General features: G+C 47.0%; 11 protein-coding genes; 6 read left to right on the top strand and 5 right to left on the bottom strand.

The window, feature by feature from the left end:
* Window positions 1-14,000: 14,000 nt before the first annotated feature.
* Window positions 14,001-15,076, bottom strand: GSTUM_00003691001 (uncharacterized protein; the record flags this gene model as incomplete). XM_002837335.2 has 3 exons in its annotated part: window positions 15,024-15,076; window positions 14,896-14,962; window positions 14,001-14,807 (listed from the first exon to the last, which is right to left on the bottom strand). Exons 2-3 carry the CDS (start codon window positions 14,935-14,937, stop codon window positions 14,001-14,003), a joined length of 849 nt encoding a protein of 282 aa, XP_002837381.1. The 5' UTR covers window positions 14,938-14,962; window positions 15,024-15,076.
* Window positions 15,077-24,870: 9,794 nt separating this feature from the next.
* GSTUM_00003688001 (uncharacterized protein) lies at window positions 24,871-29,299 on the bottom strand. XM_002837334.2 has 10 exons: window positions 28,781-29,299; window positions 28,492-28,708; window positions 28,266-28,398; window positions 27,801-28,193; window positions 27,419-27,749; window positions 27,171-27,337; window positions 27,089-27,107; window positions 26,705-26,965; window positions 25,211-26,563; window positions 24,871-25,147 (listed from the first exon to the last, which is right to left on the bottom strand). Exons 1-9 carry the CDS (start codon window positions 28,846-28,848, stop codon window positions 26,497-26,499), a joined length of 1,656 nt encoding a protein of 551 aa, XP_002837380.1. The 5' UTR covers window positions 28,849-29,299; the 3' UTR covers window positions 24,871-25,147; window positions 25,211-26,496.
* Window positions 29,300-30,488: 1,189 nt separating this feature from the next.
* On the top strand, window positions 30,489-31,369 carry GSTUM_00003687001 (uncharacterized protein). XM_002837333.2 has 2 exons: window positions 30,489-31,029; window positions 31,101-31,369. The coding sequence occupies exons 1-2, from the start codon at window positions 30,543-30,545 to the stop codon at window positions 31,277-31,279; spliced, it is 666 nt and encodes a 221-aa protein (XP_002837379.1). The 5' UTR covers window positions 30,489-30,542; the 3' UTR covers window positions 31,280-31,369.
* A 68-nt stretch (window positions 31,370-31,437) lies between these two features.
* GSTUM_00003685001 (uncharacterized protein) lies at window positions 31,438-32,225 on the bottom strand. XM_002837332.2 has 2 exons: window positions 32,009-32,225; window positions 31,438-31,951 (listed from the first exon to the last, which is right to left on the bottom strand). The coding sequence occupies exons 1-2, from the start codon at window positions 32,104-32,106 to the stop codon at window positions 31,513-31,515; spliced, it is 537 nt and encodes a 178-aa protein (XP_002837378.1). The 5' UTR covers window positions 32,107-32,225; the 3' UTR covers window positions 31,438-31,512.
* Window positions 32,226-33,248: 1,023 nt separating this feature from the next.
* Window positions 33,249-34,269, top strand: GSTUM_00003684001 (uncharacterized protein). XM_002837331.2 has 3 exons: window positions 33,249-33,529; window positions 33,599-33,715; window positions 33,786-34,269. Exons 1-3 carry the CDS (start codon window positions 33,439-33,441, stop codon window positions 34,211-34,213), a joined length of 636 nt encoding a protein of 211 aa, XP_002837377.1. The 5' UTR covers window positions 33,249-33,438; the 3' UTR covers window positions 34,214-34,269.
* Window positions 34,270-34,271: 2 nt separating this feature from the next.
* On the top strand, window positions 34,272-34,680 carry GSTUM_00003683001 (uncharacterized protein; the record flags this gene model as incomplete). XM_002837330.2 has 1 exon in its annotated part: window positions 34,272-34,680. The coding sequence occupies one exon, from the start codon at window positions 34,272-34,274 to the stop codon at window positions 34,473-34,475; it is 204 nt and encodes a 67-aa protein (XP_002837376.1). The 3' UTR covers window positions 34,476-34,680.
* A 1,973-nt stretch (window positions 34,681-36,653) lies between these two features.
* Window positions 36,654-37,718, bottom strand: GSTUM_00003682001 (uncharacterized protein). XM_052355741.1 has 1 exon: window positions 36,654-37,718. Exon 1 carries the CDS (start codon window positions 37,100-37,102, stop codon window positions 36,905-36,907), a length of 198 nt encoding a protein of 65 aa, XP_052211711.1. The 5' UTR covers window positions 37,103-37,718; the 3' UTR covers window positions 36,654-36,904.
* A 1,547-nt stretch (window positions 37,719-39,265) lies between these two features.
* GSTUM_00003681001 (uncharacterized protein) lies at window positions 39,266-40,458 on the top strand. XM_002837328.2 has 4 exons: window positions 39,266-39,590; window positions 39,652-39,775; window positions 39,848-40,148; window positions 40,209-40,458. The coding sequence occupies exons 1-4, from the start codon at window positions 39,372-39,374 to the stop codon at window positions 40,225-40,227; spliced, it is 663 nt and encodes a 220-aa protein (XP_002837374.1). The 5' UTR covers window positions 39,266-39,371; the 3' UTR covers window positions 40,228-40,458.
* Window positions 40,459-40,959: 501 nt separating this feature from the next.
* On the bottom strand, window positions 40,960-41,877 carry GSTUM_00003680001 (uncharacterized protein; the record flags this gene model as incomplete). The annotated part of the gene is made up of 1 exon (XM_002837327.1): window positions 40,960-41,877. One exon carries the CDS (start codon window positions 41,875-41,877, stop codon window positions 40,960-40,962), a length of 918 nt encoding a protein of 305 aa, XP_002837373.1.
* A 360-nt stretch (window positions 41,878-42,237) lies between these two features.
* Window positions 42,238-43,613, top strand: GSTUM_00003679001 (uncharacterized protein). XM_002837326.2 has 4 exons: window positions 42,238-42,374; window positions 42,445-42,573; window positions 42,647-43,318; window positions 43,401-43,613. The coding sequence occupies exons 2-4, from the start codon at window positions 42,517-42,519 to the stop codon at window positions 43,440-43,442; spliced, it is 771 nt and encodes a 256-aa protein (XP_002837372.1). The 5' UTR covers window positions 42,238-42,374; window positions 42,445-42,516; the 3' UTR covers window positions 43,443-43,613.
* A 3,857-nt stretch (window positions 43,614-47,470) lies between these two features.
* Window positions 47,471-50,029, top strand: GSTUM_00003678001 (uncharacterized protein; the record flags this gene model as incomplete). The annotated part of the gene is made up of 7 exons (XM_002837325.1): window positions 47,471-47,519; window positions 48,758-48,888; window positions 48,951-49,049; window positions 49,100-49,310; window positions 49,376-49,538; window positions 49,593-49,755; window positions 49,937-50,029. The coding sequence occupies 7 exons, from the start codon at window positions 47,471-47,473 to the stop codon at window positions 50,027-50,029; spliced, it is 909 nt and encodes a 302-aa protein (XP_002837371.1).
* Between the last annotated feature and the right edge of the window lie 12,728 nt (window positions 50,030-62,757).

The following is a 62,757-nucleotide window of genomic DNA, read 5'->3' as shown; positions in this document are numbered from 1 at the left end:
ATCACATTCTACGTTCGCGTAGAACCGGGGCTGAAGCATTGATCCTTGGTCCCTGAAAGCTCCAATGGTTTCATGTTCCTTTCCATAATGATAGACCTGAGTACCTTCCAAGTCCCTGATATGTTCACCACCTTGATCTAACAAAATTCCTAATTAAGCTAAATTAGAATTCATTACATGTAATATAAGGTCTAACATTATGATTATGAAGGAAAATACCTGATTCTGTAATAGTATTATCTTTATCATCATCATTACACTCTAGATCCAGAGCTTGGTTTTCCAATTCAACTTCAGCTTCATTGGACAAGTCCTCCCACCTTCGTGAATCATCTGATTTCTGATCGAGAACTCGTTGATTCATGTAAATAAAGGTAAGTTTATCAACTTTAGATTGATGGAGACTGTTGTGAAATTTGTTGTGAATAAGGTTTTGTGAACTGAAGGACCTTTCACTTGATACAGAGTTTGCAGGTGTCTTTAATAACCGGATTGCAAGCTGCCCAAGTTGTATAGTAAAAGGGTGATAGACTTGCCAAAATACGACTGCATTCTCAATCTTCCAGGCTTCATTGGTATCTGAGAAGGGTCCCTCATATGCTCTGTATGAGAAAAAGTTGGTAATAGCAGTTACAGCTTTGTCATTATCAGGATATGACCGGCGAATAAATAAAAGTATAGAATTTTGGTGGTCCAGACTAATTGTAACTGTAGAGTTCTTCGGTGTCAGATAGTATGCTGTCCAGTGGATATCTTCTAACTGTCGTTTCATCCTCTTTTCCGCACTAGATGTAAGTGGTATGGCCTCTGGTTGTATCTGAGTCTCAGTTACTTAGAGGTGTTGCAAAATCTTTTTCCATCTCCCAGCTACAAGTCCTAGATGAGAAGCTTCTGACTCTGATGCTTTTTGAAAAATACTGATAGGACCTATAAGATCCCGTAACTCCTCAACTTGTGCCCAAAAGAATCGATCTCTAATTATCAAGACCACAGAATCCTTTAGCTCTGCTTCAGGTATGAGAAGTAAGGATTTGAGAGCATCCTTATTGTTGTATACTGACTCAATTGCTTGCGCTTGGGTTCCCCATCTTGTTATAATAGAGAGAACAAGAGAGATCATTTTACCGTAAGACTCGAGTTACTTCTGACAGAGGAGAGCAAGTTGTTTTGGAGAGGCCCGAAATGTTGTGATGATCGTAGTAATGTTCGCTAATACTTGAGAATAATATGGAATTTGGAGAAGATCTTTAATTAAATGTTGTAATCCATGAGAATCACATGCAACAAAAAGAGACTTCGATTCTGGTAGTCTTACATCAGCACTAAGTATCCGCCACACACCTCGCATTGTAGCACATGTATCTGTTGCAAAGCTGTTAATCCTCTTCCAATCACCTTTAATGACTTCATCAAGCTGCCACATTATCCAAGTTGAGGTATTGGCAGCATTCATAGACTCTGTACTAACAGCCTGTGATAGATGGTAAAAGGTTCCATGAGGTACATTGATGCAAAGGTTGATAATTCATTCCTTGTTGACATTTGTACTCTCATAGGTTATGATATTCAAGTAATAACTTGAATTCAGGATCTCATTCACAGATTTTTTAACATCATGGTAGATCTCTTCCAGTAGAGTAGTTTGTAGAGCCTTGACAGAAGGGAGCTTATATCCAGGTGCTATCATTTTGTGATAGGATTGGAAATAACTGGACTGAATAATATTGAAGGATATGCTGTTTATATAAAATGCAAGAGCAATCCTTTTATCACCCTCTTTATGCTGTGCTTGATTTAGTTTATGAATAGCAGAATCTTGTAACCGGTACGGGTACTCAGTTATTGGTTTTGTTTTATGTTTTGTTTTAAGTATCGCTTTAATACTTGGTTTGTTTTAAGAATCATTTGATACTTGGTTTTGTTTTATGTTTTGTTTTAAGTATCGTTTTGATACTTGGTTTGTTTTAAGTATCGTTTGATACTTGGTTTTGTTTTGTTTTAAGTACCGCCTTGATACTTAAGGAGTTTTACCAAAGTGTATCGATTGATACTTTTGATTAGTTTCGTTCATGCTAGACATGAACAGATTTGTGTATTTAAAGACCCCCTGTTTCTACGATAGAAAAAGCAGACTTCGACAGACAGTATTTCAATATACTTGGTTGAACGGTTACTTCTTTGTTCCTCAGTACACCCTCGAAGCCTCCTTTAGTTCTCAGCTCTCGCCTCCTCTCTGGAAGAGCAGGCCACCTGCCAACTATCGTATCTATTACCGTTGACGTGATTAGCACCTTGCGAACACGTTACATTTTTTTAACCTCAGCAAGTGGTTAAGAACCTGTCCCCGGATTTAGGCCTGATCAACCTATTGATATCCACCTCAGAACGCTAGCGGAGAGAAGCGGCAGAATCATGGCACATTCGGCTTTATCTCAAATCCAAGATAGAGTCTTTGATGACCAGGAGCGGGAAGCAAATCCCACGGCAAGACCTTACAAGAAAGAAACAACCCCGGCGCTCTGCTAAAGAGCCGGGCGATCCTGCAAACACGGAAGATACACAACCTCCAGGAGAATTCCCTTCTACTCCAGCAAAGAAACCTTCCTTTGAACCTCCAATTGACCCCGAATCTAGTGGCGATTCAGATGTGGCTAGCACAGGAGGAGGGCCTTCTGAAGGAGGAAAATCTCGGGCTAGGCCTGAAGAAGAGGAGATACCTGCAGTATTTGAACCCCCTAAGTTTAAACTCCACCTCCCAGCAAAGTTCACAGGAGAAGGAAAAGACCTCAAACCTGAAGCCTTTGACCGATGGGCAACAGAACTCTCACACTTCCTACTCTTACAAGGAAAAGATTTGGAAGACCCTACAACTGGACTTATCATTGGATCATTTTGCGAAGGAAAGTCAACTGACGCATACCACCAATGCTATAAGGAATACGGCGGGAATGTAAGATTAAGAGGAACTACAGTTCTTGATTACCTGAAAGGACGATTCCAATCCTCTATAACCAATGACTTCCTATACAACAAATTCAACCAGCTCCAGCAAGTTAACGGAACACATGTCAAGCGAATCACCGATGTGGCTACGGACCTGATGATGTATAAGGACCGAATGGAGGGAGGAAGTATCTCCAAATAAATCCTGAAGCGACGATTCTATGACACTATGCACCCTACCCTCCGGCAAGAAGTAGAACTACTCGAGGAAGACGGCAATGATATTGCAGTAATAATTGCAAGAGCAGAACGAAAGGATGCCATTCTCCATGAGACTAAGGCCTACAAAACACAAACATCCTCTAGTAGGAACAGCCAGCCACGGCACAAAGCCTCCAGCAACTCTGAAGACGATACCCCATGGGTTTTCAAGAAGAAAACAAAATACTCCAAAGAATCAAGACGGCAGAAAGGAGAATGTTTTGAATGTGGAAAAACAGGACACATGGCAAAGAACTGTCCTACGAAGAAAGGGAAAGGAAAGGCAATTAAGCAAGAGGTATCAGCCAACAATGTTGAAAGCGATAATACCCAATCCAGCGAATATGAAGAGATCCATATCGGATATATCGATGTGGAATGCAACAGTGTTCGACCTCCGGCTACATTCAAAGCACACACCGCCCTGGAAGGTACTATCCTGATCAATGGCAAAAGGGCGCGAGTCCTATTCGACACTGGTGCAATCGGAAGAGATATGATCAGTAATGCCTTTGTCTCTGTCCATGGACTCCCAACTCGAGACCTTAACCAACCTATACCAGTCAATATGGCAGTAAAGGGATCACGATCCACAAGCCATAAAACCTATAGTGCGACTATTCGACTTGGTTCTGCAGTCCTACCCCCCCAGGAAATGCTGGTTGGACATTTAGCCAAATACGATGCTCTAATAGGTATGCTATTCCTGAACCGCCACAAAGCTATAATCAGGTGTGGGGAATCAACCATCGATTTTCCAGATCAGAAAGTCAGAGTCACATGCAAGCCAACAAGCGGAGAGTACCGAGCCGCAGTCTGTGAAGCAACTGCCCAACAACTATTGGATGAATACTCTGATATTTTCCCTGATCAAATACCTGAAGAACTACCGCCTATGAGAGAGGTGAACCACCACATTCGCCTCTGAGACCCCTCTAATCTCAAGAACCAACCCACCTACTCTATTCCTGACGCATATAAAAGCCCACTTTGTAATTGGATCAACCAACAACAAAGAAGAGGAGTCATCTACCGGGCAGAAGCCCCAAGTGCCGCTCCTATGTTTATTCAACCCAAAGCAGATGGCAAAAGAATTCGCCCCTTGGTTGACCTCAAGCTACGGAACGAAAACACGGTTATGGACAGCTCCGCTATTCCAAACCAAACCCAGATCCTAAATGCAGTTGGACGGGCTAGATTCTGAAGTAAGATTGACCTAAGTGATGCCTACTTCCAAACAAGGTTAGACCCAGAAAGCGAACTCTACAACAGTTTCAAAACACCTTTTGGAAGTTTCATTAGCCGACTTATGTTACAAGGTAATATGAATGCGCCCACCACCTTTATGTGAATTATGGAAAACCTCCTGAGCGAATACCTCCACCATTTTGTTTGGGTCTACATTGATGATATTCTCATCTTCTTGAACACCAAAATAGAACACACCTAGCATATAGGTTTGGTTTGTACCAAACTTAGGGAAGCTAAATTCTACGCTAGCAGAAACAAATCAATCCTGTTTGCCGATAAACTCGATATCCTAGAAAATGTTATAGATGATGAAGGAATACATGCAGCCCCTGGAAAAATATCCTGTTTGAGGGAATGGACGACACCCCAGAATCAAAAAGAACTCATGCGATTCCTAGGACTAGTCAACTATATTTCCCAATTCCTACCACACCACGCCACTGTGACGGCGCCACTCACAGACCTTACCGGCAATGCAGAATTCATCTGGACCCATACTCATGACCAAGCCTTTACCAATATCAAGGAGTTGATTAAAAATGCCAATGTTATACAACCTATCGACTATAGTAAACCAGAACCGATATGGCTAATTACTGATACATCAGATATTGGAGTTAGAGCATGGGTTGGACAAGGGGCCTCCTATGAAACGGTAAGACCAGCGGCATTACACAGCAGGAAGTTCACTAATTCACAGATGAACTATGGAACAACAGACAAGGAAGCCGTTGCTGTGATTGATGCTCTCACCGCTTTCAATCACATCCTGATGGGCAATACCTTCACCATTGTCACTGACTACCAACCTCTCACTAATCTTAAAACAGAAAGAATACCTGGAAGGAGAAGAACAAGATGGATAGGTGAAATCAGCAAATACGATGCAAAAATCATCTATACCCCTGGAAGAACGAACTATTTAGCTGATGCTCTCTCCCACCTATATGAGAATCAAGACCTCGCAGATCCTCCTCTTGTTCACGACCACACAAGACAAAGCGAGGACAGCCCTGACGACACCTCCTATGAACAAGAATCATCGATGGCTACCGCCAGCTCTGCCGCTCCCTCCAATCCTTTCTCTTACACCAAGTACAGCGCTGCCGGAACGAAACGAGGAAAGGACATTGAAGAAGAATGGAAAGACAATTGCACGCTCCGCAGCACACCTCCTCACGAACTTGAACAAAGCAGACTCCACTGGTCCCACTCTTATCACGACACCTGCCCTTTTCACCAGACTGAGATTAAGTTTGGCAACAGATACCAGCGACCGTACTATATGCCTGCTGATGATTCCAAAAACACCAGCTTCGACACCGCAGAAGGGGCAGAAGAGATGATCGATGAAGATGAATCGACCCAACCTCCTCATACCCTTAATCCTGTTCCAACATGATACCAAGGTCTTGAAGAACTCGAACAAGCAGCAGCCTACGTGGATGCAATATCCTATTTACAACCCCCACAGTCAGCCCCGCCATCCTCTCCTCCCATAAACAATTCACGACCACTATATGGTGGACCCTTACGATTATACAACAATGAAACCATTGTCTCGGTCATACCCCCTACTATTCCTGAGCATCGCCGACAACTCTATGAAACCTTTGAGGAAGAGGAAGCCCCTATCAAACCAACAAGAGGATCCCTAATTGAGGATGAACGAGATGTTAGATCAACCACAGAAGAATTAACCTCCTCTTTCCGAAGCCAAATGATAGCAGGATATCGCCATGACCTGATTTACTTCAAAGCCATGGATAGCTCCAGTTATGGAGATCTTACCCCATACATCATATCCAACGGAATGGTCTATACTAGCACCTGTTATGGTGAACATTGCCAATACATTCCGAAAGGCCACATGTTCAATGGAATAACTATTAGGGAATATGCCATCACAGAAATCCATAACAAAGGACACCATAGTGCGGACCGCAACCTCTAATATGCCTCAGAATATGTTTACTGGCCTGAAATGCGAAAGGACTTCCGCGATTTCGTCAAGCAATGTGAACTCTGCCAGGCAAATAAGAAGCGAACACAACTACCTGAAGGGAAAGCACAGACCCTCCAACTACCATGTGAAATATTCGAATCCTATGCCATCGATTTCGCAGGACCTTTCAATATGTCGGCAGGATATGATACCATCTTGGTAGCTGTGGATCGATTCTCTGGATACACATGGCTCATACCAATAAAGGTTACCGATTCCTCCAAAGACACCTGGAATAACCTCCGACGATACCTGTTTACCCCCCATGGGTACTCCTTATCTATTGTCAGTGATGCTGATCCCCGCTTTACCGCCAGATTCTGGAAGCAAACCTTGACCTCCCTCGGAATAAACCACATTATGGCTGCCCCTGGACACCATGAGACTAATGGCCAAGCAGAAAGAAAGATTCGCGAAGTCAAGACCGGAATCAGGAACATGATAAATGAACGGCAAACCAACTGGGAACCAGCCCTTGTTGAACTCGCTGCATATATCAATGCCGAATTTTCAGATACCTTGGGAATGTCACCATACAAGGCAGTCTTTGGCCACCAATACCCCCTCCTACCTACAACACTATTTAAGAACTCCTCAGTCCCTGCCTCCGACGATCATCTAAACCGCCATCAAGCAATTCGGAATGATGCCTTCCAGGCTGTTAAAGCTGCCCGATTCCGAAGCACCATTACTGCTCAGAAGCGACGACGCAAACATGTCCCTATCCTACCAGGTGATATGCTCATGGTTCACGGAAACATGTTCATAACCAATGTTGGACGCAGCAAAAAACTACAACCCCGATGGCGAGGACCCTTCAAAGTCATATCCTTTGACGAGCATACAGAGAACTACACTGCCCAGATGGATGGACGCATGTACCGCCGCAATACTGCAGTATTCCACGCCTCTGCTGTCAAACGATTCCACCCAAATGACGACTCCAAGTTCCCTGGAAGAACCCACTCTCGACCCGCACCTATCATCATTGAGAAGAAAGATGAATGGGAAGTTGAAGAAATCCGAGACCACCGCCTTTGGCATGGAAATGATCAGTTTCTAGTCAAATGGAAAGGATATCCAACGAGTGAAAACAGCTGGAAACCACTAGAAGGACTCGAGCACGCTATGGATATGGTGAACGAATGGTGGAAAGACAACATGCCAAACGAATCACTTCCCCCAACAATCAATTATATCACCATGTGCTGGACACCCACGATGCCAGAAACTGAGATATGGCATACAGAACTCGAAGCTAGGGATTGATTTTGGGCAACATACTTTGAATCAGAATTCGAAAGTAGCGATGATGAAAATCAAGCTATGGAGCAGGCTCTCAACAACCTCATCTAGTCACCAATCACCATCCGAATACCATAACGATGTCAAACTATGTGGAACTCAATGTGAGGCTGCGACAACAGATTGTTGGACTGTTGTTGAACCGCGATGTTATCCAACTTGAAGACTACTTCGAAATCCTCTGGATAGACTACTGTCCTGATTGCGACCAGGCTTGGGTTGATGTACAGCACGAATCTGGTATTCGTGACTACTGTGATTTGCATTTCTTCGAGTCTAATTGTTTCCTTAGAGTTTCCTCTTGTCCCTGGTGTGACACTTATGATGAAGAGTTTTTAGCGGAAACTGAAGCTTTTAGTTTCTCAGACTCCGCTTTTGATGATTATTAGGTTTTGTTTGTTTAAACAGTTGTTTTGTTTTGGGGAATGTAACCAGTACAGGTACTCGGTTATTGGTTTTGTTTTATGTTTTGTTTTAAGTATCGCTTTGATAATTGGTTTGTTTTAAGTATCGTTTGATACTTGGTTTTGTTTTATGTTTTGTTTTAAGTATCGTTTTGATACTTATTTTGTTTTAAGTATCGTTTGATACTTGGTTTTGTTTTGTTTTAAGTACCGCCTTGATACTTAAGGAGTTTTACCAAAGTGTATCGATTGATACTTTTGATTAGTTTTGTTCATGTTAGACATGAACAGATTTGTGTATTTAAAGACCCCCTGTTTCTACGATAGAAAAGGCAGACTTTGACAGACAGTATTTCAATATACTTGGTTGAACGGTTACTTCTTTGTTCCTCAGTACACCCTCGAAGCCTCCTTTAGTTCTCAGCTCTCGCCTCCTCTCTGAAAGAGCAGGCCACCTGCCAACTATCGTATCTATTACCGTTGACGTGATTAGCACCTTGCAAACACGTTACAAATCTAGTGCCCTCTGTCCTGGAACTGTTGCTGGATCAAGAATGGTTCCATGTTGACCATTATCTCTTAGAGACTTCTTATATAACTCGCAAGCTTTTAGGTATTCTTGTTGGCAGGTAATATTTTTGGCGAAGACTTTTGTACATGCAAGGCATTTCACTTTATCAGCCTATTAGAAATCTTAAATTAATATTCATCAGAAGCAATATTGTTCACAAGTAGAAAGATGAAACTGGGGATTTACTTTATGGTCTGGTCCAGCAGGCAGAATTTCAAATGCATCATGAATTTTATCGTTTTTGTCGCTTCCCATTTTTAAGGAAATGTAGTTTGTAGCAAAAAGAGGATAAAGCTAAGGTGTGAAGGATGTTGCGAAAGATTTGTTGAACAAAGTTGTAGATGTGTAAGAAGAGGATAAAGGTATGATGGATTGAAGTGAGAAGATCATCTAATATATACATAATTATAAAGCAAAATCAGCCAAGAGGTAGTCACTAGTCAGGGTAATGCCCATTGAATCTAGAATAGGAAAACCTTATATACTGTATATTAGGTTTTTCTTCACTTTTTCAACCACTAGTCTAGGTATCATGGTAGCTGCAAGCCCTAGCCTTGTAAATTACGTAATGTAAATTGTAAATTATATTTCGTAAATTACTGTAAAGTATCATAATTTACGTAAATTTCCTAACCTTAGCTATCATAGCCCCGGGAAGGCTATTTCACCTCCCCATTGAAAAGACCGTCAATTGTCCCCCTGAGTTAGTATTTTTCTTCGTCTATTTCGATTTTTATCAAAACATCACGAGAATAAATTATGGCCAATAAGGTATACTCTGCAAGCACCACCGCCCCTGTCAACATTGCTGTCGCCAAGTGTGTTTTTACCCCTCCAGCTCCCAACTCAGTTCCATCCGACCCAGCTGGATCTTCCTCTCTCCTACCTCTTCCTCTTATAACCCTAAAATCGAACAATGCCCTACCTAACATATTTCTAAATAGGTACTGACGCAAGCGTGACACAGAGCTCAATATTCCCACCAACACTTCTTTCTCCCAAGCCGACCTAAGAATGCACGCAACCGCGGCCTCTAGCAGCACCTTCACGGTGAACTCCCTCTGGCCAATTAGTGAAGCTCAGGATGTCTCGGGAGCCTGGCAAACTGCATGCTTCGCGAACTCAAAATTTGAGATAGAGCTATGAGGCCACTAATCTGTTCTTGCGTAAATTGAGGAGGTACAGTGATTATAGCATTTCCGAGGACAACTTCCCTAATGCAGCACAATGGGTGTTCACCGCTGCTGGCTTCACAGCTTTAGTTCAGCCTATTGCGGATTTGTATGAGCTACCTAAGTGGCTGACGGAGTTGTCCAAGGTTGCAAGGCAGGGCTCCTAGTGGGGTTGCAGATAGCTGTTCGGTGGATATGTTGCCGGGAGATGGGACAGGCGGTAGATGGGAGCGATTCGTACCTGGCTAGAGTAGGGCTGATATCACACTCGCCAGATAATAAATTCGTTAATCCCGCCACACTCGCAGCTAATAAGGTGGTTTGTTCTACGGCTGGCATGCAAACTATCATAAATTTAAATAATTGAACCCTGTACTATGTCATTGGAGTTGGCTCCTATGGTAAGGTCTGGTGTTTTTCTGTTTTCATGTTTCTCTGAGGGGCTAGGTAGCTCTGTTTTGCTGCGATTTCCTCCCCTTTTCTGAGATAGGGAATTTTCAACTGCATGGTACATAGTACAATTCTTCCAAGATTCCAAGGTATTGACTAGCGAGTGATAATTTATGAGAGGAACAAAATCCTTGGAAAACTTTGAGAACCTGGCTAAAAACAAGGTATTTAATATAAACGAGCAAGAGTAATTATAACACAGATGCCAGTTAAGTTAATAGGACAGCCAAGCAACAAAACCAACAAACCACCAAATGAAGCTGCTATGCCCTCTCAACCCCGACTCATAGAATTCAATTCCCCCATGACTATTAACCCCCCACACCTCCTATCACCCCTTCTGATCACCTAATCAAAACCCGCAAACCGCAATATAGCCAGCAGGCAGTTTCCCATTCCCATTTATCTTCTTATAAGGATTGCCACACAGCTAGTCCCCTGCAGAACAAACCCCGTCCAAACCACTCCTCACAGCTTTCGTACAAATCCGCCGTCACTCCAGTTGGTGACCCCCTTCTTTGGTACTTGTAACCGTATTTTTCTACATCTTCACATCTGCAGGTCGAGTTATTCTGTTAGTGCTGCTGGATGCTGCTTCCTTGTCCATGTCTGCTATTCTCTCATGTACCTTTTCGAGGGGGTATCCCATCACTGCCAGGGCATTGAGACCGATTCGTGGAGGGGATATCGGTCAAAGGTGCCCAGCAAAAGCCAGGATTAGTTGTCCATGATGTAAAGTATGTTTATGGCATTTAAGCCGAGTTGGCTAATGAGTATTGCTACGGAGGTCCTGTATTCCTTGTCTATTCAGATCGCAAGAAGTCAAGTTGGGGGAGAGAATGAGAGAAACCCGGGCACCATGACATCCAATAGCAGGCTCATCCTTGATTTTCCGGATTACCGCTTTCGGCTTTTGGTTAAACCTTTGGCACCACAGCTGGATACCTCTTCTCTATGGGTCTCGGGAGGGGCCAGTGGGGTGTGCGGGATATGCGGTTCGGCCCCCACAAATGTTTGCCGAGTTGGGCCCGGTGGCGGAGAGCAAAATCGTTGTGTAGTCAAATAGTGTAGTGGTGTTCAACCAAAGACTGACTCTCCACCCCCCTATCCATGTTTAGGGTGAAAGCTTGATTGCTCGAGTACTGTACCTTTTGGGAGGTTTCGGGGTTTCCATGGTGTTAAAACCAACTACACCACGAAACCACATGACACCTTTAACCCTAACCCCAAATTATGCCTCCAATTTCGTTGTCCTCCCTTCGATTTCCCCATCCGCCCCGAATCAAGCCACGCAATTTTCTTAGAAGGACCCTGCCCAGCCCTCTTTGCATCATGGCGGCGGCGGGCCTCCAGGGAGGCGGTCGCTTTTACCAATATCAAATGCCGCATTACATCACATGCAGGGATCTGCATCCTCGCGACCTTCTTCTGGATGGCTGGCCTCTCCTCCCCCCGGTTGCTCGCAACCAGATCTCTAACCAAATAACCAACGATGCCGGTGTCCTACTTCATCTAGAATATGCCTTTACCAAGCTCTATGATGGCGCACCTGAAGGATCAGGGGGAGTTTTGTGGGTGTTGCCGGAGCACAGGCCAATTACCACTTTTGAGGGGGGCATGTCAGGGCTGGCATTGGGGAGCTATTGACGAGCAGAGCGTGTGTGAGATTTCAGGGGGGCTAGGGTGGTGTCGGTGAACGTGCGGTGGTTGATTCCCCTGATGAAGACGAGACTAGTACGGTAGTGTCAAGGAAAGCGTTGGATCAAATTCTCCTCTGAGTGAGGAAGGAGGGCGGGCCGCTGCGCTCAGAAATGGTCCGGCGCCAGTCGGAAAAAGTAACACCACGAGAACGGAGGAGACAGTAGATGAAGCTCTAGGTATGATCAAATTGTGATTAGGATTCTGTGTGATTCCGGTCGGGGCCTTACTAGGAGAAGCAACTACAACGTCCTGGCACATCCTTCTTCTATTTGAGTACTTACGGTAAGGTCGCTAAAGACGCCCTCCGTATCACTCAACGTATGTCCCGCAATTGGATGGTCGCATGAACAATTTCCGCCGTTCTGTTAGGGAGGTGGTTTACGCTGTTAAAGTAGTAGGCTTGACTCTCCAGAAGCGGCTGGGTGGATCCAAGGATACTAAGAGCGGAGACTTGATTGTAGAAGAATCTGGAAATATATGGTTGAAGCAAGCGCAAGACCCACCCAGCTATGGACCGAAAGCCTCAAAGAGGCGCAAGAGGGTCGGGGATATTAATGATGATAGAGAAGTCATCGAGGATCCCCAGGATATCACTATTGTCGCAGCTCCCGTAGATCTAGGTGCCCCTCCCAGCGGCCCAACACTACTTACGCTCCTCGATGGACCCCTCACACTGGACACAGACGGCTTCGTAGTCCCAGAACTCCCCGTCCCCTCACCACTTCCGATCTCCTCACTCCACGGAACACCAGTCGACATCACGGACTCCCTCATACCGCAATGCGTCGAAAAGGCCAAAGATGACCAACACTCCGCCATCGCGGAGGAAGTAACCGAATCCGAGATCGCCTCTCTACTGGATGGCTCCGCCACATCGATCATGGAAGAGCTCCGAGAGGCCGACCGCCAAGTGAGCGAAGAATGCGCCGCCTCTACTATATCAGACTACCCGGACAACGTCGACGACGACTTTGAAGTCCAGAAAGCCCTGCTCACCGGAGGGGAATGCGACCTGAAGGAGAAGATCTGGGTGGAGCTTAACAAAGACTACTTGCGTGAACAAGAAGGCAAGATCTTCCCTTCTTTCTTTTTTCCCTTAATCTTCCTTCCCCTCCCAATGAGTGCCATGGTATGGCTAACAGGGATATTATAGTGAAACGCCTGAAGAAGGAAACTGACCTCCGCAACGGTATCATTGAGACTGCCAAAAAGCGCAAGAGGGATAAACCCCGCGATAGCAACAGCAAGGAAATGACTGCTACCCCTGCCAGCAGTGCGAAGAACATGCTCATGCGTAGGAGTTATTCCAAGAAGATCAATTATAAAGCGATCGAGGGGCTTTTCGAGGATGATTAAGTGAGAGAGAGGGTCGTAGATAATTTCTTTCTTTTTGGGGGTTTCTAATTCAGACAGTCAATGTGCATATATCTGGGTGGGTGCATTCTAGAGATTCGGCGCTTGTTACGGTTTTTAGTGGGAGATTAGAGCACGGTGGTGGAAATGTCTGTGCCCATACGGGATCACTTAGGAGGACGGTTTTCCTGGGGTGTACTTTTAGCTGAGATTTAGCGTGTGTTTAGTTTTACGCTTATTTAGGCTGATGTGTTTTTCTTTGTTGTTTCACTGGACCACAGAAAATTGCCCAGTCTCACATTTTCTATCCTACTTGTGTCCCCGAGTCGAGGATTGGGACCTGTTTGCCTTTCTATGGGCTTGCTGTATCTATTCCGGGGTGATGGGCCAATCATTGATGCGGAGGTAGTGGTGGATACTAGGTTATAAAACGGCTTCTTGGGGCACAAATGTATTATAGCGGAAGAATCAATCGGTGGGAAAAGTAGATCTGTTAAGAACTTGTAGAGGAAAGTGTCCATTCAGAGCGTCCCTCCCATTTTGCTGCTATAAGCCCAAGGGGTACCAAGAGGGCAGTCCCAAATTTAGTTACCAGCAAATATAGCACTTTTCCCGAAGACTCTCGAGCGTTTCACCCCTCCGTCAAGAATGATGGCCATTTTAACATGAGTAACCGTTTTTCCGTTAATGTTCTGGAAGAGGGTGGACTGGAATGCATGTTCCTTATCCGCCTCACAAGAGTGTGCAGGAACGATAAGTTCCCATCCACTAGCATCGCCGGCGATATGTTGGTCGGAGGAATTGATGGTGTAGATTTCAACGGCTTGAGAATAGTTTCCACGGAAGTGGAGGGTGTCAACTACAATCTCTTCAATGTATCCCGGAGCCCCTTTGTGGTGAAAACCGGTTAGTATAACTAAGGCGTTTCGGCTGGTCCAAGGGAAAGGCGTACAACCTTGACGGACCCAGTCGACATGGCCTGGCTCACGGCTGCGATTGGTTTCCCAACCGTTTCCTGCGTCCTTACCTCTTCCGGGAAGCAACAGATTGGCAGCTTTTATTCCAGAGTTTCGGTCGCTGTAGGAGATTGCCAGGCCATCAAAGGAGACGAGAGCAAAGTCAATAATCGCGTCCGGATCGCTGGAGAACACGGAGACTGTAGTTCTAAACAAGCGGAAGCGGGGAATTCCTAATAGTGTGTTAGTACTCCCGGTATTTGTTGTGGGGGAATCTGTTATGAGATTACATCTATCGGGAAATATATTGAGACGGACATGAGAATAGGCTTTGGTAGTGGGAGAGCTTAGCTTCCAGATGTGTCTCCGGGAAGGGCCACACTCCCGCATTGTGAGTATTCCCTCCCACCGGAAGGGTTTGGGTGTCAGAATGAACTAATTTAGTGAAGTAATTCACTCACTGGTGTATTTGCGTCTAGGTGGCTGCCGTCAAGGAAGGTGCCCTCGGCGGTGACTGCTGGACCGTGGTTTTTGTTGAAGCAAGGTGTGTCAATCTCGAAACCATAGACCTTACCACTGGGGACTCCTAGCTATTAAAAGTTAATACGTAGTAGTCTTTTGTTATAAAAGTTTCTTCATAACGGTACCTACTTTAATGATGACCTAATTGGCAAGGGCTCTGTTGTGTCCTCTGGTCTCCCATCTTGAATTAACAGCATATTATCATTACAGAATCTCTAGGGGGGAGGGTAATACACCCGTCATACGAAGCACCCTTAGGACCCAAAAATCTCTTGAGCTTTAGATTCGTCAATGCGGTGAACTGTGTTGGAAGACATCGATGTCTGTTTCTTGGAAAATGGTTGTTGTAATGGGAGTGTTGTGAGGAGAGCGGGGAGACAGAGACGTATGCGGGTTGTAGGAGAGAGTGACCTCATGACAAGCGCTCAGGCAGGCCGCCTTGCCGGTGCAAAGGTAGACTAACTGCTATGTTAACTCATCGGAGGGTAAATGGTGAGAGGTCCGAGCTTGGGAAAATGGAGTGTTCTCAATGGATTTCATTTTTTTCTTTTTCTCTTCCTTTTCTCCACGTCAGGTATCATCGTCATCATAATAGGGGGTAACTAGTCACAAGATCTCACTCGTGAATAAATTATGCTATTAACTGTATTAATGACCAGTCTCGCTCTCTTACTGTTCCTTCTGGTTAAAGGGTTCATACCCGGTATCAATTCCTACCGAATTTATTGTTTTTTATCAATATCATTGTTGTCGTTTCATCATGAAACAATTAAATTTATTTATAGTATTGAGTTGTAGTACTGTACAGTACATGCGTTGCAACGTTGACAACTGTGCTCATGGTCGTGCAATTATTGTTGTCTGGAATATGTTGCACTGGTTGGAATGTGAAATGATCGGCATTGCAGGAATAGTTGAATGTATAGGGCTGAATGTATGGCGAATGAAGAATGCGATTAGGTGAAGATATGAAGACAATGCATATGGAAATGTGTACGGGAATGGGTGAAATTGCGATGGGTATGCAGAAACTTGTATGTTTATAGTATGTTATCATGTCTAGGTGGTACTGCATTATTTGGCGAGAACGTGCAGGCGCTAGTACGTTGAATTAAGGATGCGGCTTGCGTGGACTCAAGATTGAGTGAAGGAGAGAGCTTAGAACGGTTTAGTCCTGGACATAAAGGGTTAGGATATGACACTTTATTGCGATTTTGAGACAAACAAGGAAAAAAATCTTATTTGAATGTACTAGAACCTGCCAGTTCTCACCAGATTATGCGGTAGACAAGGCAGGCCACAAGGCAAGCGCAACAGGACGAATGAATACTATTCAATTTAGGGTTGACTTTACCCCTGTCGGAATGCTTGGCTGGATCAGCGTTTTTGTGCTTATATAATCACAGATTACCCAGTCCAAGTAAATGTTTATCTATGATCGCTTTTCTTTGTCACCACCTTGCAGCCTATCCCATGACTCTCGTGCCATCGCAAACATTTCTTCCTTCTACCTTAGCACAAGCTTTCCTCCCTTTTCATCAAAGCATGTCTGTGACAGATGAAGATAGTCAATCAAACACGCCGCCCACTGATCGCTCAGCATGGCGTGATACTTACATCTACGCTTCCGGCAACCGTGCTACTATTCTCGGAGGCCTCTGGGCCTCTGAAGGTATTACCAACGCCAATCTCTATTCCATGTTGGAGATTTTCTGCTTCTTTACCGATACTTTCCATTTACGCGACGACCACAAACAGTTGGTTGGGAGGGATGGACAACAGCTTCAACCAGGCAATTATTTTGTTGTCACTGAGGGTAGGTTTCTTCATTGCTTCCATCATTGGCCGCTACTCACTGCGAATAGGTTCCGTCAGTGTCACCGATGAGGTCCCGCTAACTCGTACAGCTTCATTGCCCTCCGGGACTCGTGTTGAATCGTTCCGCGATGCTGTGCTCCAGCGAGATCAGCGATGCGTTATAACAGGCATTCCTGCGGTGTTAACTCATATTGGCAGGTCGAGGGGCTTCGAAGCCACTCACATATTCCCTTTGGCATACGAGAGGGAGTGGAATGACTGTAACTACCATCGTTTGATTACCATTCCCCCCACCAATGAGTCCCACGGATCCATCAACTCTGTCCAGAATGGGATCTTGCTCACGAGCAACATGTACCAGTTCTTTGCTTCCTATGATTTGGCAATTAACCCTGATGTAAGCAGAGCTAGTTGTTCAAGGCTTCGTGGCTGATAATTGAATAGGACAACCACAAGATCGTGTGCTTCACACCTGATCTCACTAACTATCACATCGCGGGTCGTCATCTTGACCAAATGTTCACCGATAACCCACTCCGGCCGCCTGATGACCTCCTACGCTGGCACTTTCGCCAGGCAGTCCTTGTTAATATGAAGGGTGCTGGAGAGCCTTCTTTTGAGACTGATTTCCCGGCTGGCTCAGACATGATAGGCGAGATTATGAGAGGCCCCAAAGCTGGGGCGAGAATGGAGTTTGAGCTATTTAGCCGTTTCAATGCAATAGAGATTACTCCTGGGGCAGGGGTAGGGGGCCGGGTAATGTGTAACCAGGGAACTGCAATATTTTGTGTTGCTACGGGATTTAGCACTGATCATAAATTCTCTGCAATCGGGCGCACTCTGAGGTTCTATGTTAACCCACATCAGCAATTGAAACCTTTTTCACAGATCATGGCTGTTGTCTCACTTAAACGATATGGAATGTAGAATGGGTGTTATTTAAAGCCTTTGGAACTGAATCAGGAACTCAATGAACACGTGGTCCATACAGTTTTAGATAGTAAAACGCAAACAATATCCCTAATGCAATACTCTACCTATTGGTGAAGGGAGCCGGCTGTTTCCCTCCTATCCCAGCCCCTACCGACAGGCCAGGATGAGCAGGTTATTCACCTCCGCCTGCCCATACCGAGTTTGATCCTAAATGGGGAGATGGGGTATCAGGTTGAGGATGGGGACATCTTCATATCCCCAGCGAGGAATATAGTATCGTGGCTGCTGCTGGCGCAAGAGTTGATGTCTGTGGGAAGGTTCATTGCGCCGGTTGTCAACTTGTCTTGCCATAACCAATTACCAATTCTCAAATTCTAGCGCGAGCAAAATGAGTCCGACCCCCCACTGTCCCTACTTTCCGTCGCCTCACCATCCCACCTTCTGGAAGCCATAGCTGACTTCCCCTGGTGCGGCCTCTTGGCAGCAGCACAGGATGCAAAGAAGGCTGCAGGGCTTCAGAGGAAGCGGGATGCTAGGGACAGTGATCTCGAAATGGTTAGGGCACACAAGGAGAAGAAGGAAAGGGGGCTGCAGGAGAAGGCAATGGCGGGGAAGGGGGCCGGGGAGATGATTGAAGAAACGATTAGGATGCATAGAGATAGGAGGGGAATGATGCCGCTGTGGGTGCAAACACGGAGGGGGGGTAGGAGGCAACGAAAGGAGGGGGTGCAATCGCAGTTTTAGGCTCACAATGTAACCATATTTTCATATCTGGAGCGTAGGCCGCCAGTGGGTTGGGTGTATATATGGGACTTCTCAATTTTTGTAAATCATTTACCTAGCCCCAAAAAGTGTTAACCGCAGCAGTTATTGGTGGTATGTCATTCGAAACGGTCGAGTGATTATTGGTGAAAAGGTACCACCACTCCCGAATCCACTAACCTCTACCATTACCCGCCCAGCAGTTGTGAGAACAGGGGGACGCATACCGGTGAGTTGGCGCTCTGGAGGAGTGCGCGGGCAGGTGCTGTTGACAGTGAAGCCAGCTGGAGATGGCAACTTTGGCAATAATCCACTAGGGGTTGGAATGCTGTTGTTGGGTTCTCTCCTTCGGAGTATTCTATAATATTATCAAATTTGACGGGTCCTCCATATATTCCTGTGTTCGGACCTTGCCGGAGCCGGCGCAGTGTCTTCGCGATTCTTGGCTTGGAATAGAGGTGTCTGTCGAGAGATGTTTCGTGAGCTTGATGAATACAGTTATCAATACAAGGAAGAAGTGGCACTAGCAATAGATACTGTGCCCTCCCATAGGGTATCCGAATCCATTGCTCAATGAACCCGATGAGTGGAAGACTATCCGTCAGCTTCCGAACGCTTTCCCCGACCTCAAATGCTATTCTGGGCAGTAGGAATGGTCTGCTGTAATTTTTGTCAACATGCTCTAGGGCCTCGAATACCAAGGTTCAGATCTTGTCTATACTTTCTATCGAGCTCTAACTTACGGGATTGCCTTTGGGCTCTGGGAGAACGTACCAGGTTTCCGGGGTGGGAGCAAAAGTAGAGCAGTAGTCCCGGGAGGGGAGGTGTGCAATACGGCCTCTACCAACAGTGGCTAAGTTGGATTTAGTAGGTAAGGAGTCAGTGCTTTTCAACCGGAAATCGTGGTGTTAAATACAACTACTCCACAAAACCGGATGCCAAGTTCTGCGTCTATAAATTACATAACTCATTTGATGGCTCTCACCGGGACTAACATATCATACCGGTAATCCTGCACCACCCTCCCATGAAATAAAAATAAACCCAGACCTTTCTTCTTCGCCTAACAAGATCACTCATAGCTAACACTGCATGTATTTAAAGACTTATAGGCGATTGGCGAGACGAATGAACTCTGGGTTTTGATAGATCCTTTAGTTCTGGAATTTGTCGAGATGTTCAGAATCGCACAAAACTATGGTTATTTAACATCAGAGTTTGAAATTGATTATGATGCCGCAAAACTCCCAGTCATTCACCCCCCCTGCAGCAGGTTGTATCTCCAGATCTAAAGACTCAATAAAATTCGTGAAAAAATTAGTGCTGCTCCCTACGCTTAGAGCCCTCATCCTGGGTGTCCTCACAGGCCTCTTAGCCGGAGCAGTAAGCAATTGAGCGGTCACAAAATGAACCTCGTGGGCGCGCCGAAAACGGCCTTCGAGTTCCGTCGGAACAAGCCGTAAAATATCCTCATAGGTTCCCCGTGCGCCATCCTCCCCTTCTATAACTATCTCCGCCGCCAAATCCCAAAACTAGAAAAGAAGCTCAGGGACCGAAGATGGCTCTTCGCTTAGAGAAAATTCGTCTACATGTGGAGATTGGGAAGTAAACCGCTGGCGAAGCTCGGCCGAATGATAAGGAATGGTGGCCGGGACAAGTAGGGGGTGCTCAAGTGGTCCACAATTGAGAACGAGTGGGCGGGGAGACAATGCGGAATGTGGGGTAGAGACCCTAGTGGTGGTCCCTTGGTGTACTGTATCTCATGAAGGTCACTCGGCAAAACCGGATTGGTTGGTCTCCATGGCGATTCTTTATAATTAGTAATCGGTACAGCTCACTCAGAATTGAGTAGGGAGGAGGGAACTTGGGATACAGTAGACAGCGGGATAAGATGGAAGTGATGATGGGGGGGGAATTCGGCATGGGTAGGAGGAAATTCTAGAGGTATCGATAGGTGGTGGAAGAGGTGATTAAGGAAGATGGCTTGGGGATGGGAGGATGATGGGAGGAGTATCATAGGTAATAATATCATCTTAGAAAATGTTAGGGGCCGGCGGGGAGAAGATTATGAATCAATGGGTGTTGGAAATTGAGGAAGAGGGACAGGATAAACCCGGTAGTCGTTGCAACGGTAATGACTGAAAGGCAGGTTTTACGCAGTGGATAGAGTTGGCTCTGATGGCGATAAGGGAACTTTGTATTGTGTGTGTTCAATAGAGAAAGAGGAGAGAGGAGAGTTTCATACAAGAGGTGTGGAGAGGAGTTGGTTGACCTCTTGAGAAAGAAAGAAAAGAAAAAGAAGGAAGGGAAATAGAGAGGTGAAAACTTTTCACTGCTTACGCGTCCTCATATGAGAGGTACCGTAGTTTCCAGCTACGGGTACTTAACTGCCATTTTCAACAATGGGATATAGACAGAGACCGAGTGATCGATTATGACCGCGGATACACGAGCACAATCAACCATGCCCGTGTATCATCGAGTAATACCCCTGATCGAGCAACTATCTGACCGAGGAACCCCCTATGGCCGAGGTTACTGAGTAGATGGATCACGATCGTGTCTGTTACTAATTTAGACATACATTATTGTTAAAAATGTGCATCTATTATCAAGGTATTCATTAGATCGACCAGGGACAACGCAAAGGATAGCGTATGATACCAAGATGCTTGTGATCGAGCCCTCATTTCCCTCTCCACACAGTCGGCGAGCCGGATGAGGCTGAATACACCTAACGAATTGCCCCTGTAGGCGGATGAGGAACCCAAAGACGTCCACACCATATCTATAGTACTGTACAATACCACCACCACCACCGCATTACCCTACCATGTCCCCGAGATAACAACCACAAATTCCACCAAAACTTCTACCAACCACCGCAATACACTAAACATAAAACCGACAATGCGCCCCCTACTCCGCCCGTTCCCCTCCCACGCACCAAAGCCCCTCCCTTCAAAGGCAATTTCTCCCCATGATTACAAGTTTGTTAGTAAAGAATCTCGCTGCGGGTGCAATATCGTTGAGGGTGGAACAGCTTTAAAGTATTCTTCATGACGATCATACTACCAGTATTATACTATCACATCCTTTCCATGGGGCTACCTCCAGTCGCAGGGATGGGTTGCGCTCCTCCAGAATGGTGCCCTCGGTTACCAGTATCCTCCACACCATTTCTTCAATAAAGGTAGGACTGTCAATAGTGCGGTGTTCCCGGCACGTGATGCCGTGGGCCGTGTGGTGAAGTTCCCCACATACCGGTATGCACCGGCTCTGCGATGGAAAATTCAATAGGCTTATTTTAGGGTCTGTTCGAGACGCTACAAATATGATACCATCTATGGTATTCCTACTTTTAGGGCATTTGTTTAATGGTATTTTTACAACTAATTGGGGTGTGTTCAGCATGCCGCAAAAGGCTTGGTATTTTTTCAATCAAGCATTTCCTGCAATGGTACGGTGGGGGTTTAGGCCAGAAGAGTAAAAATACTCATTCTTCTCCCAAATGTTAGAGTACTTAGTAAACTCATCAAAAGAAACACGTGAGAAGTCATGAAATAACCTCTGGTAAACAGCCTCCAGTTTGCTATACACTTCTCGCGCAAGCAAAAGTTAGGAGAGTGGGGTCGAGACCTGGATTTGGAATCTATCTTAGAGCTTCGAGTCTTGGCTTTCAGTATTTGTAGTTTACTTGATATTATTCACCTATCATATCAGAAATTCTCTATGCTTGAAAACTGACATCTTACACCTCTCCAAGGTGTCGCCTCCTGCCTGGGTGTCCAAGACCTTTATTTCACTCAAAATAGACTAACTGGTTTCCCTGCTGGCTCTCATGGCCCAGGTTGAGGTCGACTGCTTTTTGTGCTTATATAAGCAAGCATTGCCCCCTCGGCAGTTCGGACAAGTGCGTGTTTGCTTTTTCTCAACTGTCCACCTATCCTACCACTCACCCAATCCTTTGCCAAATTCCTTTCTCCATCGATTTGTGCTTTGACCTCAAGCGATGGCATCGACAGACCAAGATAGGGTCGCATATATCCAGCCCACCAATCGCTCGGCATGGCACGATACCCACATCTACGCTTCCAACGATCGCGACACTGTGCTCGGAGGTCTCTGGGTCGCACCGGGTATTACCAACACAAACCTCTATTCTATGGTAGAGATTTTCTGCACAATTACCGATACTTTCGACCTACAAGACGGCAGCCAGCGACTTGTTGAGAGGGATGAGGAGCCACTTCGACCAGGCAAATACTACATATTTACCAAGGGTAGGCCCCCTTTATCCTTTGGTCATCGACTACCACTCACCCGCGATAGGTTCCATCACTGTCACCAATGAAGTCCCTCTACTTCGTACTCTTTCGTTGCACTCCGGGGCCCGTGTCGAATCGTTTTTTGACTCTGTACGTAACCGGGATCGGCGTTGTATTATAACCGGCAGATCAGCAGTGATAAATGGTGTTACTTACTGGGAGCCCTTCGAAGCTGCTCACGTGTTTCCTTTAGCATACGAGGAGCACTAGGGCCATTGTAATCTCGGTCGTTGGATCACCGTTCCGCCGGGCTCTGCGTTGCATGGAACTATCAACTGCGTGCAGAATGGGATATTGTTCACCCGAGATATGCACGCACTGTTCGATTGCTATCAGATATCAATCGATCCGGATGCACGCTTGGCCTCAGATTAAAGGGTTTGTGCTGTTCCTAACTAATACCTGTCTAGGATCACCACAAGATTGTCTGCTTTACGCCTATTGCTAACAGCTACGGAATCGCTGGCCGACAACTCGATCAATTGTTCCTCGATGACCCGCTTCGCCCGAGCGATCATCTCCTCCGTTGGCACTTTCGCCAAGCAGTCCTCGTCAACATGAAGGGGGCTGGCGAGCCGTGTTTTAAGATAGATTTCCCGCCTTGTTCAGACATGATGAGCCAGATTATGAGCGGTCCAAAAGCTGTTGAAAGGATGGAGTTTGAGATTTTTGGCCGCTTGAATGCAAAGGGGATCGCGCTTGAGGCAAGGGTAGGCTTCCAATGTGATGTGACCTAGAGCACTACAGAACTTGGTACAACGAGGTTGAGCGCCGACTTCCGTCTTAACTCCACTTGCCCTTTCTGTTGCGATATTCTAGCTGGCCAGTTGAGAAATATATATGATATACTTTGCCTTTTCGCATTAGAATTTATCTGTTCGCAGGGTGCTACTATGATTGCATGAGACTGTTGTACCCGCCGTCATGAAAGATCACTCGGATGAAATAGCTTATCATACGAGGGTCTACTATGTGCATGCCTAGCCCGACTTCGAAGCCAGATGAATTCCGTGTCAGACTACGGATGTGTCCTACGCTTACTAGCCTACTAGTGCCCGCCCTCCCCCAATGGTGCATGGTATTGACCAGTACTGAAAACCCCAAATCCATCATTTCCGCTTTCCGCCCCCTCTCATATTTCTATGATACTGGTTTTCCCTACCTTCCCTACCCTATGACCCCCTTCCAGACCTTCCCTAGAGACAACCATTAAGAGTTTGGGCTTGTGACGCACTGCACGCTAGCTATAATAAAACAAGTGGACGTAATGGGGAAAATACGGTAAAGGGAATTAAAACAAGTTGCGAGCAAAAGCGATAACCAGCACCCAGACAGGAGAAAAATTGCTTTCGCCCTGCCTCGAACTCGAACCGGACGCCGCGAGTGTATTAGACTAGGCCGGTGTGGTTCCAGTTCCCGTGGAGAAAATGGGCGCCTGGAGTAGTGCGAAGCATGATAAGTAGAGTTGCAGTATCAAGTTGTGAGATAGGGCGGTTTTCCCGCTGTCGGATACAAGCAAGACGCACTCGTTGAACAAATAGTTTACACTATCCCGGGTTGTTTCTACGAGGTTTGAATGCACTGCGTATCGTATCCAGGGTATTCGGGGGCTATAAAGATTGGGGCTTTCCCCCCCCCTTCGGGCAGATAGAGATTGAGCAAGACATAATTGGGCTTTACTTATTTCAACTTTCGTCCATACTTTCCGTTCTCTCTCTATTCCCGAGCATTAATTCCGCCTCTCTCCTGCCGGGCAGGTCCCCTCTATGGGGCAACCCCTATCGACCCCGATAAACCTGAGATAGGGGTGGGTTGGGGGGGCCATGAGGCCCAATGATGTCCCAGCAGGAACGTGGGACCGGAAGGGGAGGATTTCATGCGGGCGTGGCGGAAGGGGAGTAAGTTATGCTCGATTGCTCAGAAATACGCAGTGCATTTCTCGGCGACTATGGATTTAATCGAATCGACCAAGTTGAGGTACAGTACTAGACATCTTGTCTGCATGCATATCCCCATTCCGCCATCGAATAATCATCCCGCAACCGAGATATTCCTCAAAAAAGCCCCCCAACAAGCAAGCAAGTTATATATAACCCAACCAGAAATTACCCAACAGCATCACCCCTACATTATTCTTAAAGATTTAATTAACGAAACCAGCCCTTTTCCCCTTTCCCCCGCGCGGATCACGAAAAATCACTGACTTCAAACCTGACTCATGGGTCCCCGACTCCTATCGCTAACACCCCTCTTCATCATCCCCTGAATCCCATACGCGCTGAACGCAAAGCTGGCCAAAAACGCCGCAAATGCAAACCAGTGAAAAGCTGTCATGGCATTCGCCTCGTGACACCGTCTCGCAGGAGAAATGTATCCTCCGCCATTGGTAATTCCATTTGCAAGGAGGAATTCCTACCAAACCCCTCTTCCGTCAGCCACTCACCACATGCGAAGTGGGGGAAAAGGAAAGCAAACAATATTCCCACAGCTCCTCCCTCCCAACTGTGCCGCCATGGCTATCCCAGCGCTGAGTAAGAACACGCAATTCAAACCATCAAGAGTGGTGCTGACAATCGGGTTCTCGATTTTACTGAAGAGCGTGGTTGGGATGAGGTACAGCATGAGTGTCAATATGGCGAACACGGCGGCGAAGATACTGAAGTTTACGCGTGTGGGTGTGCCGCCCCGGAATTGCTGCTCGATCAGTGCGCCCGCCAGGCCGAGGATTATGGTTGTGAAGGTTAGCTCGGTTAAGCGTAAGAATGTTGTTGAGATTATCTTTAAGGAGAACATGGTTGTGGACTTATGGTGAGTTGGGTTGAAGCGGGGGGGGGGGGTTGAAGGGGGGGCTTATGAAGGGACGCAGGGAGAGGAAGGTAAGAGGTGAAGGTGAGGTTTTGAGGACGTCATGGGGTTTGGTATGAAACCTGACTTTTACTGCACTGTTGGGGTTCTGTTTAGTGGCTGGGTTAGGCTGAGTGTTGGCTGGTGCTTCCGGAATCTGGTGATAATCACTCATGACTCTTCGTTCATACGCAGAATTTCACGGAATTTTACTTGTAGTTCGAAAGCTGGGGGATGCTTGGCCTGGAGGGATAAAGTACCGGTACTTGAGTAAATTTACGGCACTCAAGTATGGTTGGGGTCTTGAGGTGCTGACCCGGCCAATAAGCGTCTCTAGCCCGGTGGATCTGCGTGGTATTTTCTTGAATAGGTGGAGTTATACAAACGAACGGATAGCGGCAACCGGCTCAGGCTAACCTTTTGATAACCACGGACCGTAAGTCACCCTTCATTCATAACTTTCCCACCAAGACCCCAACGTCATCCCTCGGAGAAACCGCAGCGCCACAGCCCCCAAACAAGGTGTCGCTGGGTAAATGTCATCACTCACTCCGCTCAATCCCCGGAACAACTCAAGATAAACCCCGAGAATCCTCAAACGAAGGAAGAAGCAAGCACTCGGCGCAGGGAAACGATCCAAACGAACGAGTGACGGCCCATGTTCACGAGAAAAGAAAAGAGATCCCTACCGAGATGCATGATACTGTGATACAATAGCTATGATATCTTAGCGGTATCCCATGACAAAGTGAAAGTGAGGAGTAGAGTAGAGTAGAGATTTTCAAGGGAAAAATAAAACATAGGAATAAGGGAAGCCATCCAATCCAACCATCAATCACACTCCCAAAAACCCCCCGCGCGAACGGACAAACAAATCAATAATAAACCAATAAAAGAGAGGGAGAGAGAGGAAAAGATTACTCCGTAGCCTCAGCTAATTGGATAATCAACCGACTAGCCAGCTCCAAGAACGGGAACGGCGAGCTAACTTCCTTCTCCCCATCACCTCCATCGCCCCCCCCTCTGTTCCCATCCTTTCCCCTCCCCCTCCCCTTCCCCTTAACAGCAACTTCCTCCTCCTTTCCATCATCGCCTTTAATAACCCCCCGTCCGTCACCACCCAACTCCGTTAGAAATCCCACCTTCTTCTTCTTCCCCAGCCGCTCGTAGCCTGCGCACTTGAAGTCGACTAGGTAAAAGTTGTGTTCTACCGGTAGCTGGTAGAGCTGTATCTCCATGTGTACGTACAGACCTTCCTCCCCGAGGGGATTAGTAGGCGGGTAACTAGTTCGCTTGGCTGTAGCGGAGGTATGGGAGGACTTGCGCCAGCGGCAGTGGATTATCCATGGATCCGTGGGGACGGTTTGTGTGCGCTTATTTTTATTGCTTTGCTGGGCGTTTTGGTGATCGTGCTGTCGGGAGTGCCAGTCATTGTCCGTGTCTCGGTTGTCTGCCTCTTCTCCTTCTGCTTCATGGGAGGAGGTAGAGTCTGTGTCTGAGTTTGTGTACTCCTCACCTGGAGTCTCGCCTCCGGAGTCGGAGTCATTGCCGTCGCCGTCTTCATCATTTTCGCCAGCTTCATCGTCGCCACACTCCTCCAGTTCCCATTCCGCGCCGAGTTTTCGGAGCGCACGATATATGCACCCGACTGCTTCCAGCGGGGAATTGCGGCTCCGAATGCCGAATTGCCAGCGGGTTTGACGCTGGCGCTTGGCTTGCTGAGCGTGACCGGGCGGTAGTGGCGTTAGGCCTTCGATCCTGGTACTAGAGGATTGGATTCGCGTGTTTATCGGCCTAAGTCCGCGGCGGGTTTGTTGTGGGGTTATTTGCGGTGAGGACGGTGCTGGTGAGGGTGGAGGCGGGGCGCCCGACATGTATGCTTTGTGGTACGCTGGGAGACTGGTCGGTAGGATGGAGATTGAGGAGGAAGGGGAGGGGCCGACATCGCCTGGTGTTGCTACGTCCTCCGGAACGCCCGCGATGCCGAGGCCGTCTTTGCCTGGCAGAGCAAACGGTGAGGCGGTGCGTTGCGGGGTTTGGGGATTGAAGCTAGGCGAGTTCGGTGCTTGAGGGTTCGGTGTGGGTCGTGGGGAGGAGGGGAGGTATGAGTTCCAGGCAGGCGGAGATTGTGCGAGAAAGTTTTTGATGTTGTGAGCATTCGAGAGGCGGGCTTCTCGCTCATTAGTTTACCAGTAACAGAGAATGGGAGAGGGGAGGGCACAATCTCTCATCATCATCTGATTCTCCCTCACGATCATGTACGCATCCTTGATCGCGCTGGGCTCCTCCTTATTGAGCGCGTCCTGGACATCATCCTTCGCATACCCCATCGTAGACCCCAACTTTCCCACCACTGCTTCATGGAGTTCGCCTTTCAATCGCTCCGCAGGTCCCCGCTCGACGCTCTTCCATGTCGGTAGCCTAGAAAGATCCACGCCTGTATTAAAGAATTCTTCCGGTGGAGGGCGAAGGTATTCTGGAAGCCCTTTGTTGAACCAGGGATCCTGTCGGATGTCTGCAACCGTTATGCGGGATAACGGGTTCACCACAAGCATTCTTTGAATCAGGTTGCGTGCTTCGGAGCTTAAAAAGTGGGGGATCGAATAATTCCCCTCTGTGCAAACGGTTAGCAGTCGCACGTGGTATAAGACGACATGCAGGGCAAAAAAACGAAAAAAAAACATACGTCCAATTTTTTTGAATAGCGTGGGTATATAATCGTCGTCGAAGGGTAGCCTCCCGCAAAGTAGAACGTAGAGGATAACCCCACAACTCCAAACATCGACTTCCGGGCCCGCATACAATTTCCCAGAAATGACCTCCGGCGCAGCATAATTCGGACTGCCACAAGACGTCTTGAGAAAGTTCCCGTCAGTCATGATATTACTAAGACCAAAATCTGCAATCTTGACATTGAGATAATCGTCCAGCAACAGGTTCTCCGGTTTCAAATCCCTGTGCACAATCTTATGGCGGTGACAATACTCCACGGCGCAAATTATCTGCTGGAAGAACCGTCGTGCAGAGTCCTCCGTCATTTTCCCATTCGTAACGATATACTCGAACAGTTCTCCACCAGCGTACTCGATAACCATAATTATGTCGTTCGGCGTTGTTATCACCGTATACCTAAATCACCCATCAGCACCTCTCCCCCACCGATGGGAGGATCCTCCTTTTTTTCCGCAGACGGGAACAAACAGCTTAATAATGTGCGGGTGCCTCAGTAACTGCAAGTAGGCAATCTCCCTCTCCACCCGTCCGGCCATATCCCTATTATTCAACTTCTTCCTCGAAATGATCTTCAAGGCGACCTTCTGCCCGGAAACCTGGTGCACGGCCAATTTCACCTTTCCGAAGGAGCCCTCGCCAAGGGTCTTGATGATGTTGTACTGCCCGAGTCGGTGCTCCGCGTCCGGTTTGTGCGCATCGTGGCGGCGGAGCGGTCTTTGCTGCTGCTGGTGGTGGTGCTGCTGCTGTTGAGAGTGCGATTGGGATTGGGATTGCTGGTGTTGGTGGTGTTGGTGGTGTTGCTGTTTGTATGGAGGGATGGCCAGGTCCCCGTCCGTATAGGTTGGCGGCATGGCCGGCGAGCGGGGGGCTGATTGAGACGTGATTGATTATTAAGGTACTCACTCCTCTTTGCCGAAGGGGTCTGTTGGTTTTTTCTATTCGTTACGATCCCTTAGCGGTTGTGCTGCGTAGGAAGGTGTGGTGCGGAAGTAGTGGGGGGAGGGTTAATGGGAGGATGTTAAGTCGTGACGAACGGTAAAGTAAGGAGGTAGAGTGTACTAAGTACTCGTAGTAAACGGAATGGGGGGGGGGATGGAGAGGAAGGTTTCCGAATCGTGGGCGATAAGAGAGATCGAAGAAAGATTAGATGCGACGACGTCACAGTCAGCATGCCACAACTGGGTGACACCCCAATTGTACTGTGCAATACAGTAACTCCCATCACAGCGTGACCTCGCTAATCCTTTCACAAAGTAACGGTACGATACCTTACCGCGAAGCCCGAACCCCCGTGCCATAACTTAGGTCTAATACTCGGAGCACTCAATCCCGATCCCCAAGGCGGAGGTGGAAGAGTGAGTTCATCACCCCCGTCATTTCCTCCTCTCCTCCTCTTCCCATCGCGTAGCGGTTAACGCCAATTATCGTAGTCGTATTTGCATGGTCAAGCTTTTTCCTTTTTCCTTTTCTCTTTCCTTTCTTCTTCGCTTCTTTGCCTAGCCAACCGTAGTGAAGTCAAGCCCACCATATCCCAATAGTACGAGTACAGTAAGCTGTCTGCAACCTGAAGGAGAGTTAGTACGATATACGGTGAGCAGAAGAACCACGGCAGAGGAATTCCAAGCCTACTTATAGCCAACACCGTATCCAGCTAACCCAATATCTTGGGAATGGACCACCGTATCACACTGTTCAAGTAATTGCATCGAGTAATACCCCGTACCCCAGCACTTGAGTACCACGAATATCCCACGCAAACGATGTGTTAGGGATGGTAATCTTCCTCCCTGCCTCAGTATACCGGTACTCGAGTACCGTGCTTGCACCCGATGTTTCTCGCTCGTAGGAGCAAAGGACCTTCCTTTTTCTACTTTCGGTGATGCTAGTGTAAATGTGTAATAGGGCATGAAGATCCAGCATTGGTTGGTCTGCGAGTACAAGTATCATACTAGTCTACTTGTACCTAAAATTACCAACTAGATAGCACAAGCCACCACACTCCAAGCACCGCCACACAGGTCTTCTCGTAATCAACCAACTCCACCAATCAGGAACTCTGGTACGAGTACGAGTGCAGTACAGTACCATACGAGTACAGTACAGCAATCCTTCCGGCTTGTTTGAAAGGTTTAAAAAGGTCCCCAGCCCCATCCCCTTCCGCCCACACATTGCATCACCGCACCGTAGGACAAACAATCACCAAAACTATCACCACAAATCACCTGGCCAAATGGCCCCAGGAACCCTCCTCCATCTCGCCCGTCGGCTGCGACTGCCAAACCTCCCTTTACTCCCCGCCCACCAACCAACTCTCCTCCGCTCGCACCTCCTCCGTAACCTCCGCCAACCCCTCCGCCCTTCCTTCTCAACAGCGAAGACAACCCCACCACCCCCAGCAAAGCCCGCCACCCTCTCCGCGAGGCTAAAACACCTCTCGCGTGAGTACGGTTACAGCGCACTGGGCGTGTACCTTCTCCTCTCGGCACTCGACTTCCCCTTCTCCTTCCTGGCAGTGCGTTACCTGGGCACGGAAAGGATCGGCGAGTTAGAAGCCAGTGTCATAGGCTTCGTCAAACCGTACTGGGTATCATTACGGAGTGCTGTTGGGTATCCACCTGCACCGGTGCCGGTTGGGGATCGAGGGGTAGAGGTGGAGGGGGGGGAGGGGAGATGGGAATCAGTACACGATGCGGAGGGGGAGGTTGAGAAGGCAGCTAGTATGTTTTCTTCCCTTCCCGGTTGGGGTGGCTTGGAGGAGGTGGCTAATGCGAGGTGATGGGTGGGACAGGTATATGGACGGAATTAGCACTCGCCTATGCGATCCACAAATCCTTCATCTTCATCCGAGTGCCGTTGACGGCAGCGGTGACTCCAAAGGCTGTGAAGGTTTTGAGAGGGTGGGGGTGGGATATTGGAAAGAAGGGCGGAGCAAAAGAGGCTGTTAAAAAGGCCAGGAGGGGGGATTAAACAGGTTCTCGTGGGGCAAGTGTGAAGTCGTGTATGATATGATAGGAAGCCTATCCTTTATCCCTGCTTTTTTTGTACACACGTTCTGCCGTCTCTTGCTTTTGTGCATGTCTATTGCGATTGCATGCATGCCATAGCAGAACTGATAACATAGACAGTCAAAAGGAAAAAATCCCACTCAACTTCATTCAATATTCACCCCGCTCTCTCCTCTCTTGACCCCAATCAATGAACTAATTACAACAAGCCCGGACCCCCCCACCCCCACCAAAAAGGCACCCCAAAACCTCCCCCGGCGCATCCAAACTCCCCATCTCAACCTCCACCTTTCCATCACCATCACCACCAGTACACCAAACTAGCACCACCCCCCCACAGTGCGCACAAAACCCCCTTATCCCACCCGTATACTCAAACTCCCTATACGGCCATCCCACCCCACCACCTCCTTGCCCTCCCGGGTCTTCATATTCCGGCGGTTGCTCCTCCGTCTCCGTGCGACGGGGCCGCGTACCTGGGGTGCATACCACCCCGGGCATTCTAGGGATTTCCAGCGTCTGCGTAGCAGAGGCCGATGGTGTGGGTGGGAGAGCTAGCGAGACTAACTGGATCTGAGAGGAGGGCATGTGGAGGGTTGTTTTCGTGAGTGTTTTGGGGTGGTTTGGGGATGTGCTGCTTGAATCAGTACCCTCGTATATGCTTCTTCTGGAAGGGAGGGATAGAAGATACCAGTGGGTGACAGAGATTGCGTTTGGAGGAGGAGGAAGTAGTATCCGGTAGCGGAGGAGGGAGCATTGGCAGCCGCCTGTGAATGATTTTGGCGTCATTTCCTGAGGGTTGGGGTTGTTCAATTGCCCGGGGAGGGATTGGAGCGGTCTTCGCGGGTGATGGGTTTGATGTTAACATAAAGTACAAAAAAACAAAGAGTCAATTGCTAAGAATTTGGTGCCCTTTTTATAAGAACTCAAAGATTATACCTAACCACTGCATATATACACCTCTGAAGTTTGGTCAATGACTCACTCCACTCTCCTTTCTCTAGCCCTCCCCGATCCACGGTCCAACTACAGTATACGGTGCGGTATCCCCCCTAGTATCATATCTATATATGCTCTGTCCAATGGGGAACAATGCACGTAGCTTAGCTTGGGTGGATGGATGGAAATACTGTCCCCAATTTACGCTGGAGCTCTCTCGTCGGGAGCCCCCCCCGCATGGTCTTGACACATAAATTGCTAAACTAACGTACGGTATCCCTCCTCTCCTAGTCTCCCACCTCGCGATACGAGAAATACCGGTACGGTACCCTGCACCACGCTCCTGGGCGGTGGAAGGCTCTAGAAAGAAAAGAAACCTTATCCCAGCATCTGCTCCTCCAGGCAAACACCAATTCTTCACGCAAACTACCGGTAGCTTGCGCGGGGCAGAGTCCTCGCACAAAAAAGCAAGAGCGGGGACGACCCCCTGCTTGGTATTTGTATCACTGCCTCAAGTGGGTATTATATCCAGGTTCGCTCGCCTTAAAATTTGGGATTTTTCTGATTTCTAATGGTCCTCCCCCACCTGATTCTCCGATTGGATGTTCGCGCGGAGTTTGGTTGTGGGGGAGGAAGTAAAGTATCATAGGAGGGGGGTCAACGAACAGGTCAAACAAAATCACTATTTGCCAAGAAACTTTTCAGTGTATCGTTCGTTGAACCCCCTACTCGTACGAGTACTTGTCTAGATGTTAAAGGCGAACTCGAGAACGGATTGGCAAGAAGTCTAACCGGTATTGCACAGAGGAAAGGTGGTGGTGATCGACACTCTGCTGCCACCGTCCATTAGTTGCGGAATACCGGTAGTACCACCAAACCTCTTATTATCGCACCAGCATTCTGGGAATATTTTTAGTATCTCGAGTACCGGTACGGTGAGTCAGTACCAACATGATACCAGGTAACTCTCTCTAAACAACTCCAGTACCGGCGGGATAAACCAAGCAGCCAATCACATCCCTTCTCACTGCTTGGTAGCTCCCCCAAGCGGTCCAGAGCACGTGCCAAATCTTGGCAGAGGCAGCCAAGCAACGACGTCAATCACTCACTTTTGAAACAGAACTCTCTCCGACATTCATTCTTTTTTATCGACCCATGCGTGCATGAACGCCGGTTCCAACAATGACTTCGAAAGCCCAGGGAAATATCCTCACCCGTATTTATTATGCATGGAAGTCGCTGAAGTTACCATGGCGACGTAAAATCTTTGTCGGTATGTTGTCCTAGGATGAACATAATCCAATTATCTATACCACTGTCAATTTTCTGACGGCAAGAACAGGAATGGATCTGGAGGGCAACTCCTTTTGGGAAATCCCTATCAGCGTGCACGGGCGCGTTCGTCGGATAGTCGCGTATAGAGATCCCAAGCGAGATCTGGTGGACTACAAACTGCCCCGTACTGTATACCCCGTCAGTGCCATACACGCATCAATCTCCCCTTTGCTAATGACTTATCCCCATTATAGCCCAATGGACCCAGTGGCTTCGTCACAACCGGGTTGCACCAACAATAGCGGAGCTCCACGGAGACGTTGCCCGGCAAGCTCAACTAAAACAGCTCGCTGCCGCCGCTGACGCACGATGGAATTCGAAACCTTCTTTACTCAACGCTGCCCCGCATCCTCCGACCGATAGTGTACTGGAAAGCAATACCAAGTTCTGCAACGATTCCGGATTGCAGCGGCGGGAAGAGATGTGCCGAGGGCGCGGAGAAACAGGAGTGGGGTTTGGCGGAAAGGATAAGGAAGGATATAGACCTGCCGGCGAGAGTGTGGATCGGGCACACGGGGCACGGGGCGGCGAAGCCTGGGGTGGAAAGGCGGGGGGAGAATTCAAGGTTGGAGAGTGGGATCCGAATGCGGGGTTGCCGAAAAAGAGGCCAGGGAGAGAGTAATGAGTTAATTTATTGTAGGATGTTGTAAGGATCCAAACCTGAATCTTTGTACCAGGCAATGTATCCTCCTCCCCCGCCCTCACCCTGGTGCGCTTTGAGGGCATGTGATGTTTCTGTCCCCCCTCGGGGAATTGATTCTTGTCCGAGGGGCGAATTAAACTTGGGAGCCTGGGGAAGACAAGTTTGCCTGGATCGTGGTGCTGTGATATTCTGCCGCTGGGGCACAGTCCGGGCGTTCGGGTTTGTCTTGTTTTGGCTCTAATATTCGCAAGGTTCAGAGGGAGAAACGAGGAATGAGCAAAATGTGCTAGAATATTGTAGGGAATGGCAGGAATTCATGGCTTGGAGGCATTGTCTTTCAGGGGTAAGTGTGCCGGGGCGGCGCCATTTCGGATGAGCCATCTCGGCTAAAGGGCTGGAGGAAGGGGTGATATAGAGATGAAAACGCAAGTCGCAGATATTTGGCCACAGGGTACCCGGGTGGGGATCTCTAGTCCTCGAAGCACTAATCACAGAAGGGATATCGGAACAAAAGATGCCGAACAGGACAGTATTTAGAAGATGGCCACTGATTTCACATACGAAAACCTCCCGCGATGTGTTGCTAGATCTGTCAGTTATGTGATGTGGCGTTTATTCATAAAATTTTGTTGAAACCCCTTTAAGATCTCAAAAATTTAAAACACACCTGAAGAGCTAGCCAAATAAGTGACTTTCTCACAATGCTATCCCCTCAAGCGCATCCATTAGAGAGAGAACGACTAGTCACTCACTACTCATTCCCTTACCATTCTCAACAGCATCTGTAAAGTCTGGAATCCTCACGCGAGTTTTCCCCTCACAATCGCGTGGACATTCAGCGTACCGGTACTATACGATACACGTACCATAGGGGTATGATATCATATAATATAGATAAGTGCAGAAAGCATGTAAAGACGAAAAAGCCCAACAGAGAAGTGAAAAGGGAAGGAAGAAAAAAACTCCATAAGGGGGAAATATGCATCATAATATTATTAGAAAAAAACACCCAACACTAGCCAATTCAGGATCTGAAATAGAAGACAGCATATATGTGCCAATCTTCTGTCACCCCTGCACCCGCTACCAGCTTCTCTGCTTACTGAGCAGCATTGCCATCTCTTTCATTTATGGACACAGCCAGAATGCCATTCTTTCTAGCCTGCTATGTGAAGGTCGTTAAAGTAGATCCATGATTGGTGGAGTCTGATATCATCCCATGCTTCGGAGTCGGAAATACCATGAAGTAGCATAACTAGGAAGAAAGGAAGGAAGAGGATAAGTAAAGGCGGAGTGTAGAAAAGTAAGAAAGGGAAAGGAAGAGGAGGGAAAAAGTGAAGAAAGGAAGAGAAAGGTTGGAAGAGAGGTGAAAAAGGCAAGAGGGCAGAGAAATGTTAGGAAAGAAGTAGGAGGTGGCAGAAGGGAGATGTGGGATAAAATGGGTAGAAAACTAAAACATGGATAACAAGGAAGAATAGAGGAAAATGTATAAAATGTTCCAAGTACCAGCAATTCGGAAATAAAGAGAAGGTTGTGGGCCTGTTTGGTTGTGATGGTTCTGTTCTGTTGTCCCATACAAAGTGACCGTTTCGAAATGAAATGACTACCTTTTTTATATGGGAAACGGCCCCGAAACGGAACGGAACTATTGCGACCAAACAGGTCCTAAAAAGGGAGGAACAATTCAGGATCTAAGCCAACATTTCCCTAGCAAAAGAGCTTGTGCTCATACTCTAAGTTCCAAGATCCGTGAATAGAATTTCTCTGCGGTGCTAAGGGTGTTAAGTTCCCGCCGCGGTGGCAAATTGACCACCCCCTCGTTCTCCCCTTGGAAGCACGCAGGGGGCGGTATTCGGCGGTCACATCCACCACATCTATCTACGCATTGTTCAATCCTTCAAAAGCTGTAATGGGCATACAGTGCTTTCCGGTCCAGGATTCAAGTGATCACATAATAAATTTCATCATGCCCACCGCGCGACACAGCAGTCCAGGTCTAAGTAATGGCACGAAGACATGGGCACCCTGGAACCAACGGACAAATCTAAAAGAGCAAGCTGTATCAGCAGTTTGGGTGTTTTTATCTCATCAGACAGATAACGTACTTCCACAAGATCTCTTGTGCAAGCCTAAACAATTTTAGCACTTTTTCTCGTGACAAACACTGGTAACCAATCCCCAACTTACCTTATCGTATTTGTCTACCCGCCTCCCATGGTACAGTACAGTAATACTGTTGTCATGGACGATCACTCGTTTCCAGCCTGAATTGAGGGGCAAGGTCATGCTGCTCATTATATAATCGGGTAACCGCCTTAAGCTATTGTATACTGTTAGCTAACCCTGTGATAGCTGTTCCAAAAAAAAAAAAAAAATAACAAGTAGAAATAAAAAAAAATGAGAGAATCGGGAGTATAGTAAAAACCAAGAATGGGGGACAATCAAGGGCATCACCTCGCTCCGAAAGTCACCAACTCGTCGCCGCACCGTCAAGTTCTAGAGTACAGGTGAGAGAAAGAGACATCTTTTTCAGAAGCAAGAAGACATGCCAACGTAGTTTGGCTCAAGTATGATACTGTGCCTCCCAGTCTCCAGGGTAATGGCGGGCCGATCCAGTAGAATATCATAAGGTATTTTGCGAATAAGTGGTCATTACTTCAAGAAAGTGATTTATTTTCCTGTAGGAAATAGGCTAGTGTGCCGCCGAGAGTGGCTCCTTTTTATGAAAGGAGTGGGAGTTTTCTTAACCAAATAGGAAAGCCTGAATTGCAAAAGTGTTCCATGTGTTTTCCAATTATATAATATCTCACCGGTGTTTATCCCATCTGTGGGTTCTAAAAGTGGAAACCGATTTGAGGCAAGATCCATCTTCAACAGATTGATCCTCCTTATTGGCCTTTCTCACTTCCCTGTTGGTGTTCCGGTGAGTCGACTAATAGCTTGTCAAGTGGTTCAAAGACTGCAACCTGTTGCTCCAGAGGTGTTGATTCCACTGATATCGTATTCGCAGTTGGACGTCTTGTCTTCCGCAGAGCCGGTTTCCACAACAACCTTGGCAAATGCGCTATTCCGCGGGTCTCGTTCAGTTAATTGGTGTCAACTCACACTTCCCCAGTAATGATACCTGTGTCAGAGAAAGAAAATTCGCAACAAGAACGTTCAACTGCCCAGCCCAACTTATATATCAAAGTATGTGATTCCATAAAGTTGACTAATTACAGTACACAAAAATAAAACAAAACAGTAATAATTATTGTAGAAGAACCTGTCAGACTTCCATCAAGGCCCACCCTCATCACCTGTCATACCCCGAAGAGTAAGCTCATAGCAATTCGGGTCGAGATCATAACCACCGCCGCCGAAGCAGGGGTCAAAAAAGGGTTCACTCTTGGGTCTCGAGGAGATTAATGGTCATCCCCCAGGTTGGAGAATCTGTGGCTCTGGTTAGAGTTTCAGATGAGACGATTTACTATAGAAATGATCCTATGAAGTAAAATCGCATGGTGGGAGAAGAGGGGGGTGGGGGTGGGTGCTTATTTGTACCTGAGGAAAGGAAGTGCCAAGATTTGTGGGTCGGGAATAAATGGGGAAATTTTTTTCTTCTCCCGAAGACGCTTTGGTGGAAAGGGGTTACCGGGTAGGGCTCAGACCTCGGTACTCGAGTACCCTATGACGACACTGGTGTGAAAGCATGAGAGTATCATATCATGATAGCAGAGGCCTTTGGAGAGGAATAAGGGAGAATAATGGATGATCCCAGGGAGGCACAAGTTCCTAAGTTCCTAATCCTTGGTCATAAGCGACACAGTAGATGCGACAGAGTCAACACTTGTTCAGTGGCAGTGCTTTGGTGTGCGGTTTAGTCTCCGAAAATATGATACTCGTAGTAATCCACTGTACGAGTACCTGCGGATAAAACACTCAGCATGCTACATAAATCTATCTATCACTCACTCATAGGAGAAAACAAGTAAATAGAGAAAATGTGTAAACATGGGAAGCGGGCGAAAAGGAGCACCCCTAAGTAGAAAGTAACAATTGAGTTAAGTGAAATAATATAATGTAAACTCTATCAATGATTGGGACTCACCTTTCCCACGAGAGCATCAACTAACCATCCCTACGCTAAACTCTGCAAGTGGAAAAACGTGGGTTTGGCCGGGCCAAGCGAGCGGACGCACAAAGGATCCCAGAAGTGGAGGCCATCCAGGCATTTTTTCACAGCTCTGCCATTCCATCCTTCCCATAAAGATCAGCAAACAAGAGAAGTGTTTTGCTGTGGGTACCTAGTTTACCAGGGCCCATATCTCCTTGTCTCAGTCATATTATCATAGCTTCACTATTGCCTACTCGAGTAGAGGTTCTACGACTCACGTGTTGGTTGAACAGACCTAGCGGGGGCTATTTAACGAAACCGGAGGGCTGCAACCCCGCCCGTGTTCTCCGATATCAGGGGGGGGGGGGATCTCAGAAGGGAATAAGTTTGGCCGCTAACAAGGCTCGATACTGGTACGATAGCGGGATTGGTTATTCATGAAATAATTTATCTTCATGCAGTTTGCTTGCCCTTCACTGAGGTAAAGAACAAAACCCATGGCCGGGGGGCAATGTTTCAAGGAAAAATCATTGTGGATGTTGCCATGCCATACCCCGTAGCAAGTTTCTCCGGACCTGCCTAGCGCTGTCGTGCGAGAAACATGATTGTCCGAGTGGTGACAGATGAAGATGAATTCATTCGAAAAAGCCAAATCATGAGTTTCTTACCAAAGTGTTGACCCTTTCCAAAGGCAACATGTTCCAGTTTCACTTCCCATCTATGGTCCATTCTAATTATCATTTATTGCACTCAATGCCACTGCCCGCGAGATGCAGGTACTGTAGTCTACCGCTGTTGTTGAGCTCACTCACCTTGACATCTCAAACCTTGGCACACAATCCTGGACTAGCCAATTGTGGCTAGCCACCGCCACAATCAACCCAAAAACCACATTTCCACAACCTCCTTTTCCCAAGTCTCTCCAACAACTTTACAAAATATTCCCGTCCACACGTCAGGCCCTACCATTACCCTCCTCACCTCTCATCCACGTTACCGCACCACCCACCTCCGGTACCTCTCAAAACAACAATATCTGGAATGGCGCCATCAGCTTTACGGCCGAGCATCAGCGCTCTCTTCCTGCTGGCTGTCTCTCTGTTCTCGGTTGTCTCCACCGCTCTAAAGTTCGACATTGCCGCGCAGCAAAGGGGTCATCGGCAACGATGTATTCGAAACTTTGTTGCGAAGGATACCCTCGTTGTTGTAACAGCTACGGTTAGCGGGACTAGAGGCGATGGGCAGCAAGTTAACATTCACGTATGAACTCATCTGTTCTCTTCGGATTGGTCGATCGCCGGAGCTAATGTGAATTGAATAGATTCGAGATGCTGTTGGGAATGAGTATGGACGACCAAAGGATGTAGTTGGTGAAGCCAGGATGGCATTTACTTCCCATGCTGATTCTGCCTTTGATGTTTGCTTCGAGAATAACATTGAAGATGGTAGGTGCCTTTTTTTTCCTCTCGTTCCTTTATTAACTCTCGATTCCGTGGGTGGGGCTGATAAAGGTGTAGGCCGCCATCCCGGCCTTACTCGCTCTGTTGAACTTGATGTGGATATTGGTGCCGACGCTCGCGACTGGTCTGCTATCCAAGCTGCGGAGAAATTGAAGCCGGTCGAGATTGAACTACGACGCATCGAGGAGGTTGTCTCGGAAATTGTCAATCAGATGGAATACTTGAGAACAAGGGAGCAGAAGCTCAGAGACACGAATGAGTCTACGAATGAGAGAGTCAAATACTTTGCTTTGGCTATTATGGCGACTTTGGTTGGACTTGGTGGCTGGCAGGTTGTTTATCTGAGGGCCTATTTCAGGTTCGTCTTGTTCTGTTTTCTAGCCCTCCCCATTGGAAAATGCTAACATTCTACCAATAGATCGAAACACCTTATCTAAGTAATGGATCTCTGACGAATCGAACTACTTTTCTTATCGCTGGGTTGTACCGCTTCGTGTGCTTTGGATTGTACCTTTTTCGCCATTTATTTTAGCTGTAGCCTTTTTTCCCTCTATTTTTAAAAAAACGAGTTGTGTTTTGGGTTTGGATGGTGTTTACATAAAACGGGGAACCGTATGGTTGTTCGCGATTAGTCGGCCAATTTATGATAATAACGGGTCATTTCTAGAGCACTAGTTCAGTCTGATGGGTGTGAATTGGATTAGGATATGAAATGTGTGGACTTGGGAATTTGTAATTGATACCAAGATACAATATTTGCTTGGGAGATCTTACCATAGCTCCCGTCGTGTGACACCGAACCGACAAGGTAGACATCGGAGGCCTGTATTGCCCTTAGTGACAATAAATGGAACTGCTAAGTTGGAATTTCTATGGCTATTCTGAAGCTGCCGAGTGCAATTGCTGTTGCTTGCTGAAGCCATACTTGGCCGATTGGGCGAGAGGAGCCGAGTGTTTACTTCTTTTTCCGATTTAACGAGTGATTGGTGATGACCTTTCGTCTACGGAGACATAATATAGTGCGCAGTGCCAGGGGCTGTATACATAGCGGACTTTCGATGTGGGGTAGAGGCCTTAAATAGCAAATACCACACCTCTATGGCTGAGAAGGCATCCCCTAGCCCCCATTTTTTCTCATTCCTAGCAACCATAGGACAAAGCATCACTTGCTAGAACACTCTCACGTCAGGCATCCTCCCCAACCCCTTCCTAACCTCTCTCCCGCCATCAGTAACCTTGGCTCTCTCCTTCACATGTCTCCTTAACATCCCCAACATCTCACTTTCCGCCCACCTCCCGGGCGGAGGTCTGTACGGCTCCTTCTTCCTTCCGACCGTCTGCGCCCACTCGCCTTGCCCATACTCCACCTTCCCCACCTTCTCCCCCACCTTCGTCTTCTCGCTCACCATTTCTTCACTATCCCCCTCAGCGTGTCCAACACTGGTAGCCGGAGCCGGAGGCGTCTGCGTCGCCCAGTAGTATATATCCCAGTCATTCTCGTCCAGGAACCTATCGTACGCATCCAATTGCTCCATGCCCATCTTTCCGAGATTCTCGTCCGCAAAGGTAGATAGTAATAGGTCCGTTTCGAGAATGCCGCGCTTGCGGGATTGGTAAAGGAGACGAGCGCGCTTCGTGCTTAGGCCCTCGACCGTGCGACGGAGCGGTTCGATACGGAACTCCGCGCTGGAGGCTAACTCGCCGAGGGAGAGTTCGGGCGTCGAGTCGCCAAAGGAACCGGCGAGGCCGGGGCCTGGGTCATTGTGATTGAGTGGGCTCGTTTCTTTAGCAGCCCCAGTGGTCGAAAGGGGTTCTAGTAAGGCGTTTGTGAGGCCGGTTTTTCGCGGGTTGTCTGGGATCTTTGCGGAGATGGTGTTTCGTAGCACTGGGTTTGGGGGTTTGGGTTTTTGGATATTAACGTAGGATTTTGTGGGCTTGTCTGGCTTCGGGGTTGAATTTGGAGTGTGTGTCGGGGATCCTCTGCTGGAGTATTTGGCTGTGGCAGGGGATAGGAGGTGTGTTGCTTGTTTGAATACCGGTACCGGTATGTGAGAGCGGAGGAAGAGGCGAGGGTTTTGGGAGAACATTTTTTTCTTTCCCTTTTTTTTTCTTTATTTTTTTCTTTCTTCGGTGACGGGAGTATGTTTTGGGGGTTTTGGGTGCTTGATGGGGAGATGGAGGTTTGTTTGCTTGAATTAAAGATGCGGCTATTGGATGGGACGAATGAGGTCACCGCTAGACTGCCGTACCAACTTTCATTTGAAGAAGTCGAGAGTACTTGACCATTCATAAAGTATTCGGATGACTTGTCGCCAAGATTCCAAGCTTGGGTGCCGGTTGATATACCTTGGCGCTAAGGCATCCGAATATTTTATGAATGGTCAAGTAGGTTGGGTTTCAGAAAATGTATGAAGTGCTTGGAAAGCTCTATTGAGTAAACCCCAAGTAAAGAAATAGGGCTATTGTCCGGGATTACACCCTGGTGAAAACTTTTTTTGCATTTTCTCTGGCGCCCGAGAATAGTGATTAATGCACAGCCAATTTGGCTTGATTCGACCAAGCTTGGAACAACATCTATAAATTCGTCCTCCCCCCCAAGCTATGCAAGTGTGACTGAGCTGTATCATACACTAACCGACAACATAATAACACAGCACCGTACCTACTATTTCCTCCGTATCGTTTCCCCAAATCTTCCCATCGCACATCGCTCCACCATTCTCAACATGTCCTCGAACCCCATGGCTGCCGTCACCAACCGGTCTCTCCGGAATGTCATATCTGTTAGTCCAAATAATTTCACATCATCCCTTTACCCCTGTAATATTATACTAACGCACTAAAATGTCCACCCAGGAGCTCGAATTCCTCGCAGACACAAACGTAATCTCCGAGGCTGCCTTCCGTACCATCATCGAGCAGCTCCCGGCGGCAGGAGCATCAAGCATCTCTGCCGCCACCCTCTCCCCATCAACCCCCGCCCCTGGCCCAGTTCCACACACCAGTACTCCTGCAATCCCCCACCCGACCTTCTCCCCGCCCCCCTCAACCAAGACTCCCCTCTCAGAAAAGTACCTCCCAATCGCAACCCAGGCGCCCCCGTCACCACCCGCACCGCCAAGCTACACACCCACAGCGCTCGTTCTATCGCTAGCAAACGCGGAATGGGCCTTCACCGGGACTGAGAAGGGAGACCTATCCTTCAAGGCCGGCGACACCATTGAAGTGTTGGAGAAGATCAAGGATGATTGGTGGAAGGGCAGGGTTGCGGGCGGAAATGGTGAAATCGGGTTGTTCCCATCTAGCTATGTTAAGGAGACACGTGTGCTCGCTGGGAGGGAGAAGCCCCCCCTACCGAGCTTGCCGCCAAGGGCCGGGGGTAGTGGATATGGGTCTGGAGGGAACATGATGACGGATATTGCGCACGGGAATAGTGGACAGCAGCAGCAAGAGGGGGGAGGGGGCGTTGTTGGGAAGAATGGGGAGAAGTTTGGAAAGAAGTTGGGGAATGCCGCGATTTTTGGCGCTGTTTGTTTTCTCCTACTCTCCCTTGTTTCTCCGATTCTTGTGGGAGTGGTGGATTATCTACTAACACTCGAATTTTCTGCAGGGCGCTACGATCGGAACCAAAATCGTCAATGGAATCTTTTAGGTGTTGTTATTCTCATCACCACTAGCTAATGTTCTACCTGTTCACCTTTTTTCTGACTTTTCCTTCCTCCCCCATTTTCGTCTATTCCTTTGTTCCTGCTACCCCAGTTATCGCATGTTGCAAGATTAAACGATGGATAATCTACTGTACCATCCAGTTCTCCGTTCAGTATTTCCTACTTGAGCACTACCGTACTGTGGTCATAATATGATATTAGCCTACACGCCCATGCCAAGCTCCCTCTCTACTATTTCCCAGTAATTGAATTTAGCCGTTTACGGTACTTGTTACTCGAATACGAGTATGATGCTTGCACGCAAACTAAGGGGGTGTCCGGCGTGCGCATGATTTGGAGCCCACCAATCACAATGCCCAGCCTGCTTACATAATCCCTCTATGAGTCCTGTAATTGGTCGGAATCGGATCGTGGTTTGCGGATCGCGGTTGTTGGGATCGAATTGTGCGCGCGCCGGACGCGCCCTAAGTCATGGTGCAACTGGCATTGGGTTTTGCTGCGTTTTTTCGTTTATGTACTGTACACCGTAACTTAATTTGCGTCTGAGTATAGGAAACTACTTGTCAACTCAACACTAGAAGTCCATTTACCCCGGCAGAAATGGCAACAATACTCAGCTACCTGGAACTTCCACACTAGGTGTTCCAACATCCCGTCCATGGTTTACTGTGTTGAGCCTAGAAATCAGATGGGTTCTTTCTCTCCCTTGTTTTCTTAGAATGGTCGTCTCTCGGGTCTATACTCGAGTATTTGTTACAGTTACTGGATGGTATCTAAACATACAAGAGTTGATTTTAAAATTGGTTTGCCTTTGGTTTGATAGTTCAGGTTATGCATTTAACTTCAAATATATGATATTGGGAGTATATTTTGAGATTTGGTTGATTGATAGATGGTATATTCCTATAACTTATTTAGATGGATGTTATATCTCTGTATCAGTTTATATAATACAATAACTAGGTTTTGCTTATTTGTATAAAGAGGAGTACGCTTTTCATTTCTCTGGCCTTTCATGCAATTTGGTATTATTATCACGAACTTATACAGATGAATATTATAATACCAATTTTTTTCAGAAATCTTTAATCTTAATCCTGAAAGGGAACCTTAGTTTGGTGATTCAAGACCTGACAAGATCTTATCTGACGGTATTTATATATATTCATATAATTATAGATAAATTATTATTTAAGTTATGCGAGTTTAGTGCATTTAAGATAGGACTTGTAAAACGCTAACTATTAAGCAGAATTGAACTGAATATAGCGACTACTACCAGAATGCAGCGATTAAGCTACAGCATCAGCAAATATTATTACTAGTATCATGTGCATTTGATAGGCTTAGAATGTCAAGAAATAATTAGGATATAATTGGGGCAAGATACTATTCAGCAGGATCTAAATAGAGGTTACAACCATATTAGGGCGTATCTAACACCAAACTACAGAATATATAGGACGTTATCAGGTATCACGGGTGCGATTTGATGTATCTATCAAATAAAACCTGAGAGTATAAGTAGTCATATTTTAAACATTTCTAACAGGGATTTCTTCGTGGCAGCTGATTATTATCCTTATTTTCAAAAGGGGACCTTTTGAGCGAAGTGGAGGGATTGAAGTCTTAAGGTGTAATTAGCTGTTAATTGATTCCTCCCCCACGGTTGAATGTCGGGGGCCCCCCCCTGAATGCAGTGGGTGAGAAGGTGTAGCGGTCAATAAGCAGCCTGAGCGTTCGAGTAGAGAGTCGATAGCTATAGATAATCAACGGGTAGGCTGACGCATAAGCTGTCGGTCCCACAGGAACACAAATCCGCTATCTTACGGGCGTCTCCGTCACCCTACTGAACGAGTAATCTCAGGATTCAGAGACAGAAAGAAGCTCCCTAGGAGGACTAACTTTAGATCTTTCCAGAAGCGGTATAATATCAACCCTCAGGCCGTGTTGGATCTCATTAACTGGTATTCTCGATTCTGTTAACCTGTCGGTCTAAAGAAATCATGGCTGACCGGCTAATAATCTGATGACGGATTCCATGAGTTTTTGCGGTACGGGTATGATACGTACTCAGGGGCGGACGCTCTCTTGGCTCTGGCACTCAATCCCCAAAACATCGTAACAACCCTTAGCTGTTGTTTTGTTTTACTCCCCACTCCGCTCCTACGATGCAATGAAAGTTTTCTCAACCGAAAGCCAGTTTTTTTCCATTTCCCTGCCTCCTTTTCTTTTGGGGATGAAGCTAACCCTCTAGCAAAAGCCTAGAACTTGCGGGCATTCTATAACGACTAGCAGCGAATCAACGCAGTGAAGCGAGAACGCCCATAGAATAAGTTGTCTTAGCGGGGAGCGGAAACATGGCTTTTTTCGGAGTGATTTTCCCCCTTCAGCGTGAGTGAAATCACTCTAGCTGTTACGGTAGCTTGCTCATCAGGTGTCACTCGGAGCGCTCTGCCTGGGACCCCTTCGTTAACGAAATCCACAAGCAAAGCTGCGTGAAGTAATGAGCAAGAAGAGGCGAGAAGGACGGGAACTGGTGGCGTGGCGTCCGCCACTAATTACTTAGGACTTTATTTGGAATTGGGGTAGGGACTTCGACGAGGCCTTTATGGGCATAAACGCATTAGCCTTTTGAGTTAGGAGTGCTACTTGAATGTGTTATATTGGCTCACATAGACCCCTTTAACCAGTATGAGTATGACCGCCTATGGCGTGTGCATCTGCCGGAGAATTAAGCAGCGGGCCTCTTTGCCCTCTGGCTATTCCGTTCTGGTTTACTTTGTCTTCCAGCTCCCGCTTCCTGTGCTGGGCCTCTAACATTCTGGGTGGATGGGGGTGGGCTTGGAGGGGGTGTTCCGTGGAATAGTGTGCTGCAAGGAGATGGTGGATTGTTTGTTTAGTCACGGAGCATTGGAGATGGAGGTTTAATGGTAGTAAAAACAGTATGATAATAATATTATTATTATGATAAAAAATGGATGCAAATCACTCCGCGTCGAAACCCAACGTCCGGCACAAATCCGTAACCTTATTCTACTCGGCTCCCCCCACTTCCGCAACTTACGATACCGGAGGTGTCCTGCAACACACAGCTAAAACAGTGATTTTGAGGCGTCAGTTCGTGTGGGTTTCCACTCGAGCATCACTGTGCCCAACAGCCTAAGATATCATACCTATTCGTTGATAGCAAGCTTGCAGCTGAGAATTATGATTTCTCACTCTCCGAGTTAGGGTTTGGCTGTACTCGCCGACTGTGCTATACTGTAGAAGGTGCTTGGTTTTACTTTTCTCGGAATTTTAAGAAGACTCACTTGGGTTTGCTTGTCACAATTGCCGTTGTATCATACTGTTTTCAGGGGTGGAAGCTGGAGGCCTTTACTTTTTGGCATGTGGATTGATAGCGCTTGGGTGAGAAGCGGCGAGGGTGCGAGTGGGGGTCAGCCTCTTGCCAAACCCACCAGCCCTACGAGTGATTTGTCATGCTGATACTTGATGAAGCTCCTTCGGAGGTGGCTAGAGAGGGGTCATAATATGTGTTTCTCTTGCAGAATTTACTAGAGTTCAAAGCTGGGGCTCAACTGAAAAAAAATATTGATCGGGACTAAGGCAGAAAGTCTCATTTTGTGCTTGACGTTCCCTGTGCTTAAATTAACAATGTCTATGCAGGTACGCATACCTACGGTTTATTGCCTGCGCAGTAGTTCAGAAGACTCTGGACAAGGGGTTTGTCGGGATGACGCGTGGGCTACTTCAGAAAGAAACATTTGCTGTCAACCCCCCCCCCTCTAAACAAACCTTTACCCTCTCATCCCAATCCCCCACCCCCCTCCTTGTGCCTTCCGCCCTCCCTCTAATCCCCCACCTATTTCTTTCCTTCCGCTCCCCACTATTACGCATTTCATCTACACCTCCTTCCTCCCCAGTCTTCTAACATCTGGGCTTCTTCGATCGTCTTTAACCTTCACACTTTCACTATCTTTGATAGCAAAACATCAAACTATTATCAAACATGTCTGGCTGGAATGACCTCATTCCTGCTTCTGGTGGCAGCAATGATGGTAAGTTTTTAATCGGTCTTTCACCAATTGAATTTTCTCATTTCCATCGCAATGATTGAACCCACCAACCCCAGCTTTTATTTTTCTCCTATCAGTTCATGTGTTTGACTGAAACGATTCTTTTCCTGCACCACCTTCTGCCCGACTTTCGGAATGCTTCTGGGAAGATTATTCCACTTTTATCCATTGTTCTCTCCTTGTTTGATTGCTCTTTAACCTTGTTTTCGATAACTATCCATTTGGCTTCGAACAAAGATTCATTCTGACTTTATTTCATAGCTTGGGGTGCTGAGGCTTCTGCGCCTCTCGTGGCAGATACCGGGGCGTCTTGGGCTGCAGGAATTAGTGCTCCAATTGACGAAGTTCCTAGCAATGGTGGTGGTGGCGATCAGGGTAATAGCTATTACGGTGCCAATGGAGATGTTAACGGTGGTTCTGCAGTTGATGTGAAATGCCGCATGTAAGCCGCTTCATGGAGATTGTATTTTGATCTTAAGTTACTGACCGGCAACCTCCAATTTTAGCTGCTCTAAGGAAGGCCATTTCTCTAAAGATTGCCCTGACAAGCCCGCTAACTTTGGTGCTTGCTTCAAATGTGGAGAGCAAGGGTATATATCCCTCCGATTAAAAAGCGTCTTGAGAATATTTGCTCATAATTTCTTTAGCCATAACAAATCTGATTGCCCTAACGCGGCTATTCCTCAGGGACCGTGTCGCCACTGTGAAAAAGAAGGTATGCTATTTAGCCCGAGAAATAAATTTTCAGACTTATTTTCAGACTTATTATTGACAATGCCCAGGTCACTTCTCTAGGGAGTGCCCTGATAAGCCGGCCAACTTTGGAGCATGCTTTAACTGTGGGGAGCAAGGGTATGCATGCCTTATGTTGAGTCGGTTCATAGCTATTGGCTGATATAACCCCCAGACATAATAAGGCTGAATGCACAAGTCCTCGCGTCCCTCAAGGTCCGTGCCATCACTGTGCAAAAGAAGGTTCGTTGTTCAACTTATCAAAGTTCTTATCTAAGAGGATACTCACATCTGTTTAGGTCATTTTTCTCGGTGAGATTGATATCGCTCACTAGTGTAAGATGGAAATGTGCTGACCACTCGGAAACGAAGCGAGTGCCCTGAAAAACCAGCGGAGATATGCCGTAACTGTGCACAAGACGGTTTATAACCCTTAATTATTCGATCTTTGTGTTTTTTTCGTTGAGGTTATTGACGATTATTTACAGGCCATTTCACCGCGACGTGCACCAATCCTCGCAAACTTGATCTTAGTCATATTGTTGATAGATCTCAAGAAGAAGCATGGGATCTTATGACTAAAGCGAGCCAGAGAAGGGATTTTGATGGGTTTAAACAGGTGCTATATACTATGTGAATAAACATCTTGCGAAGTACAAGTTTTGCTAACCGTTTGAATAGCATATGCTAGAATACCTAAAAGCCTCCCCCGGCACCAGGCTCGATGAGATCGAAAAGGCTATGCGTACTCAAGGGTTGAATTACTGGATTTATGCCTTGGTCCGAGACCCCTCTATATCCGTGATCTAGTATCTAAAACATTCTATTAGGAGCGTGAACCCGCCTACAACGAAGTCATTGTTGGGCCTTCCGGCGAGCTCGATTGCAAATACGTTTGGACCCTAAATACTTCTGCCAGGCCTCGCCGCTCGAGGGCGATTGCTCACCGTATGGCAAGCACCCCCGAAGAGAACATGCAGCGTCTAAAATTTGCTGGTGAAATTATGCCCGAAACACGGCCTTTCTGCCACACTTGCAAGTGTACGTATAAAGTATCTTGCCAGATCTGTGGGTTCTTGATTACGCTAATCTTTTTGATATCATAGCCAAGGGTCACACTAGTAAGAAATGCGAGGTCGAACGTCCAGAGGATGAAATGACCCGTGTTGTCCTCAAGTGTACTAACTGTGATGGTCTTGATCACCGCCGCCGTGACTGCCCTGAGCCAAGAAAAGTTGAGGTGAATCGCAATGCCTGTAGGAACTGCGGGTAAGTGGTTGACCTCTCAGCCCCATAGACAAGGCTAACCAAGTCTCCAAACAGTGATGAAGGTCATAGAGCCTCTGATTGCACCGTCCCTCGCCAAGCAGATGAAAATACTGAATGTCGTAAATGTGGTAAAAGTGTGTATATGTCATTTGAGCTGGCCGTATTTTCTTCTGATGCTAATGGTGGGGCTTCAAAAACAGTGGGCCATTTTAGCAAAGTAAGGAATCTATATAATATATTGTTTCATGTAGCTGGGCTGACGTTATCACAGGAATGCCCTGAGCGTGGTGCTGGTGGTAGTGGTGAATGCTATAATTGTGGTGGAGAAGGCCATCGTTCTTCGGTAACTGTTTTGAGGGTGCTCCTGTCAGGGTTGGGTCTTAGCTAACGGTAGCTAGGATTGCACTAACGAGCGGGTTCCAAAATGCCGTAACTGTGATGAGCGTGGGCATGTTGGAAAAGACTGCCCAAAGCCCAGAGACATCACGTAGAGGATCCTTTCTTAATTCTAAAGAGCTGCACTAACTCAGTATCTCTATAGCCGCGTCAAGTGCAATAACTGCGGAGAAAGCAAGTAACCTGTTCCTCAAATCTAGAGTGAAAGCTGACGATTTATAGTGGGTCATTTCTCCAGGGGATGTACTCGCCCTTCCATGGTTCAGGACGACGGAGATGCCGAAATGACCTTCTCTGCTGCCGACAATTCTCGTATAGAAGTGGTTCCTCAACTAGAGGGTACCGGTGCTTGGGGAGGCGGAGCTAAGGACGACTCATTTGCCGATACCATTGGCGGGTGGGCTTCTAGTGTTGAGCCTGTTGGTGGTGGCGGCGGCGGTAGTTGGTAAACTTGAGTGAAGAGATTTGGAAGTGTTCGCGGACAAACATGCCTTCTACAATACACCAATGCTATAAAGCAAGACTTTGTCTGTGCAGCTTGCTTTCCGGGTCAACTCTCTTTGGTGGGAATACTTTGCGTGTAATTTCATGATGCTTCTTTTCAGTGTCCTCAGTTAGTTTCAAAAATAAAATGTAGTCTTTGGTTGCTATCTTTCTTAGTAGCGGCGGTTCGTCGAGTAGGGTCCAGTACTGGTTAGAAGGGTCTTTCGGTTACTCGAGAGCAGTGACTCATCCGAGATGGTGGACATGAAAACAGCGCTGGTGTTTTATTGGGTAACAACACCATCGATCCCTATTGGCCGGGTTAAATTCGAGACAAATCTAGTCACTAGAGGTTGATATCCTATCATTATTTTGCTATCTTAGAATAGGGAAACCTTAAGAAGAGGTAGTCTAGGCCCGGTCTCCAATATCTCCCCAGGAGAATACATCCCAACTATCGGCTCCCCTCCCCCCTTTCCTCACCTGGTGGGTATACGGTAGTGGGGTTTGGATGTTCAACGAGCGAAAAATTACATTCCACTGAAATTATGGATAGGTGCAATGTAGTGGTTAATCTCATGGTTCGTACAGGCCTGGATTTCCGGGGGCCCATATTGGATTCCCCTGAATTATGTTGTAGTCCAATTTCTTTCATGATGGGGAGGGAGGTCACCTCTCCTAGAAAGGCGAACCCCACACGAAGATTGTAGGAATGGAGCGAGCAGTGGCCATTCGGCTTTCTTCCTCTGTAGGGCGGGGGGCGGAAAGTGGTGTTTAACACTTTTTATTGTCGACAAATTGGCATGACGACACAGGTGGGAACTGCCTAGTTCTCTAGGTATCATAAACGCGAACTCAATTCTTACAACACCTCATATTATGATACGATCATAGCTTATTCCCGCGAGAACAGTAACGTCGGTCAATCAGCATGTGTATGGTATGTTTCCTGAAACGTTCGGGCTCCATTGTTGCAATATTCCAACATCGCATACTGGTTCCCACCCTTGAAATTCATATAGTGCCGCCCATATATCCCCGATATCCCCATGCCAGGGGCGTTCCCACGGGGGCACTCGTATCATACTGATGTCAACCATTTCCGTCGTTAAGTCCTCGGGTTAAAATAATAATCGGAAAACTGGGGTTACAAAGGACGGAACCGATCTTCTAGGGACCCCAACGCTCCAATCAGAACTCCAGAATCCCGTGTCTCCTTTTCCCATTTTTTTTTTTTACAGTAGGGTGTGCAATGGTGACGCGGTCTGGGCAGGACTGAATGTTGGGAATGGAAATGATCGAGTTGAGGGTTTTTCATAATGATTAGGGAGGGAGGGGAGAGGTCTTGTCGATTGAATAATAGGATGAGTGGAGATTAGAAATAAAAGTACGGGAGAAGAAGGAGAAATACGTAGGAAGAAACTTTTCATGCCAGTATCAGCAGCTGACATATGCATGCCTGTCGGATAGCTCGGCACGTGGTATGGACAGGTCATCGAGTGAGATTTTGTGATCTGGATATGCGATACTGAATTGCTGTAGTATAACCACCTATTTTCTCGCCAAAGACACCCCTCTACATCGCTAGTGTGTCCTCGTAAAGCGGGGACATAATAGCTGGATCGCCGGGGGCGCAAGTAGTATACCCCGCGGTCATGAAGTAGGTTTATTAGCCTTGATGGCACCGCAAAAGGGTGCGCTTGGAAAATCCGCCCTCGTGGCTTATTCCGAAGCCACATCGTCTTTTGCCCATCTTTTGTCACTTGAACAGCAGTACCGCATTTCGAGGAGTTGGTTTTGGGAGACCAACCTTTAATCTGGCAAGACTCCCTCCGTACACCCGTGCAACGCTCGTGGGCTGTGGCGGGGGAGTAGCTTGGATGTTTGTTGGTTTTGCTCTCGTTTTAGGGTTTTTACGTTTCTCGTTGTGAGGGAGACTTTGGCGTACCATGGGTGTGGGTGGGTACTTGTGGAGCTAGTTATCATAGATGCTTCACATTGAGCTAAGAGCTCTCGCCGCGATCTTGTGTAGGTTTGGAATAAGGCACCTCCTATTAACTCATTATGGCCTAGACTATGCTTCCTTGAGAATATTTTTGCCTCTGCTGGATGTTTTACTTAGCTGGTATCCTATTTAGACGTACTGGGCGCAGGAGAATCTTCCTCGATAATATTATGATATGTGTTCAAGTGCTCTGCTCGCCTGCTGGTGCCAAGGTTAGGCACTATTGTGCGGGGTACGGTAGTGCAAAAGATCGACAACCATCTTAAAAACCTTGCTGGCAAGACGGAGATAAAGCATGGAAGATTGGACCGGGAGGTGGACCGGACGCAGGAATGAATTGATATTGTATGTGAATTTTGCTCAATTACTCACTGTACTGCGGAAGTTTCGACAGGATCTTATCTCCTAACTTGACACGAAAAAATGGCAATTCTGACATCCTGTGCTGTAAGAAACAATTCCTACTCCCCCAAGCTCTCTCTCTCTCTGCTGTTGGATGTCAATCGGGGTTTCCATATTTTTGCTTTTCTGATGCGTTTTATCTGGCACACTTCCCTACCTGGCACTTTTTGGTCGGGTGTGTTGCATAAAAGGTTGAAATACGATTGCCATTGGTTACAGGAGAACTCGCTCGGCAAACAAACAACGGAATCCTTCTGCGCAGTATCTAAACAGTGTGATGGTCATTTCTACTTCTGGGACAGGAAGAGCTTTTGCCATTTGGGCCCGAGCTGTTTCCCCAGAACAACGACCTGGCTGTTTATGGCTGATGGAAATATTCCATAGTCTGAATACCAGTATCTCAATTGTGAACACACATTGCGAAGGGCCTTCTGCAGCATAACCTACCACAGCCTTGTTCCACACTGCTGTTTGGGGCTCGGTACTGACATGGGGTCTCTGCTCATCCCAAAGCTGCTTTCCCAATTCTGTGGATCTTGCAAGAGTGCAGTACAGTACAGGCAGAGTAGTTCTACACATTTCACGTTTTCCATAAAAATAGCAAATGTCGAGCGATTGAAAACATCTCTTTCCGCCATCTTAAAAAGCACCAGGATGCCAATGTAAGATTTCCGTATCTACTCCTAATTGAATGACGTTTGCGAACACAGCTGCTATTGCACACCGCCAAAATTCATCCCTTTTCGTCTGGATCCTTGTGTCATGCAATAGTGGTCGTGCTCACAAACGGCTTCCAAATACGAGTATTCTGATTCACAAGTGGTCGTATCCTCAAGGGACCTCACGAGGTGCCTTGTTACCACTCACCAATACTCCGTATACGAGATTATGATACTTTTGCTTTTTCTAGGCAGATGCAGCAGGTGGCTCAACCTGTTTCGTTTGGGGTGGTAGACCTATGTGCTTTCTCGTATCAACAAAGCCTCACATTGATCAGCTCCCAACACACAATTTTTCGTGCCCAATATTCTACCAAACGACATAAATGTTCTCGACACCCGAAATTATCCAATCCTGAAGAGCTATCGAAGGCTATTTTTTGGCGAAAAGACAAGAGCCTCCGAGAAACCAATATGGCGCTACGGTCTCGTTCAGGAATTTACTACTTCCCAGAAGACGATCCACCCCCACCTAATGACCCGGATTACCACGCACAACCAGGCGAATCCTCATTTGTGGGTACTATTAGTGTGGACGCCTTCAACGCCATACCCACTGGATATGGTCGCCGACAGGCTACACCAGTGCCCGCCAATTCTCAACCGCCGCTAGTGCAACAGCAAGTCTTCCTCCCGCTTGTGCAAGTCTCGTACCAATGCCAGATCCTCATGACAACCGCCCGTACAGCGTTAACACAAATATTCTACTACCCTTGGAACCGACCGATTTCCAAAGCAACCTACACCTTCCCGCTATATGCAAATTGTTCCGTCATTTCTTTCGTTTGCAGGGTCGGTGAAAGCAAAGTTATCGCCGGTATCGTCAAACCAAAGGGGGTTGCGAAACAGGCGTACGAGAGCGCCACTGGTAACGGGCGGGTAGCAGGGCCGCCGGAGTATAATACTCCAGATGTTTTCACAACCAGTATTGGGAACATACCTGCTGGTGTGAAGTTCAAGGTTGAGATTGGGTATGTTTTGGAGCTGCTGCATGATGCGGAGGTTGATGGGATTAAGTTCACGATTCCGCTGTCGATCGCGCCGAGGTACGGAACGCTGCCGCGAGGTGCGTTTGGGCAAAATGGACCTGAAGTTTCGGTGGATAAGAGTCTTCGGGTGGAGATTGAAGTTACCATGGGCGAAGCAGTAAAGTCTGTCGGGAGTCCTTCGCATCCAACATCTATCGAACTGGGACGGCATGGAAGAGGAAGCGGGAGAGCGAATGCTCAAGAGCACGATCCCAAGAAGGCCCTAGTCATTCTATCTCAAACGCCTCCGGAGCTTTTGAAAGATTTTGTGCTGTTGATCACTACTGTTGCTCCCCACTTTATATCTACCCCCCAGGCACTACTAGAAACCCATCCAGCTATCTTTGGTCACCAAGCTTTAAAAGTAACGCTTGTGCCGCGCTTCATGATGCTAAAGATAGAGACACCGGAAAAAAGTGAAATGATCTTTCTAGTTGATCGATCCAGTTCTATGACAGACACCATCGGGCATGTAAAGATGGCCCTCCGCATACTTCTCAATTCTCTCCCATTCGGTTGCTTATTCAACATTATATCCTTCGGTAGTCAATGCACCTTACTCTGGGAGCGCTCCAAAGCTTACTTGTACACCAGCGGAACCTTGAAAATCGCATCCGAACACGTCGAGACCTTTGATGCAAGTTATGGTGGAACAGAACTATTACCTCCCTTGATGCAAGCATTTTCCCGGAGACGCTTGGAACGGGGAATGTGTACCGAGGTCATGGTCCTCACAAATGGGGCTATCTGGAGGTTACCGGAGCTACTAGAATGTATTCAACGGGCGCGCAAGAAAAGTGCTGGGGCGGTTCGGCTTTTCAGCTTGGGTATGAGGGACAGGGTGTCACATGCGCTCGTACGGGGAATTGCAATGACTGGGGGGGGGGGTATTCTCAGATTTTGCCTAGTGGTGGGGCAGATAGTGATAGACTGGCATACGACCTGGAAGCAAAGGTGGTGAGGATGCTTGACGACTCTTTGACGGATCATATTTGGAAGTATAAGTTTCTTGTTTTGCACGACCAAGGGGACGAGGAGGGTTCACAGAGCGAGGATGGAGAAGAGAGAATTGGACAGAGAGGGCAGATGACATCCACCCATCCAGCTCCGGTGCAGAGTAGACCCCAGCAGGGGCAGCCCAGGAGGATAAACCTGTTTGACCCTACTGCGGCACCGCCCCAACGTTCTCTCACGCCACCTCCTTCTCCAGGTATGAACCTAACCTCAGCCTCGGGTGATGATGGGGGTAGCCGAAACAGATTCGCCCACTTGAAGAGATTACAAGGCCCGGAGGTAATCCAAGCACCCTTAGAAATTTCCCCTCTTTTCGCATATGAGAGATCTGTGGTATACCTCCTGGTCCCCCCTACCGCCAAGCAATTGAAGTACGCAAAGTCCGTAACTTTGATTGCAACAACAATTGCCGGTGACGAGCTCTCAATTTCAATTCCGATCACTCGCATTGAGAAGCCGGGGGAGACTGTGCACCAGCTCGCTGCAAGGATGCTATTACGTAATCTCGAGGAGGGGAGAAGCTGGCTCCATTCTGGCAAATACGGGGTTACGGCAGAGGATGCAGAGAGGATCCATGAGTACGTCCAGAAAGAAGGCAAGGAGGTTGGCGTGAGGTGGTCATTGGCGAGTAAATGGACTAGCTTCGTAGGGGTCGAAAGTGCGATCCTGAACGGGGCACCGATCCCGACGCCAGCGCCGCCCAAGGCAGAGCCATCGGAATTTTTGGAGAGCAGATCTTCGACTCCGGGTATCTCCAGCAGATCTGCTGAGGCCAGCACGGATAGTGAAAACAGCTTGCCCACCGAGACACCCACCCCCACCAGATTTGATTGCATATCCTTGTCAAGGCAGAATCCTACGCGTGCACTACACACTGGAATAGGTTCTGAGGCTTCGTGGGGTATCGTGAGAGAGGCTCGAATTATTAATAGTGGAGTTGACCCATTGGGCCGTCTTATGACGCCGAGGGATACGCCTGACCTAACACATCCCGTGTGGGACACCCCTATGCTGAATTCCATTCGGGGTTCACAACGGCGGCACTGCGGACCAATCCTACAGCAAGAGTCCACTCAAGACAATGAAAGGGAGAGCGGTAGCCGTATCACTAACAGGGCAGCTCCCATACCGCATAGAAGAGTGATGGGAAATGTAGTGCAATATCAATCTCAGCAGCAACCTCAGCAGCAGCAGCAGCAGCAGCAACAGCAACGGCAACGGCAACGGCAACGGCAACGGCAACGGCAACAGCAACCTCAACCTCAACGGCAACAGCAACAGCAGCCCCAACAGCGACCCCGGCAACAACCTGAACAGCAACAGCAACAGCAACAGCAACAGCAACCGCTAATTCAGCTATCTCAACAGCAGGGATCGCGCCTGCCACTGTGGGGGGGTGGTATTTCGGCTGGTCGAGCTTCCAAGCCTCCCTCATCCTCAACGGGGGTGGGGAGAACTCTAGTCCAGAGGAGAGCCCGAAGTCCGAGGAGAGCTCGAAGTCTAGAGAAGCTCGGACGAGAGGAATTTCCTGGGATATATAGAGTAAGTGAACCAACTGAATCACTGAGTTCTGGCCCGGGCCTTCAAGCCAGGGCGCAACCACTGCCATCACGACAAACTCAATTTCTACCTCCCCCTGGCCGATATGAGTATCCATCTAGTTCTGACAAAGGTGAAGACGAAGACCTATTCGGAGACGCCTTAGACGCCTTTAAATCGACTCCTCCTGCAAAGACTTCGCATCTTATCACCCCATCTACCGGACTACCCCCCTCAGCCTCCGCCCTCTACTTCCCCATCGCGACCATAGTCGCCGCCAGCAATCACAATATTGGTTATGATGCCGATTCCAATGGCATGATAGCGCCGCGCCAAGCACCCGTCAGATCTCCAATTAACATCCACGGGCTTGTAGCTGCGCAGAAATTTGACGCCAGCTTCCCTATTGCGGATACACACGTTGTTCAACTGCTAGGTTCCCTGATGGATTCGGTGCCCGGGTCGTGCTGTGGGGATAAAGTCGCTTGGGTGGCGTTGCTCATTGCAGCTTTTCTGGAAACAAAGTATGCCTATCTTAGAGATGTGTGGGAATTGGCCGTTAGGAATATTTGGTGTTTCTACATAACAGAGAAAGAGTGAGGGTAGAAAAAGTAAAGGTTGTTGCTGAGGAATTGGTCGCTGGATGGGAACAGGACAGTGTCTCTTCTGACAGGGCGCTCTTTCAGAGCCGGTCTTTATAGGTAAATTTATTTTGGGGGGATTGCCTTTCTTCCTTTTCCCTCTCATTTCATTTTGGTGATTATCCTTTTTGTTTTTGGACCTTAGTGGGATCATATATTATCACTCGTTGAAAATGTTCTTTGGATATGATATTTGGTCTAGGACACTCGAGTATGATAGTGTGAAAGATGTGTTGGCCGTTGATAGCACACCGCTTCAGATCAGAGTGAAGTGTCATAAAGGGGTGATAGGCGCTCGATCCTGATCTGGAGTTCATACCTCAAGCCACCCTAAATGGCACACCAATCAAATGTATAGTGATCCCCAGCAACGGTCATGAAGAAGAATAAGGCTCTCGCATGGGTTGCCGCTCAGGATTTCCCCACCTAGGCTACTTTGGGGCCCACTCTTCCCCATTCCTCCACCCCCTTGCCACCCAACTCTACCAGCTCCACGGGCCTCCCAAACACTAGAGCTTTCCGACATGTCTACTATTCCTTCCTCCACTCCATCCACTACATCCACCCCCCCACCTGTTGCCCCTACTCTTACCAAGATTACTGCTGCCACCACCACCTCGACCTCTGAACACCCGGCACTGCCGCCGACATCACCTGGCCGATGCAATGCACCCGCGACCTCGAGCCAACCCCAGAGATCATCTGGTCCGTGGATGCTCTAATGCCGGGGAAAGATCCGAAGTATATGCAGTACCCTGCATCAATTCTCGAGAGACATCTATACTTGCTTGAATCCTCTTCCGATGAGGAAGTCGAGGAGGGGGGGGGAGGAGAAGGAGGAGTCGGGCAAGCAGGAGAAGATGGAGGAAGGTGGAAATCGTCGTTCTGCTGATGCACAGGTTGGAGAAGCTGGGTGTGGACCTTGATGTTTCTACTCTGTTAAAGCTTCAAGCGTGGAGGGGTGATTATCTACAAGACTCCTGCTTTTTTGCTTCTTTCATGCTTTTGTTTCTAGTGTGGTTTTTGGGTGTGGGTTCCGGATCGGGGTGGTGGTTCTGTATCAAGACCTGTAATTTGGTAGAAAGGGGTACCCAAAATTCCATACCATGGAGACCGCGGCTTGGCAGAATATGGGTGAATTCCTGGCAAAGGAAGCACTACGGGTGTACGGGTATCAAACCCTACGGTCATGGAAGTAGACTTACCACCCCTGGTGGAATCACGAGAGGGGTGCGCCTGGAAAATCAGGATTTGTGGCATATGAGTGCATTTAAGCGAAAAGGATAACATTTGCCGACAACCACAAAGGTAAATGATTGGTCCCGAGGCTAGAGTATATGGTAGAGTATCCTCCTAGCTTCTTGAAATATATTCAATATTAAAATTCGTGCAATAATGAGTCCATAATGATTATTTTTTTGTAATTTTAGCCAAATATGTTTTTTTACATAGCATAATAGCCTGCCTCAATATCTACTTGTAAGCAAGTTTTGAAATATTTTCAAGAGTACAATGTGTAGTTATTATAAAGTAAAGTAGAATATCAATGTACGTTGCATACTTTCCAGACATTGTTAACCTGTTGTAAGTGAGTAAAATGCAACCATGCTAGAGATGAGATATTGGTATACAATTAATTTCACCTGAAAACATCTCCATTGATATGTCCCTAAGATTTCTCCAAAATCATCCTTGCTTTTTCTTATTGCAAAATCCTCCTTTTATCCTTTATTCACTTTAAACTATCCTTTTCTCTAAATTGCTATAAACTGAGCATGGACATAGACTCTTGTATTAATTCTTCAGACTTTGATTCTGATAGCTCAGTATTAGAGTCTGAGGATAGTATTATAAATACTCAAAGTTTGTTTGGTACAGGTAAGTGTAAATTGATAATGCTTGGTATTTAAACAACTTTGATTCTAAAATCAGTTTTTTGAATTAGAAAGTGAAGATAATAATGTAGTAAAGATATCTGAGTGGTGCTTGGAGTTATTCCTACACTCTTGTTTCTGCTCACAAGAATGTATAGGTAAGGCTAATCTAGAATTGTGGGAACAATGGCTACTTTATCATAATAAGCTATCTAGAAAAAAGAAGTGAATCATAATAACATATCTTATATCTCTTCAATTATCAAGCAACTCAACTGTATTGGATGAGTGGAAAATACAATATAATAATTATCATAAGCATAAGGGTAATCACAAGAAAATCAAGTATGTTCTGCCTTTTGTTAAAACAGTTTGCAGAGACGTTTTTTGTAACTGGTACGGGTACTTGGTTTTGTTTTATGTTTTGTTTTAAGTATCGCTTTGATACTTGGTTTGTTTTAAGTATCGCTTTGATACTTGGTTTGTTTTAAGTATCGTTTGATACTTGGTTTTGTTTTATGTTTTGTTTTAAGTATCGCTTTGATACTTGGTTTGTTTTAAGTATCGCTTTGATACTTGATTTGTTTTAAGTATCGTTTGATACTTGGTTTGTTTTAAGTATCGTTTGATACTTGGTTTGTTTTAAGTATCGCTTTGATACTTGGTTTGTTTTAAGTATCGTTTGATACTTGGTTTTGTTTTATGTTTTTTTTAAGTATCGCTTTGATACTTAAGGAGTTTTACCAAAGAGTATCAATTGATACCTTTGATTAGTTTCGTTCATGCCAGACATGAACAGATTTGTGTATTTAAAAGACCGCCTGTTTCTATGATAAGAAAAGGCAGACTTCGACAGACAGTATTTCAATATACTTGGTTGAACGGTTACTTCTTTGTTCCTCAGTACACCCTCGAAGCCTCCTTTAGTTCTCAGCCCTCGCCTCCTCTCTGGAAGAGCAGGCCACCTGCCAACTATCGTATCTTTACCGATAACGTGATTAGCACCTTGTGAACACATTACATTTTTACAGCCTTTTGGAATATATCCTTAAAAACCCTCTATGGTTTAATTCACCATTTGCATGCAGTACAAATATCAATTCCTGAACAGTATGGCAATTACAATCATGCATCTTCTAACCAAATATCTAAAGAAGAAGTTACTAATGTGGAAGACTACCTTTTAAGATTAAGAGAAGAAGAGGATGAAGCAATTGCTATGCAAACCTATAAGCGAAAGCTGACCGATGGGAGAATTACTACCTATATAGAGTTATGTAAAGATCCCTCCTTGGATAGTTAGTTCTTGGTGATGGGAAATAATACTTCTCTTCTTCTTCTGTTTTTTTCCTTAGTCTTACGATAGCACTAGGCCTCTGCGTATGTTACTGATAGTACAAGACCTCTGTCTTCTATTGGGAACGCCGATCGTATGCTTTCTCTAACTCTTCTTTATGAAGAAATTTCCTTGGCATAATGATAATGTTGCAATAAAGATAAAGATCATAAAGGTGTTTTATATTCGTTAAAGTAATAAGTAGGAAAAGTACTTAGAACAAAGCGTGAAGAACCTATCCTCCTCGGCCGCATCGGCCTCCTTATATAGTGTTCTTCCTGCCTGTAGTCATGTGATCCAAAGTGGTCACATGTGCAAAACCAAATCATAACAAACTAGTTATGTGACTAAGATGGTCACCTGCTCAAAACCCATGACCTTATAGCGAGGTCATGTGCAAAAACTCATAAACCAATTATAACAAAATAAACAAATCATATGACTCGACTGAGTCATATGCGTGAAACCCATGACCTCATAACGAGGTCATGTGCGAAACATAAATCATATGCACAAGGCATACCCGCAAGGCACACTCATAAGGCATACTCGTCAGGTGCACGTCCCATGACTCATATTTGAGCTATGTGCGAAAGCATCACAAATCCCACACATAACAAATGATATGACTCAAATGAGTCATATGTGTGAAACAATAACATACCTGTGACTCATAACTATGTATTACGTGAAAATCTTTTCCTTGCTAAGCTACATTTGTGACATTAGCTCCTCTTCCCCTAAGCCTGAGTCCCATCCTTCTCTTTTCCCAAGCTTCAATAGTTCCTATCCTGCTGAGCGCATGGACCTCCGAAGCCTATTGAACTTGTCATCCGCTTCCATCCATCTTACCCTCACTATTTCTAAGGTGAGGTTCGCCATCTTGATCATGTGCTTCTGAACATTGTTCAGCCGTCATAGCTCTGCGATGGTTTTATTGTTTGCCAAAATTGTGACTTTGGCCTGACCAAGTTGTTCCCGAAGTCTCGGGATTTGCCTGTGTAGGCTCCTGGCATCCGGTTCCATTTCCGTCGATGAGTTTTGGGCTCCCCCCTCCCTGGGCCTCATCCTCGAGGGCCTAGCACTCTGCCATACTGTGGCATCCTTTCCTTCCAACTCTTTCTTTGTCCCATCCTTCTGCGGATAGTATCCCGCAGAGATTTTCTTCATCCTGTACGTCTTGCACGTGTTGTTGAAGCACTGTTTCCAGTACTTTAGGGCATAGTCCGGGTGCAGACCAAACTTTTTGTATTCTCTCGAGAACCATCCTGAGCCTTCTTTGTCCCTGTAGTGTGTGGGACATCCATCGTCGTAGCATACCGTCTATGACATGGCGTTATGCTGTGCTTGTTTTTCCTTTTCCCTGAGTTCTTCGTCGATCGGCTCCATGAATGAGTATTCGGAGCTGGTCGGTGTGGTTTGGCAGAGACTATTACCCCAGCCCTCGTGTTGTTGCAATGGTACGGGAGCCTTTCCCTCGCCTTTGTCTTAGTTGAACGTGATCGTTACCTGGGTCGGGCTTGCCTGGGTATTGCTGGTGGAAGGTTGAGATGACATCATTTGTGTATTCGAAGTTGTGTGCGAAGTGCCTAGTTTTATCGTGTTTGGACGAATATCCCGTCCACTTAGCTCGGTATTGGAGGTGACTGTGGAAGAAGTGAGAATCGACTATTTTGTCGAGCTTGTATTCTGGTTCTCCATTGAGTACGATCAGAGGAGGAGGAATAATTGTTTGTAAGCTCCCAAAGACCGGGCAAGCCGAGAAATATAACAAAGTGAGGG

The sequence above is a fragment of the Tuber melanosporum genome (genome assembly GCF_000151645.1).
Source record: "Tuber melanosporum whole genome shotgun sequence assembly, scaffold_183, strain Mel28".
NCBI classification, from domain to species: Eukaryota; Fungi; Ascomycota; class Pezizomycetes; order Pezizales; family Tuberaceae; genus Tuber; species Tuber melanosporum.
Note: the sequence above shows the minus strand (reverse complement) of the source record. Positions and strands in the feature narration are given on the sequence as shown.

Bases quoted from the DNA above. Each gene is read 5' to 3' on its own strand.
- GSTUM_00003685001 (XM_002837332.2), bottom strand. From the start codon at position 32,106: ATGACGCCAAAATCATTCACAGGCGGCTGCCAATGCTCCCTCCTCCGC. The intron at 31,952-32,008 runs GTATCTTCTATC...TGATTCAAGCAG, and splicing joins GCAATCTCTGTCACCCACTG to CACATCCCCAAACCACCCCA.
- GSTUM_00003679001 (XM_002837326.2), top strand. From the start codon at position 42,517: ATGTCCTCGAACCCCATGGCTGCCGTCACCAACCGGTCTCTCCGGAAT. The intron at 42,574-42,646 runs GTTAGTCCAAAT...ATGTCCACCCAG, and splicing joins CTCTCCGGAATGTCATATCT to GAGCTCGAATTCCTCGCAGA. The intron at 43,319-43,400 runs GTTTGTTTTCTC...AATTTTCTGCAG, and splicing joins ATGCCGCGATTTTTGGCGCT to GGCGCTACGATCGGAACCAA.
- GSTUM_00003682001 (XM_052355741.1), bottom strand. From the start codon at position 37,102: ATGGATCTTGCCTCAAATCGGTTTCCACTTTTAGAACCCACAGATGGG.
- GSTUM_00003687001 (XM_002837333.2), top strand. From the start codon at position 30,543: ATGGCCCCAGGAACCCTCCTCCATCTCGCCCGTCGGCTGCGACTGCCA. The intron at 31,030-31,100 runs GTATGTTTTCTT...TGGGTGGGACAG, and splicing joins GGAGGTTGAGAAGGCAGCTA to GTATATGGACGGAATTAGCA.
- GSTUM_00003681001 (XM_002837328.2), top strand. From the start codon at position 39,372: ATGGCGCCATCAGCTTTACGGCCGAGCATCAGCGCTCTCTTCCTGCTG. The intron at 39,591-39,651 runs GTATGAACTCAT...TGAATTGAATAG, and splicing joins GGCAGCAAGTTAACATTCAC to ATTCGAGATGCTGTTGGGAA. The intron at 39,776-39,847 runs GTAGGTGCCTTT...ATAAAGGTGTAG, and splicing joins CGAGAATAACATTGAAGATG to GCCGCCATCCCGGCCTTACT.
- GSTUM_00003688001 (XM_002837334.2), bottom strand. From the start codon at position 28,848: ATGGCCGGACGGGTGGAGAGGGAGATTGCCTACTTGCAGTTACTGAGG. The intron at 28,399-28,491 runs GTCAAGATTGCA...GCTGCGCCGGAG, and splicing joins TGCTGGACGATTATCTCAAT to GTCATTTCTGGGAAATTGTA. The intron at 28,194-28,265 runs GTATGTTTTTTT...CCGTTTGCACAG, and splicing joins GCTATTCAAAAAAATTGGAC to AGGGGAATTATTCGATCCCC.
- GSTUM_00003684001 (XM_002837331.2), top strand. From the start codon at position 33,439: ATGACTTCGAAAGCCCAGGGAAATATCCTCACCCGTATTTATTATGCA. The intron at 33,530-33,598 runs GTATGTTGTCCT...CGGCAAGAACAG, and splicing joins GCGACGTAAAATCTTTGTCG to GAATGGATCTGGAGGGCAAC. The intron at 33,716-33,785 runs GTACTGTATACC...TCCCCATTATAG, and splicing joins GGTGGACTACAAACTGCCCC to CCCAATGGACCCAGTGGCTT.